Raw genomic sequence first — 72,089 nt, forward strand, 5'->3', positions numbered from 1 at the left:
CGTGGGTCCAAATCACACAGCTAGTACCTCACTTTGAGAACATGAATTCAAGTCCACAGATTCTACTTCTGGTAATTTTTTACCCTAAACTTGTCTCTTTAAGATATAAAGTCTTCTCTCTTTAGTTCCTGATGACTTGCTTATTTACTTAAAACTAAGATACTACATCTTTTCATCCCTCTCTCAGTATACATGTATTGTGTGCCTGTTACCATTATGAGACATGAGGGAACAGAAAATCCCTAGCCCTAAAGGGCCCAAAGTCTAGGCTGAAGGACAGATATAAAAACAAACAACAACAAATGAGATGGGGGCCCCACAGACCTATACCTGAGGCCCATGGAATAAAAGCAAGAATTCTTCTTGAAGGATCTGGGAAGGTTTTTCAGAAGAAGATCTCATATATAGCATGTCCAATGATGCCTTCATGACAACAGTTTGGGGGCCACATGTGGCTGCCTTCTTTTTCTCTGCTCCCTCTACCCTATGTTCTGCTCATACACTTTAGAGTCCTCCAGCTATCTTACTCCTCAGTGCTTCTGCTCATCCTGGATGCCCTCCAGTTCCTTGCCTGCCTGGATCAGATCTACCCCCTCTTTTACAGACTCATCTTTTACAAACTTCATCTCTTTAATGGAGGCTCTTCTGACCATCACCCATCACTCCTTCCTTTGCATCTGAACTATATTCCATCTCATACTTATAGCTACAAAATACTTACAATATTTGATTTCTCCTAAATTGCTACATGTTGGTCTCCCTCTAGCAGACTATTAGTTTCCTACAGTCAGAGACTGAATCTTCAGAGACGGTATCTTAATTATCTTTTTAGCCTCTGTGGCTAGACTGTGACTATACCAGACTGTTCTTTTAGAGGTGATAATTTTCAGTGGCTCATTTGTCCACCAGTTTCCAAATACACACGTGGATCTGTTGTACTTGACTGAAGAGTATGTCATAACAACAGTAAAGAATCTGTGTCTGTGATTAACTACAGGGTTGTAATAGTAAATGAAACATTTATAGGCAGTGAGGTCAGAGGTGAACAGAGTGATAAAGAGATAAACAGTAATCATTCTTAACATTTGTATAGCCATTTTATTACCCAAAATTCTTTCACATATCTTATCTTCCTTTATCTTTATAATAATGATATAAAGTAAAAAGGAAACCTCTACAGTTTATGGAAGGTGAAACTGAGATATAGGAGATTGACATCTATTATCTGTTTATGATCAAATAAAGACTCAAACTGGATATCTTGACTCTAGATCTATGGCCTTATACTATGACATGAATGACGGTCTGATGCATTTGTGCATTTTTGATGCATTCATTCATTTAATACACATGACATATGAAAGGTACCATACTGGTTCTGGTCCTTGAGTACAAACAAATAAAATAAAAAGTTATAACAGTGCAAGTAAAAATATAAGCAGGTAACTACACAATTACACCTCAGTGTGATGAATGTTATTGTCATAGACTGAATGTTTGTACTCCTCTTGCCACAAAAATTCACATGCTGAAACCTAATCCCCAATGTGATGGTATTTGGAGATGGGGACTTTGGGGGAGAACTAGGTCATAAGAGTGGAACCCTCAAGAATGGGATTAGTGCCCTTATAAAAAAGGACGAAGAGAGTGCCCTTTCCCCTTCAGCCATGTGAAGACACAGCGAGAAGACAACTGTCTATGAACCAGGAAGAGGGCCCTCACTAGACACTGAATCAGCTGGCACCTTGATCTTAGCCTTCCCAACCTACAGAACTGTGAGAAATACATTTCTGTTGTTTATAAGCCACACAGTCTATGGTATTAATATTATAGCAGTCAAAATGGACTAAGATAGCTACATAAAGGCTTGTTTAAAGTGTCGTAGGGACTCACTGAAGCATTTAATGAGCCAGGGAGTTAGGCAAGGAGACTTGGGATTGGGGGTGGTAAAGAGGGCATTTGGTCAGCAAAGGCTTCCTTGGGAAAACATGCTTGAAGAACATGTCTTAGTTAGCTAAGAAAGGAATTAGGAGTAGGGGAAGATCATTTGGGACAGAAACAGGAGAATGTGTAAAGGTACAGAGTCATAACAAAGAATGGCATAATCTTTCTGTAAGTTACCTCCATAGCTACTGAAATTGCTACTTCTCCCAAAAGATTAACTCTAGTGTCCATATCCTTCTTCACTGGAAGACTTATTGTTCCTGCTGTTTGGAAGGTTGTCAGCAGCCAGCTTTTACCTGTGAGCCCCTTCAAGAACTGTCTCAGCTGCAGAGCCCTCTCATCCAAAGTCATGCCATTTTTCCGTGAATACCCACATCCAATACTGGATCAATGCAGGAATACACAGTCCTGAACATCATGGCCCAACTCAAGATACCTATGAAGGACCATTTTAGCTCCGAGGGTCTCTGTGTTTCTGGCTGAGGCTATAGTTATGCTTGCGTTTCAGCTCAACTTTTCATTTTGCCCAATCCTGTTTCCTTCCCCATCCCTTCTACAGGTGTCAGTCCATAAGCTCTCGTTAATAAATATAGCAAGTTCTAATCTCCATCTCAGAGACTGCTTCCTGGAAAACCTCACCCTGTGATAGTTGGTACCAGGTGTCCTCTAAGAATGTAGGAAGAAAGACAGGGTTTTGGAGCTCGATCAATTACTGCTTTGCTTGGCAATGAGAACTTCTTCCCTGATGGCACAGGAGGCACAGACAGCCCTGGTACTAGGTGAAGGAACAACTGTTCATGTTTTCACTGGTGAACTGAGATGGTATAAAGGTGGATGAGATGCACTAGACAGTGCTATATATGGCATTTGTATAAAAAGGTAATAGAAACTATAAAAACAATGGAATTGTACTGTTATATTCTAAGCTTTTCTGGAAGAAAGATAACAAAAGCTGAGAGAAGTTAACAAGTGATAAAAAGCAATTGTGAACATTCACAGAAAGATAGACAAGATGACAAGGCAGAGGGCTATGTACCAGATGAAGGAACAAGATAAAACCCCAGAAAAACAATTAAATGTAGTGGAGATAGGCAACCTTCCAGAAAAAGAATTCAGAATAATGATAGTGAAGATGATCCAGGACCTTGGAAAAAGAATGGAGGCAAAGATCGAGAAGAGGCAAGAAATGTTTAACGAAGATCTAGAAGAATTAAAGAACAAACAAACAGAGATGAACAATACAATAATTGAAATGAAAACTACACTAGAAGGAATCAATAGCAGAATAACTGAGGCAGAAGAACAGATAAGTGACCTGGAAGACAGAAAGGTGGAATTCACTGCTGCGGAACAGAATAAAGAAAAAATGAAAAGAAATGAAGACAGACTAAGAGACCACTGGGACAACATTAAATGCAACAACATTCACATTATAGGGGTCCCAGAAGGAGAAGAGAGAGAGAAAGGACCCGAGAAAATATTTGAAGAGATTATAGTTGAAAAATTCCCTAACATGGGAAAGGAAATAGCCACCCAAGTCCAGGAAGTGCAGAGAGTCCCAAACAGGATAAACCCAAGGAAAAACATGCCAAGACACATAGTAATCAAATTGGCAAAAATTAAAGACAAAGAAAAATTATTGAAAGCAGCAAGGGAAAAATGACAAATAACATACAAGGGAATTCCCATAAGGTTAACAGCTCATTTCTCAGCAGAAACTCTACAAGCCAGAAGGGAGCGGCATGATATACTTAAAGTGATGAAAGGGAAGAACTTACAACCAAGATTACTCTACCCTGCAAGGATCTCATTCAGATTCAATGGAGAAATCAAAACCTTTACAGACAAGCAAAAGCTAAGAGAATTCAGCACCACCAAACCAGCTCTACAACAAACGCTAAAGGAACTTCTCTAAGTGGGAAACACAAGAGAAGAAAAGGACCTACAAAAACAAACCCAAAACAATTAAGAAAATGGTAATAGGAACATACATATAGGTAATTACCTTAAACGTGAATGGATTAAATGCTCCAACCAAGAGACACAGGCTTCCTGAATGGATACAGAAACAACACCCATATATATGCTGTATACAAGAGACCCACTTCACACCTAGAGACACATTCAGACTGAAAGTGAGGGGATGGAAAAAAGATATTCCATGCAAATGGAAATCAAAAGAAAGCTGGAGTAGCAATACTCATATCAAATAAAATAGACTTTAAAATAAAGAATGGTACAAGAGACAAGGAAGGACACTACATAATGATCAAAGGATCAGTCCAAGAAGAAGATACAACAATTATAAATATATATGCACCCATAGGAGCACCTCAATACATAAGGCAATTGCTAACAGCTATAAAACAGGAAATCGACAATAACACAATAAGAGTGGGGGATTTTAACACCTCACGTACACCAATGGACAGATCATCCAAAATGAAAATAAATAAGGAAACAGAAGCTTTAAAGGACACAACAAACCGGATAGAGAAAATTGATATTTATAGGACATTCCATCCAAAAACAGCAGATTACACTTTCTTCTCAAGTGCGCACGGAACATTCTCCAGGATAGATCACATCTTGGGTCACAAATCAGGCCTCAGTAATTTAAGAAAATTGAAATCATATCAAGCATCTTTTCTGACCACAATGCTCTGAGATTAGAAATCAATTACAGGGAAAATAACATAAAATAACACAAACACATGGAGGCTAAACAATAAGTTACAAAATAACCAAGAGGTCACTGAAGAAATCAAAGAGGAAATCAAAAAATACCTAGAGACAAATGATAATGAAAACACGATGATCCAAAACCTATGGGATGCAGCAAAAGCAGTTCTAAGAGGGAAGTTGATAGTTATGCAAGCCTACCTCAAGAAACAAGAAACATCTCAAATAAACAGTCTAACCTTACACCTAAAGGAACTAGAGAAAGAAGAACAAACAAAACCCAAGTTAGCAGAAGGAAAGAAATCATAAAGATCAGAGAAGAAATAAATGAATCAGAAACAGAGAAAACAATAGCAAAGATCAATAAAACTAAAAGCTGATTCTTCAAGAAGATAAACAAAATTGATAAACCATTAGCCAGACTCATCACGAAGAAGAGGGAGAGGACTAAAATCAATAAAATTAGAAATGAAAAAGGAGAAGTTACAATAGACACCACAGAAATACAAAGCATTCTAAGAGACTACTACAAGCAACTCTATGCCAGAAAAATGGACAACCTGGAAGAAATGGACAAATTCTTAGAAAGGTATAACCTTCCAGACTGAACCAGGAAGAAATAGAAAATATGAACAGACAAACCACAAGGAATGAAATTGAAACTGTTATTAAAAATCTTCCAACAAACAAAAGTCCAGGACCAGACGGCTTCACAGGTGAATTCTATCAAACATTTAGAGAAGAGCTAACACCCAACCTTCTCAAACTCTTCCAAAAAATTGCAGAGGAAGGAACACTCCCAAACTCATTCTACAAGGCCACCATCACCCTGATACCAAAACCAGACAAAGATACTACAAAAAAAGAAAATACAGACCAATATCACTGATGAATATAGATGCAAAAATCCTCAACAAAATACTAGCAAACAGAATCCAACAATACATTAAAAGGATCATACACCATGATCAAGTGGGATTTATCCCAGAGATGCAAGGATTCTTCAATATATGCAAATCAATCAATATGATACACCACATTAACAAACTGAAGAAGAAAAACCACATGATCATCTCAATAGATGCAGAAAAAGCTTTTGGTAAAATTCAACACCTATTTATGATAAAAAAATCTCCAGAAAGTGGGCACAGAGGGAACCTACCTCAACATAATAAAGGCCATATATGACAAAACCACAGCAAACATCATTCTCAATGGTGAAAAACTGAAAGCATTTCCTCTAAGATCAGGAACAAAACAAGGATGCCCACTCTCGCCGCTATTATTCAACATAGTTTTAGAGGTCCTAGCCATGGCAATCAGAGAAGAACAATAAATAAAAGCAATACAAATTGGAAAAAAAGAAGTAAAACTGTCACTGTTTGCAGATGACATGATCCTATACATAGAGAACCCTAAAGATGCTACCAGAAAACTACTAGAGCTAATCAATGAATTTGGTAAAGTTGCAGGATACAAAATAAATGCTCAGGAATCTCTTGCCTTCCTATACACTAATGATGAAAAATCTGAAAGAGAAATTAAGGACACATTCCCATTTACCATTGCAACACAAAGAATAAAATACCTAGGAATAAACCTACCTAGGGAGACAAAAGACCTGTATGCAGAAAACTATAAGACACTGATGAAAGAAATTAAAGATGATACAAATAGATGGATAGATATACCATGTTCTTGCATTGGAAGAATCAATATTGTGAAAATGACTATATTACACAAAGCAATCTACAGATTCAATACAATCCCTATCAAATTACCAATGGCATTTTTTTACAGAACTAGAACAAAAAATCTTAAAATTTGTATGAATACATAAAAGTCTCCAAATAGCCAAAGCAGTCTTCAGGGAAAAAAACGGAGCTGGAGGAATCAGACTCCCTGACTTCAGATGATACTACAAAGCTAGTAATCAAGACAATATGGTACTGGAACAAAAACAGAAATAGAGATCAATGGAACAGGATAGAAAGCCCAGAGATAAACCCATGCACCTATGTTCAACTAATCTATGACAAAGGAGGCAAGGATATACAATGGAGAAAAGATAGTCTCTTCAATAAGTGGTGCTGGGAAAACTGGACAGCTACATGTAAAAGAATGAAATTAGAACACTCCCTAACACCGTACACAAAAATAAACTCAAAATGGATTAGAGACCTAAATTAAGAGTGGACACCATAAAACGCTTAGAAGAAAACATAGGGAGAACACTCTTTGACATAAATCTCAGCAAGATGTTTTTTGATCCACCTCCTAGAGTAATGAAATTTAAAACAAAAATAAACAAATGGGACCTAATTAAACTTAAAAGCTTTTGCAAAGCAAAGGAAACTACAAACAAGACAAAAAGACAACCCTCAGAATGGGAAATAATATTTGCAAATGAATCAACAGACAAAGGATTAATCTTCAAAATCTTCAAAAGCAGCTCATGCAGCTCAATATTAAAAAAACAGACAACCCAATCAAAAAATGGGCAGAAGACCTAAATAGACATTTCTCCAAAGAGGACATACAGATGGGCAAGAAGCACATGAAAAGCTGCTCAACATCACTAATTATTAGAGAAATGCAAATCAAAACTATAATGAGATATCACCTCACACCAGTCAGAATGGCCATCATCAAAAAATCTACAAACAATAAATGCTGGAGAGGGTGTGGAGAAAAGGGAACACTCTTGCACTGCTGGTGGGAATGTAAATTGATACAGCCACTATGGGGAACAGTATGGAGGTTCCTTAAAAAAACTAAAAATAGAATTACCATATGACCCAGCAATCCCACTACTGGGCATATACCCAGAGGAAGCCATAATTCAAAAAGACACATGCCCCCCAATGTTCATTGCAGCACTATTTACAATAGCCAGGTCATGGAAGCAACCTAAATGCCCACTGACAGACGAATGGATAAAGAGGATGTGGTACATATATACAATGGAATATTACTCAGCCATAAAAAAGAACGAAACTGGGTCATTTGTAGAGACGTGGATGAATCTAGAGACTGTCATACAGAGTGAAGTAAGTCAGAAAGAGAAAAATAAATATTGCATATTAATGCATATATGTGGAACCTAGAAAAATGGTACAAATGAACCAGTTTGCAGGGCAGAAATTGAGACACAGATGTAGAGAACAAACGTATGGACACCAAGCAGGGAAAACAGCGGGGGCCTGGGGTGGTGGTGTGATGAATTGGGAGATTGGGATTGACATGTATACACTGATGTGTATAAAATGGATGACTAATAAGAACCTGCTGTATAAAAAAATAAATAAAATTTTTTAAAAAGTGCAAATGTGAAAGTAGAGAGCCTTCTTGGTAGCAGACAAAAAGGATCTCATTTTCTGCTGCAGGAAGGCCCAGAAATCCGAGGACCAGGTCTAGAATATAATCATCAAAGGAGCCAAACTCTGAACAAGGTTAAACTCCTAATCAAGACAGATCTTCTATGTTAAGTTTAGGGCCCTGGCTAGGAAAAATAGGACACTGACACATTGAATAGTTATCTAAGTGGATGCCCACAAAAACCCAAAATCCTTAGATTCCCCAAAACCCCATAGACTGCAGAAGTGCCTGTTCCCCACCCACCATCAAAAGCTAACATCCCTCTCCTCTTGCAAGAGGAAAATGCAGAGGCCTTCCCTCTGCAAGACAATGTATACCTCCCTCAGGATACACACCTGCCTCCCATTCTGGTCAGTTGACTAATAGCTAAGGTATTTTTTTTAATTGCCACTTTTATTTGTTTTTCAAGTGAAGTATATTTGATTTACAATATTATATTAATTTCAGGTATACAGTATTTTCATGGATTATACTCCATGAAAAGCTGTTACAAGATAATGGCTGTAATTCTCTGTGCTGTACAATATATCCCTGATGCTTATCAATTTTATACATAGTAGTTTGTATCTGTTAATCCCATACCCTTAACTTGTCCCTCTTCCTTTGCCTCTCCCCACTGGTAACCACTGGTCTGTTTTCTATATCTGTGAGTCTGTTTCTATTTTGCTATATACATTTGTGTGCATTATTTTTTAGATTCCACATATAAGTGATATCATACAGGAATTATCTTTCTCTGTCTGACTTATTTCACTAAGCATAACATTCTCTAGGTCCATTTACGTTGCTGCAAATGGCAGAATTTCATTCTCTTTTGTGGCTAATATTCCATTATATAAATATACCACATCATCTTTAAGGTTAAGTTGCAGCATAAGCAAGCAAGAGACATATCAAGCCTAATAAGGGAAGAAGGAAAGTATACGTTCCCAGCATACAGGATTTAGAATCCTGGCAAGGACTCCAAGAGATAGTGCAGTCTCTCTTCTCTGTACCTGGCCATCTATTTAGTGTAGAAAGAGACGTGGCCCAAAGTTGGAATACATATATGAACTCATGGGCAGTAGCAAATTGCTTGGCTATTAGGGCCTGGAAAGAGAAAAATAGGAAGATCAGAGACAAGGAAATCTAGGGTAGAAGTGTGTGAATTAATATGAGAGCATGCACAAATTATAAAAATTTATATCACATGATCACACCCACCAGCAGCATCCAACACAGAGAAAGTACTAAAGAACCATGTAGCCAAAATGACTCAGCCTGTTAACATCAGCCAGCCTTTGTCATTGTCCATCCCAAAGCTCTGTTCATTCTGGGTGTATGAACAGAGTAGCTGAGGTGGTAAGAATGAAGGCTATACATATGTCCAAGAGCATGGATCTCCCCTTACCAAGGCTAATTTAGCTATGGCTGCCACTGAAGGTCCAATCTGCCAGAAACAGAAGACCAATACTGACTCGCGGTTGTGACGTCATCCTTTGAGGAAGCCAGCTTGCCACTAGGTTTGCCTTTCTTGCTAGTAGGGGCTTAGCCAGCATCACTATCCAAGGGTTTATGGAGCGTCTGATCCACTGGTGTGGGATTTCGTATAACATTGCATCAGGGGAGCTCATGATAGAGAAAACAGATGTGAAAGTTGGCCCATAATCATAGGATCCTCTGGGTGTATCATATACCTCACTACACAGAAGCTAGTAGCCTGAGAGAGCACTGGAATATCTCTCTGAAGGCATAGCTGAAGTTCCAGCTCAGTGCCAATGATTTATCAGGATGGAGTGTCATCCTCTAGGACTAGTATGCTCTTTGAATCAAAGGGCTTCATATAGTACTATACCCCCAAAAGGAAAAACACATGGTTATAAGAAAAAAAAATAGCTATAAGAAAAATACATGGTTATAGGAAAAAAAGCGGTCCCACCTCTCATCTTTCCCAGTGACCTGCTTGAATAATTTGTTCATCCCTTCTCTGCAGCTCTGGATTCTGTGGGTGTACAGATCCTAGTCTTAAAAAGAGAACATTTTTGGGCTTCCCTGGTGGCGCAGTGGTTGGGAGTCCGCCTGCCTATGCAGGGGACACGGGTTCGTGCCCCGGTCCGGGAAGATCCCACATGCCGCGGAGCGGCTGGGCCTGTGAGCCATGGCTGCTGAGCCTGTGCGTCCGGAGCCTGTGCTCCGCAACGGGAGAGGCCACAACAGTGAGAGGCCCACGTACCGCAAAAAAAAAAAAAAAAAAAAAAGAGAACATTTTTGCTAATGGTAATAAACCCTCTGACTACAGCTTGGGCATTCAGGCTCCTTGTGGCAAGGAACCATTAAGGTTCCTTGCCACAAGGAGCTGGCAAGAAAAGGAGTCATTGTTTTGGCAGGGCAGCTGACCAGTCATCAGGTAGTAGGGCTGCCATTACACAATGGGGCATGGAGGAATAAGTCTGGCACCCAGGTGATCCAGTTGGGCATCTCTTGGTCCTTCCTTCCCAACTATAGTGGCAAATGGACAAGCACAGCAATCCTGATTTGAGAAGGGCATGGTGACTAGGACTGAGACTACTCAAGGCTGAGGGTATCAGTTATGCCATCAGGTAAGCAACCGAGGCAGACAGAGATGGAAGATGAGAGAGGAAACTCTAGAATCAATAGTGGAGGAGGGAGGCAATGAGTATAAGTCGTGACCTTGAGACCAGCTGTAGCATTGGGCTATAGTCAGCCCACTAACTTCCTGTCCTCAGTTTACCCCAAGAAAAGTTTAAAAGCATCCTGAAGAGCTGCTTCCTAAACGTATATTGAGAAGTAATCTGAATGGAGCAAAGAGTAGACTGTGGTAGACACCACCCAGATCCATCCAGATATTCCTTCAATAAGAGATTCTTGTCCCAGCCATTTGGAATGCCGCCAGCAGACAGCCGTCAGCTGTCAGCCCCTTCAGGGTTGCCTTAACTGCAGAGAGAGCTCTCACTCGAGGTTATTCCCATGCGAGGTTGCCCACATCTGATGACTGATTGATACAGGAATACAAAGGCCTGGTCATCTCAGTCAAACTCAGGACAAATCTGAAGGGCCGTTCTAGTTCCAGAGATCCCTGAGGAGTTGACCAAGGCTTTTGTTGGGTCTGTGTCTCAGCTTAACATCTTCTTCCCAATCCTGTTCCCTTTCCCAGCCTTCCAGGCGTCTTGGTCCCAAGGACACTCCATAATAAATATTCCATACTCTAAACTCCATCTCAGAGTTTCTCAATGTACCCTAACCTGCAACAGATGAGAAAGACTGTAGAGAGAAATAACAAATTCTGAGTCATTTGCCTACTGGAGAAAGAAAATACTTTTTATTTCTGAAAGCAATATGACAGTAGGGTGTTAAGGAGCCAAGAATAGCTTTTTTTTTTTTGCGGTACGCCGGTCTCTCACTGTTGTGGCCTCTCCCGTTGCGGAGCACAGGCTCCGGACGCACAGGCTCAGCAGCCATGGCTCACAGGCCCAGCCGCTCCGCGGCATGTGGGATCTTCCCGGACCGGGGCACGAACCCGTGTCCCCTGCATCGGCAGGCGGACTCTCAACCACTGTGCCACCAGGGAAACCCTAAGAATAGCTTTTTAATGGAAGTGAGGAGGGAGTGAAGCTGTCCAAGCTTTGCATTCCTCTCCACTAGAAGTTCTGTCAAGATGTGAAGAATGAGGAGTGGCACGTGGGGTAGCAGGAAACAGAAGAACCGGCCATGTGACCAGCCCTGTATATGGTGCAGACCTATTTATTGGTTGTCATGAAGAAAGATGCCCTATAATGGTTTCTGGGTTTCTGCTCAACCAAGATCTACATAAAGCTTTTACTTGAGATGGAGGAGAGGCTCAGGGAGGCTACCCTGGGTCAACTCCAGAGCAACCCTGCCATTTAGATAGAATAGACATAGGCATATCCTTTCCTCCATGCTGACAGCTCTCAGAGGCAGCACGTGACCCCAAAGACCCCAGAGACCCAGAGAATCACAGGATCATGAATAAGCAAACACAGGAAAGAGTGCAGCCACCAATGCCTTAATAGAGATTGTAACTGGCCAAATTTCCAGCTCAAATGACCATAATCTTGGCAGACAAGTAGAATTCTGAGGACAGAAGGAAACCTTCAAATGTTTATGTAATTTTCTACAAGGGAAGAGTTTGCTGATTCTAGGAAGGGCGGGCCCCCCAAGGCTAGCTGTCCAGCTCCGGTGATTACTCTGAGCCTTAACGCTTTGGAAATTCACCTTTAAAATTTCTTGTCTGAGATTTAATGCACAATGGGCAATTCATTCATTTCCTCCCAGAGGACCTAGCACATGTGAGTGTCTCCTGAGAAAGGCAATTATCACCTCAAGGTGGTCTGCCTGAAATGCTTCTCTAATACTGATTTAGAGGAAATCAGCCCATGTGACTGTCTCAGGAGGCTAATCACAAGATTGAGAAACAAGCATCATGAGGAATTTTCACAATATACTTCTCAGTGAAGCACACACAACTTCAAAACCCAGAAAGTGACTTCCTAAATTCTCTGGTTTTCATTTCTTTCCAGTTGCAATTTCCAGACTACCAGAATTTCTATCATTTTGCTATTATCATCTTTAAACTCATTTCTTTGAGGCCTGAAATCTTGTTTACTTTATATCATAAATGCACAGAGCTATCCATACTCAGATGGCTCCTAGAAAAGGCATATTCATGATCTGTAAGATGGTATCTTTGGAAGCTATATTTATACTGAAGAGGGACACTGAAATGTTGGGTGAGGGATGGAGAGAATATGGCTCCCAGTGTTTTCCTCTCTGGAGGCAGTGATCCTATTGTTGTGTATCCCCTTTCTGCAGGATGTAAGCAATTGGCCTTTACTACAATTTTCCATCTCAAAATTGAATGCTTGCTTTCCAGCTATGTTTTGCAATAGAAATAATATGAAAGATGAAAGTGGTAATGTTTGTGAGATGTTCTAAGGTCATTTTTTAAAAGTCTTCAGATATTGTTTCTTTATGGGGACTAAAGTCAGTTTCTCCTGAAGGACATTTCACATCCACAGAAGCAAATGGAAAGGTGAAGTCATGGGGGAGTTGATATATTGGCGATAAATCAAATAAGGCTGGACTACACATGTTAGGGAAATATCAAAAGCCAGGAGCTTAGCTACAGAAGCTTGTTACATACCTATGTAGGCGGGAAGCACACCAATAGCAAAGGGCATCCTGGCAGAAAGCAGGAGAGCAGTGTTGAATGTCATGTTATAGAACAAAGGGAAGCACTCAAGTTAAGAAATATAATAATTGTGGAAATGAAAACTGAACAAGGTGAGCCAAGAGCAGTTCTGAGGAAGTTGAGCTGTAGGTGAAAGCATCCAGGTTGGGAAAACAAGAAAAACAAATCTCAGAGAGGAGGAAGAGGTAGAGAGCAGTTTAGGTAAATATTAGTCAAGTCAGGCGAATGAGCTCTGCCTGGGAACAAGGGCTGCTGTTCATCTACCCACGTGCTGAGTTCACGCCAACGAGGATATAATGTGGAAACCTGCCTTTCATGCAAGTCAGCTGCCCACAGTCATTGCAAACAATGCTAAGTCCCAGTGAGGGGCAAAGAAATACCATTCAGCTGTCTTTGGGAAAAAGAGTGGTTATTTTTATAAAAAACCAAAATCTATAGTGTGAAGTGGTAGAGATGGAAAAAATATGCCTTAACCTGAATTTGACTCCTAGCCAATTATATGAGAGGCAAAAAACCCATGTGATGCTCACACTTCCTGCAAGATGTTATTCAATTGTTTTGTAATTTTCACCTGATGGTATGAATTCTTTCTTTCCCACTGCATCTCACTGCAACTCATATTTCCTCTTATCTGTCTTGCTGCCACAACCAGAAATAAGGCTCAGAAAACAGGGGCCCTCATGGTTTCTCCAAATCCTATCTTGTTGCTGTTCTCTTGGGCATCAGAGGCGGCCGACCCGGAAGAAGGCAGCTAAGGACAGACAGGAAAGAGATGCAGTGTTAGAACCTCAACGGCTCAAACAAAATTCTTCCCATTTTAAATGACTGAGATCTATAAAGACGTAGTAATTTTCCATTGCACCAAAGCTCATGGTAATAAATTGGTGATTACAGAGAGGAACAAAATTAATGATTTTCAACTTTGGGTTCTATATTCTCCTTAGTTAACCCCTGGGCTTGACCTAACTGGAATATCTCTTATGGAAATGAAAGCATGATGAGACTAATGTCAGAGAATACTTGGTATCCACTAAACTAAATCCATTAATGACACATTAGTGTTATAGGTTCAAGGACACTAAGAAAGATATGTTTTTGTTCCAAAACAGTAGTGTCATTGTGCCTTTATATTTTTGTCCAGATTTTTGTTCCATTGTTACCTGGAACAAAGATCATGGTAGGTAAGGTGATTCACAGACTTATAATGATATTTTGATATGCCTGGGTCAGGAATTTACAAATTAAGTGCTTAAGCTGATTGGTGTAAAGTTTAAAAAAAACCAAAAAGTTGAAAACAAAGAATGGCAAAGTCTGGACTCTGAGATTTGTTGTTTCACGTTCTACACGGCATATAAAAGTGATTTTACTTACCCTTCCTAGATATGGCACCCAGCTGGTCCTGTGTTAAGAATCTTAAGCATGTTAACCACTCCACACATCAAAGAAATAATTATTCAGTATTACAGAGCTCCTTCCCACTGACTCAGCAAGCTAATCACCACCTCCTGTCTCACTACCCAGTTACTACCATGTTAAAGGCAAAGAGATTAAAGAGCAAAGCATCCCAAAAGTTGACCATCAATGATTCCACTCTCTGGAAATATGCCACATAAAAATATGTCAAATGTCACAAGTTTTCTGATCCAATTTCAACAGGTAATAACTTGAGCAGTTTTCGATGAAGTTATGCTCCTTAGTTTTCCAAAATATCTCAGAACAGAGTGTCTCATTAGTTTTGTAGAGTTTTCAAAGATGTATTTTAGTTTTCTGTCTGCTTGAAATTAGAATGGAGTTCTCTCTTAAAAGTCATATCCTTCTTTCTTTATTAAGAAAGCCTAATTATTGCTCAAATCCTTGGATTGAGGATTCACCAGAAATTAACGAAAAACAAAATCCTTCTGCTTAAACCTAAAACCTGATTCTGATTGGGCACTACAATTGCATTCAAAACAATAATCATTCGCGCGTAAAATAAAAGCTTAGTTTTAATCAAGGGATCAGTTTAATGGAGAGTAATTAATTAAACTACCACAAGTAGAAGAAAAGGAAAGAATTACTCGGGGTATTGATTTAACCTCAGACCTTACTCTCTATAGCAAAAGGATGGAAAACCAATTGCCAAGGGGAAAACAGAATCATTGTATCTTCAAAACCAATTCTCACTGGCTGAAGTAATCAGCATTACAAGAGAAGTATGTTTGGCTTTACCACTATATTTCAGCTCCTAAATAGTACATGCTCCACATATTTTGGAAGTCTGTATATCATTCTAGATGGTCCCTTTGTCAGGATACCAGTTGTATTTATGTTGTAAGTGGTGATATTCCCAAATAATTTATTCATGACTATATATATGTATATATACACACTATATATATATAATATACACACATAATATGTATAGTACATTAATATATATTTATAATATATTTATATATATAAATCTAAAATGACCAAAAGGACTATTATTAGCCTACTGAATTAAATAACAATGAATTATATATATAATATGAATGATCCACTTATTCAACAAATATTTATGTAATATCAGATGTTAGAATCTCTCTATCTTCAGTGATAGATTATACACCTGCCAAAAGCAAAATACATGCAGCTTACAAGGCTGAAGTTAGCACATGTTTTTTTAGTCTTCTGAGATTGAATTTAAAGCAGTTTAACTGTGTTTGAAATGAGATATCTCTGAACAAGGTTTGGTCTCCTCCATGGACCAATGGTTATTAGCAAATTTCTAAATTGAACCTTTGGAGTAAACATTGTAAAGAACATCATCAGAAGGAAAGCTAATGGATTGTGACTCCATTCTCCCAGGAAAGTAGTAAAGGGTCCTGAAAATAATTGTAACCCTCACATTGGGCAAAAATATCTTCCTGGCAGAGACTCAAAGTTTTTCCAATTGGGTCATTAAGAAAATACTTAGATCAAAAGTTGCCACTGAAACTGTTCTTCAGAAGAGTTCTGATGTCAAGCGGAAGAAATGGACCCTGTAATGTTTGATGCTTTGGGACTTAAAAATAGCAAGACTAAAGTACAAGAGCATGTTGCAGGGGAAGAATTCTATAATACGTTTGAACCAGATGACCTGCTACGTCTTCACCGTCTCTCACTGCTGTGATTCAACTCTACTGCAGTTAAGAACACCATCAAAATAAAGCCATGTGGGAACATGACCAACAGTAACAACAAAAATAATAATACTCTGAGCTCCTTCCTTAGATGAAAGGCTCCACGTTTTTACAAAGCACTTTGCAAACATTATCTTTTTCATTCTCACAACACTCCAGGTGTGTGGAAGGTAAGTATTATTATCCCATTTTGCAAATGGAGAAGCTGAGGTTAATGGAGTTTGACTTGCCCATGGCCACAAAACAAAACAAACCAGCAAGGGAATCTAATCCACTGACACTCCAGCAGTAAGCTGCTAGAAAACCAGACGCCCTGATGAAATACTGGGGATCCAGATAAAGTTTGCCCCCTGTATGTAGCAATGATAAAAACAAGAAAAATGGAATAAAATCACAATTCTATGTAAAGGAATTAGAGCAAGATGATATGAGGTTTAACAAAGGTTAAAACACGTGGAAAGAAAATGAATTAGGGCACCCTCCTGAGTGACGGCTTTACAGAGGATGAAAAGAAGAGGCAAGAAAGAGTCAGGCTTCTGAATTATGTGACATTATTTAGAGAAAGTTAAGAAGAAAATAAACAGAAGGAAAGCCAACTGCCTGCTATTTCATTACGATGATAATCAGACTAACTGGAATTCTATCACTCTAAATATCCGTCTCTATATTTTCAAACAGTAGTCACCGTGCATGATACCAGTTCTGCACTTCAGCCTTTAGAGCAAATACCTGCACTATCTAACCACAAAACAAAACAGTTCCTGAACTACAAATGAATGAGCAAATGAATGAATGAATGGATAGATAAAATAATTTTTAAAAGAAAGAAACTATATGGCTCATCCACATCTTTGGGGCGTGATTAAGACTTGCTGATACAGATAATAGCTAAATCAGACTTAATTCATTGTTCAAAAGGACAGGAAAGGACTAATGGAAGAAAAATGTCAAGAATGAAGGGGACTGTCATTGTAGGAGGGCCAACGTTTTCTAGATTGCCTCAGGCAGCAGTATTTCTTAACTCAAACTGCAGCTAAGCTCGTGCTAGGCATGCACTCCACACTGCAGCTCCCCCTGAACAAATTGAAGGCACTTGTCCCTTCAATCATTGTGAGCATGTTATCCGTACCCTTTGGGCACCAACTATCAAGGCCTGTGCTTCAAGGAGCCACGGAGAGCCTTAGGACTCTGGATTTAAGACTGTTGAGTCAGAAGCAGGGATGGGCGGAAGGAAGAGAGAGCCTGGCAGAGTCTCGTAAGCATCTGTGCACCATCTGTGCACTGAAAGGGACAGCTACATTAGCCTCTCCTTCTTTTCCCCTTGGATGTATGGGGATTTACTGTCTGTGGTTAGATATCTGCCTTCTCAGATGGGAATGGCTAAAATAGGAAAAAGTTGACTAAGTAAACAGAGGAAGGGCCATTGCAATTTCTGAGGAATTAATGTTCATTTTTTTTTACGAAAAGTTTTTACCACATGTTGATTTTATATTTTTTTCTGTTTCCACTCATAATGTATTAGTCTTTTTTTTTTTTTTTTTGTGATACGCGGGTCTCTCACTGTTGCGGCCTCTCCCGTTGTGGAGCACAGGCTCCGGACGTGCAGGCTCAGCGGCCGTGGCTCACGGGCCCAGCCGCTCCGCGGCATGTGGGATCTTCCCGGACCGGGGCACGAACCCGTGTCCCCCTGCATCGGCAGGCGGACTCTCAACCACTGTGCCACCAGGGAAGCCCTGTATTAGTCTTTAGAATCAGCAAACGTGTAAAAACAAAGACAATAAGCCTAATACCATTCTGTGTACATAGGACACCATCACTCAACAGACCAATGCATTCTTATTATTGGCACAGCAACAGTACATCCCACGGTGGTAAGAAGTGTGAGAGCTTCAAGAAGTCCTAAACCTCTGCTCCCTCTTGGACTTCACACTTTCAATCTGTAGGCACTACATTGCCCAATTTATTAATTCTTTTAAGTCCAGCTTTCATCCTGATCCAGGTAGTTATTGCCTTTACCACTTGTCTATACAATAAATATATATTTTATAATTATATAAACATTTGTTTCTATATTGTATATATTTAGATATTTTACCATGTGTTGTATATCAGCACATATATACATTTATTGTATACACACAGATTTATTAAGAATTACATTTGTCATTGTGGTGAACGCTGTGGTGAATTCTGCTTCTTTGCCCTCTCTTCCGCAGGGCTGATTCCTAAGAGCACTACCTAACGGATGCCCTAAACACTTACCTCCCTCTCAGAACCTGCTTTCCAATGATTTCTCCCAACATGCAACAATGATATTAATCAGTGTTTCACACTGAAAACTCAAAGTGATAAGATAATAAATATATTAGTTCAAAGGCTGGACATATCAAGGATGCCATCGTAATGCCTGGATTTTGAGAGATGTAGGGTGGTCTTTATAATTCGATAGGAAAATAAACCTTCAAAATGAATTCCGTATTTTTCAGAAATCTGCACATAGGATTTTAGGGATCCTATTTGGAAATAAACCCAAATGTTATTTTCGTGTTCTTGGTGAGAAAACTGAATTCAGTACTAAGTTACTCTTACCTGCACTCCATCATGAGGGTTGCTTACTAACATAAAAATGTGGGGTAGTAGAAGAAGACCTAGGCTTAAATACCAATGCCTCTACTTGTGACACAACCTTGGGCAAATCATTTAACCTCTCTGAGTCTCATTTCCCTCATCTGTCACACAAAAATTTATAACAAAATGAAATACGTTATGTAATCTGTCCAGCTCAATGCTTGGCACATTTATGTTAGCTAAACAAATGTTTGGTTTCTTTTGACGTTGAAGAGTAGCGTTACCTTTTAACTTCACAATAAGGGAGGTTCACATTACAGTAAGACTATAGGGGAATACAAAGAAGATTGATATATATGTATGGTGTCACAAGATATTTCTAAAAATCTAGAAGGTATGGAAACTTCATTGAAACTTTGTCAGATGTCCCAGACTCATGCTTTCTACCTTCTATTTGTCCTCACCATATCTTCTAAAACTTGATTATTCCCTAAGAGACTCATGGATGTTAATTTCCTTCTTCATTTTAATCAAGGCCCCATGACAGATAACTAGCTTCTAGTGCCTATCAGAAGTGAGTCCCTCATATTCATTCATTCTGCTAGAGATCTTTTGACTTATGGAATAATTTTAGTAACAATGCTCTGAGAAACATATTTGGACATTGAACTTTATTCTCCTTCAAACATAATCTCAGTTTCTTCAAACTTAACCAGCTTGACGGATTTCATTATTAAGCACTCAAATCTCACTGACCCATGCCCCCATTAGCTGATATCCCTTCAAGGCCCTTCCATTTCTCCTCCCATCTGTCTCCCAGGAGCATCTATAGAGAGTCTTACGTGCTCTCACAGGCTCTCTCTACCAGTCCTCTCCTATTCTCCAGGACCCCTCATGGTGGCCCTAGAAGCCTCTTGAGAGTGCCACCTATGACTGCTGTTTCCGCCATCCCCCCATGATAACCCTGACACCTGGGCCAGGGAGCCTCTTCTGAGATCCACAAAGCAAACACTTAAGTAGCCCACACCACCCTGCGTCCCCTGGAGTCTTCAGGGCACTGAAGCTGTGCCATGCTGGGAGCTGTGGAAGATGAGGCTAGAGAGGCGGGCAGGAGGGAGGTCCTGTTTACTCTGCTAAGAAGCTTGGGATGAGCCTGTAGTCAGCAGGGAGTCAGCTAAGGGTTTAGACAGGAGCTTAACGCATATATTTGTATTTTAGCAACATCACTACCTGACATATAGAGGATGAAATGGAGGGAAACCACAGTTGCTGAGTCAAGAGAATGATTATGAGGATTCTGTAATGGTACAAGGAAGAGAGAGTGGAGGCCTCAGCCTAGGCAGTGGCAGTGTCCCTGTGCTGTGCAGAAGGAGGGCTAACCTCTCTGGGCTGCGCTTACTAGCCTTCCATGTCGGCTGCTTTCCAATTAGCTTGGGCCACTGGTAGTTACTGTCAGGAGATCGGGAAGCGGGAGGAAAGGAAAATCCGGCGTATTTCACCCTCCCTCTGTGGGTCTCAGGTGACACCTCCAGCAGCTGCTGCATCTCCTCCTTGGCACGTGCACAGGCCCTAATTCTGGCTTCTGTCCAAGGATCCCGCCCTGGGCTCTGGGAACCCCACTTCCTCCTTTTGTCCCTCCAGCCCAGGGTTGATTGTGGCTTCCTGCTGTGGCTAACATCTGAGTTGCTGCTTTGTCTCCTGTTTGGCTTCTCATCTCTTCCACCATCTGTATAACTGATTTGCTGTATAAAACCTCTCTTTTAAAATATCTGGAGAGGTTTTTCTTCTGGTTGGACTCTGACTGATACAGGAGGAGATGCATTTGAGAAATATTTTGGTGGCAGAATCATTGGGACTTTAGGAAGATTTCTCGTATCACTTAACTCAAAATTGTTCTCACTCTTTTGCACATCCCTGAACTGAAGCTTATTGTATTGATTCCTTAGCTAGCTGGCTATTTGCAGTATGGCAGAGATGGGAAGTGGCCAAACTCCATGTGACAAGAATAAAAGATCAAAAACAACGGGTGCTGCATGGGTAGGGCAGACAAGTCTTCTCAGGGGGCTCACCTTCCACAGGAATCATCCACTGTCTGGTCCCCCAGGCTTCAGACTGCCAGCCTCTACAAATGGGAATGTGAACCCGACCCAACGGGATGCCCCAGACATCAGTACTTGATTTAGAACATGCTACATGAAGACCTAACAGAACAAAGTTAAGGTACTATTTTGTTGGATGGAATCAGGACAAGGAATAGAAGGCACAAATGGCCAGGAAGGAAAAGGGCAAGGAGATGATGGTGAACACAAAGATACCCAGGCTACAGAGGACGGCACAGTGTGAATGAAGACAGTGTCTGGCCTGGCCAGAAAGAGGCCTGGAAACAAGGGGGCACAGATGCCCTGTGTGATGCTGAAGGTGCCGCATTGCCTACATAGTACAGGAAGGACACCAGAGAGGAGCCACCTCTCTCCTAGAGAACTGGTCAGTTTGCAGCTAATAAAGGCTTGCTGGGGGTTGGCCAGACTGACGGGCATTTTATTTTATTTTTTCATTAAGTAAACTTTTTTATTTCAGAATATTTTCAGGTTTAGAGAGAAGTTGCAAAGAGAGTACAGAGTCCCCATATATCCCTCACCCATTTTCCCCTACTGTCACTGTCTTACGTTACTATGGTACATTTGTCACCAACATTGAAACCGACATTAGTACATGACCACTACTAAACTCTGCAGTTTACTTGAATTTCACTATTCTTTCCTAATATCTGGTCCCCTGCCCCCGAGGATCCTCCTATATTACATCTAGGGGCATTTTATTTTTATTTCCAATCTATCTTAATACTTAGAGAGAAAAATACTTGCCCTCATTTATTTTATTAAAGGGGTACTCTAATAAACAAACAAACAACAACAGCAACAAATCATTAAAACGTTTCCAAACTTCAGTACACTTCCTCAAAGAGGACTAGGGTCAATTCTCTTCCTTAGGACCGTGTACTTGGGCATAGAACACAGGAGCCAAACTACATGGGTTCAAATTCCAGTCCACCCCTTTCTTTCTGGGCAACCTCTGGAAAGTACATAAGCGATTAATCCTTCTTGGCTCTAGTTTCCTCATCTATAAAATGGAAATAGTGACAATAGAGGTGGGATATGGGAATTAAAGTTAATAGTACCTACACTTACAACAGTGCCCGGGTACAGAGTAAGCACTGACTTGATCTTGGTTGTTATTACTATTGCTATATGATTCCAGAGTATTCTATATATCTCTTTTCTTGACACTCATCTTGCTTTTAATTACGTGTTTCACATCTGCATTTACTTGTAGACTATGATCTTCATGAGTTCAAAGACATTCCTGTCTAACTCAAAGTAGATGCTCAGGAAATAATCACTTAATTGTTTTACATGCTGAATGCAGAGCCATCAACCAACCACATGAAATGTAACAGCTTGAAGGAAGAGAAAGTGAACAAGATAAAGTTAGATAGATAACGGAGACACACACACACACACACACACACACACACACACACACACGTCAAACGGGGGCAAAATACTAACATTTTGTTTCTTGGCCATTGGTATATGATACCATGTCCTTGCTCATATTTAAACCCAATTTTTCCTCATGTGCTACAATATACTAAAAGAGAATGTATTTTTCTGAGGTTAACAGTTAAGTTCAGAAGGACACCACCCTTTCGAGCATTGGTAATAAAGAATGGCAGAGGGAATTCTGGATGTAATTCCCAGCTATAGCTTTCTGGTGAAATTGGCATTAGGAGTACACAAGAAATGAACCAGTGTGCTACTCAAATGACTTCAATATTCAAATTTCTTGACAAATGCCCTGAAAAACTGAGTGTGCTTCATGTATAGATGCACACTTGGGCTCTGGGAACCCCAGGCACAGATGTCTGTAAAGCCGTGTATATTTCTGCCATAAATGCAGCTTTAAAATGTGCTCCACCCCTATCCAGACCTCCAGACAAGGAAGTTGTTAAATGCATTTTTTTTCTTTCCTGTAAGTTGCCTTCGCTTTTGAAATATTGCAAAGTGGCTGTCCCACAGGGTGGAGGTGGAATCAGCAGCTGCAGTGCCTCTTACTCCGTCATCTCTTTGGTATGTTGCTTCCTTTCACTCTCATGTTGGGAAAGATCCCACCCATCCTTTGCATTCCTCCTGAGCAAGTTGTGTCATGGAAAGGCGAGAGAGGAAGCTATTCCCATCCTCCAGGGTGTAATCAAAAAGGAAGGTTTTAATTAGTTTCTCAGGATGTTCTCAGTTTCTGCACAGAACAGCCCTTCCCTTTTTTGCATCAGAGCTCTTCTTGGATTATTCAAGAAACACACACAGACTCACACACATGGAGAACAGGCTTGTGGTTGCCAAAGGGGTGGGGGGAGGGGGAGGGATGAATTGGGAGTTTGAGATTAGCAGATGTAAAGTATTAGACAGAGAATGGATAAACAACAAGGTCCTACTGTATAGCACAGGGAAATATATTCAATATCCTGTGATAAACCATAATGGAAAAGAATATGAAAAAAATGTATATGTATAATTGAATTATAATTGAATCATTTTGCTGTACAGCAGAAATTAACACAACATTGTAAAGCAACTATACTTCAATAAAAATAAATTTTAAAAAAGGAAACACAGTTTTGCTCTCTCATGGTTAAACTCTGCGTATACAAATGTAACAAAGAGCCATGTACCCTGTCTTTCCTAGCACTTATCAAGTTGTAATTTGTATAATTAGTTGATTTGTGACCATCTCTCCCATTATGCTGAGGATTCCATGAAAGCAGTGGCATGTCTGATTTTGGTCTCCCTTATATCCTGAGAACAAAGCAGTGTGTCTAGCACATACTAGGCACTCAACAAATGGTTGAACAATAGAGAAAAACCCTATGATCACCTCAAGAGATGCAGAGAAAGCTTTCGACAAAATTCAACACCCATTTATGATAAAAATTCTCTAAGAAAGTAGGCATAGAGGGAACTTTCCTCAACATAATAAAGGCCATATACGACAAACCCACAGCCAACATCATCCTCAATGGTGAAAAACTGAAACCATTTCCACTAAGATCAGGAACAAGACAAGGTTGTCCACTCTCACCACTATTATTCAACGTAGTTTTGGAAGTTTTAGCCACAGCAATCAGAGAAGAAAAGAAACAAAAGGAATCCAAATTGGAAAAGAAGAAGTAAAGCTGTCACTGTTTGCAGATGACATGATACTATACATAGAGAATTCTAAAGATGCTACCAGAAAATTACTAGAGCTAATCAATGAATCTGGTAAAGTTGCAGGATACAAAATTAATGCACAGAAATCTCTGGCATTCCTATACACTAATGATGAAAAATCTGAAAGTGAAATTAAGAAAACACTCCCATTTACCATTGCAACAAAAAGAATACAATATCTAGGAATAAACCTACGTAAGGAGACAAAAGACCTATATGCAGAAAATTATAAGACACTGATGAAAGAAATTAAAGATGATACAAATAGATGGAGAGATATACCATGTTCTTGGATTGGAAGAATCAACATTGTGAAAATGACTCTACTACACAAAGCAATCTACAGATTCAATGCAATCCCTATCAAACTACCACTCGCATTTTTCACAGAACTAGAACAAAAAATTTCACAATCTGTATGGAAACACAAAAGACCCCGAATAGCCAAAGCAATCTTGAGAAAGAAAAACGGAGCTGGAGGAATCAGGCTCCCTGACTTCAGACTATACTACAAAGCTACAGTAATCAAGACAGCATGGCACTGGCACAGAAACAGAAATATAGATCAGTGGAACAGGATAGAAAGCCCAGAGATAAATCCACACACATATGGTCACCTTATCTTTGATAAAGGAAGCAAGAATATAGAGTGGAGAAATGACAGCCTCTTCAATAAGTGGTGCTGGGAAAACTGGACAGCTACATGTAAAAGAATGAAATTAGAACACTCCCTAACACCATACACAAAAATAAACTCAAAATGGGTTAAAGACCTAAATGTAAGGCCAGACACCATCAAACTCTTAGAGGAAAACATAGGCAGAGCACTCTATGATATAAATCACAGCAAGGTCCTTTTTGACCCACCTCCTAGAGAAATGGAAACAAAACCAAAAATAAACAGATGGGACCTAATAAAACTTAAAAGCTTTTGCACAGCAAAGGAAACCATAAACAAGACCAAAAGACAATCCTCAGAATGGGAGAAAATATTTGCAAATGAAGCAACTGACAAAGGATTAATCTCCAAAATTTACAAGCAGCTCAACATTAAAAACACAAACAACCCAATCCAAAAATGGGTAGAAGACCTAAACAGACATTTCTCCAAAGAAGATATACAGATTGCCAACAGACACATGAAAGAATGCTCAACATCATTTATCATTAGAGAAATGCAAATCAAAACTACAATGAGATATCATCTCACACCAGTCAGAATGGCCATCATCAAGAAATCTACAAACAATAAATGCTGGAGAGGGTGTGGAGAAAAGGGAACACTCTTGCACTGCTGGTGGGAATGTAAATCGATATAGCCACTATGGAGAACAGTATGGAAGTTCCTTAAAAAACTCCAAATAGAACTACCATATGACCCAGCAATCCCACTACTGGGCATATACCCTGAGAAAACCATAATTCAAAAAGAGTCATGTACCAAAATGTTCATTGCAGCTCTATTTACAATAGCCAGGAGATGGAAGCAACCTAAGTGTCCATCATCAGATGAATGGATAAAGAAGATGTGGCACATATACACAATGGAATATTACTCAGCCATAAAAAGAAACAAAATTGAGTTATTTGTAGTGATGTGGATGGACACAGAGTCTGTCATACAGAGTGAAGTAAGTCAAAAAGAGAAAAACAAATACCATATGCTAACACATATATAGAGAATCTAAGAAAAAAAAATAAAAAGGTCATGAAGAACCTAGGGGTAAGACGGGAATAAGAACACAGACCTACTAGAGAATGGACTTGAGGTTATGGGGAGGGAGAAGGGTAAGCTGTGACAAAGTGAGAGAGTGGCATGGACATATATACACTACCAAACGTAAAATAGATAGCTAGTGGGAAGCAGCCGCATAGCACAGGGAGATCAGCTCCGTGCTTTGTAACCACCTAGAGGGGTGGGATAGGGAGGGTGGGAGGGAGATGCAAGAGGGAGGAGATGTGGGGATATATATATATATATATGTATAACTGATTCACTTTGTTTTAAAGCAGAAACTAACACACCATTGTAAAGCAATTATACTCCAATAAAGATGTTAAAAAAAAAAGGTTGAAAAATAAAATAATAAACATGTGATTGAAGAAGCTTCCACTAGAGCAAACAAAACAGCCCTGAAGCATACATTGCTCTCAGAGACTGCTTCCTCACAAGGATCCTAGAAGGAGAATGGTTGATGATATAGTCTTTTCCATGTACCAGATACTTTTGTAAGTGCATCACATTTGTTGTATCCAATAAGTCAAATAATTCTCCTAACAATACTATGAGCTAGATTCTGTCATTATCCCCATTTTACAGATGAGAAATCTGATACAGAGAGAGAGAGAGAGAGAGCAGGTGAGTGACATTTCTCAAGGTCAAACAGCAGCTAGTGCAGAGCCTGGAAGAAAACACAGCCCAGTTGGCTCCAGAAACCATGCACCAACTCTCTATGGGATCTTGCCTCCTGAGACACTCTGTAGACAGTGCTTTGGAGCCACAGAGCACAAGCGGCATAAAGTTATCATAGTTCAAACTGGCAAAAAAGAATCAATTCAGGTCTGGACAGATGTGGATAAATTTATAACCCATCTTCTTCACTTAGGGCTGTCCACACACTTCAGATTTAACAAGGTGAAAGATTGTGTTACATACATTTTACCACAATAAAAAATATATTTTAAGAATGGATCATAGACATCAAACCTAAATCTGTAAAACTCAAAGAAGAAAACAAAGAAAGCTTAAAAAAATAAGGATTGTGCAACATCAATGGCAAAAATAAATAGATGCAAAAATTCTCTCTTGAATGCCTTTAATATCAAGTACACTCACAGATATTTAGTGAGTCAAAAATCTGCCTCTTCTTCCTAAAATATCATCTTAAGAATAGTTATTACGTGAAGATACAAATTAACTGTCTACTTCACTCCGAAGACTCCATGGAATCCCAAATGACCAAAGAACAGAGGTTAAATCCCATCGAATTAAGATTTCTGTATGAGGAAATGTCCACACAGTACTACAAAACATATATTCCAATTCCAAATGGGGTTTCAGACACAAAGAAATGGGCAGGAAAACATTTCTCTCACCTCTGAATTTCCACCGCACACCATGCCATTTTTCTTGTTCTTGACATTTCATGCATTGTCTTCTAATGGCCATGCACTTGTCTTATCTCCCCGCAAAAACTGTAAAGTCCTTACAACAGGAACTGTGTCTCACAGTAAAAGGCAATGTGCTGGAAAGAAAAGAACAAGATTTTTATTAGTAAGTGAAATTACCATTTACTATTTGTACAACCTTGAGCAAATTATTTAACTTCTCCCATCCTTGTTTTATTCATCTATAAAATGAGGTTAATAATCGCATAGAGAATTATTAGCTAGACTTTTAAAAGGGTATTTGAAGGTTTAGTTAAACATAGCAGATTGAAACATATATGGTTTATTCCAGAAACACATTAAAATTTCAGTGATAAACAAAAACTTCTTAAACTGATAAGGGTAAAGAAAGCAAGGGAAAAGAGATAAGAGAGAGAGAGAAAAAAAAGAACATATGTATAGAAAGCAATGGACTGATTTGTGGTAACTGATTAGCCAGACCAGCAAACAGGGAAACTCTTCAGCAAATAAAGTCACTACGAAGGTTCATTTGCACTTCAGGATCTCAGAAGGCTCAGGCTTTGGAGGCAGGAGGAACTTTGCAAGTGAGTGTTGGTGGGGTGAAAACAACACTGATTGAAAGTCTTTGCAAGGAGAGTGAAACCCTGGAAACATTCTGTTCCCCACATACCCAGGTGTCTACCTGGCTTAACTACGAATAATGTTTATGTAAACCTAGCAATGTATAGACTGAATATTAATCTGACCAAAAAGTATAATTTAGATTATAAAAACAGAGAAAGTAGAAGTATGTGTTTGGGGTGAGAGGAGGTATTTAAGAAAATTAAACCATTGTCTTCCATTGTAGAATGTTCATAGGCAGTATCTAAATGTGACAAATAAATAAATAGCAGTACAGTGTATAGCATTATGCAAAACTATGGAGGCAAATACCAGATTAAAGGATTAAAAGTGGTTTCCTGCAGGAGATGAGAACTGAGATGGGCTAGGTGAGACAGGGGCTGGTGTTGTGCATTATAAGCCTTGAGGAATGATTTGACTGTTATATCTATGCACATTTTTGTTTTGTTTTAACATTTATTTTTCTTTTATTTTTTTATTAATTTTTATTGGAGTATGGTTGCTTTACAATGTTGTGTTAGCCTCCACTGTACAACAAAATGAGTTAGCCATTTACATACAGATAGCCCCTCCCTTTTGGACTTCCCTCCCATTTAGGTTACCACAGTGCCGTAGGTAGAGCTCCCTGTGCTATACAGTATGTTCCTATCAGTTGTCTATTTTATCTATGTACATTTTCTAATCATAAAAAGTATTTTTCAAAAAATGAGCGCTGGGGGACTTCCCTGGTGGCTCAGTGGTTAAGAATCCGCCTGCCAATGCAGGGGACACGGGTTCGAGCCCTGGTCCAGGAAGATCCCACATGCCGCAGAGCAACTAAGCCCGTGCGCCACAACTACTGAGGCTGCGCTCTAGAGCCCACGAGCCACAACTACTGAAGCCCGTGCGCCTAGAGCCCATGCTCCGCAGCAAGAGAAGCCACTTCAATGAGAAGCCCGCGCACCGCAACGAAGAGCAGCCCCGGCTCGTCGCAACTGGAGAAAGCCCGCGTGCAGCAACAAGGACCCAATGTAGCCAAAAATAAATAAATTAATTAGTTTTTTTAAAAAGTTATATATATTAAAAAAAAGTGAGTGCTGGGCTACAGAAGGCAGTCAATAAACATCAGTGGCAGCTCTCTTAATCCCTGTTCATTTTTCTTTTCCCCACATATTTGTTTACGTTCATATTTATTGCCCTGTAGGTTCTCATTCACTGTTTACTAAGGAACTAAGCAAGTACCAAATCATCAACGTACCAAATCACCAAAAAAATCTTCGGAAGGGAATAAAGGATGGCATGCATTCACTGCCTTAGATTTTACAATATACCGTCACCCAGGAACCAAGTGTTCATCAGTTAACGATTAGTCTTCTTACGGGAGGGACAGAGAAAGAAGCTGCTATGTATAAGAAATCAGGTACCTGTTCCAAAGGCGTGGCCTGTGAAATATGAAAATTATGTTCAACTTGAAAAAACTCCTTTAAAATATTATCAGCTACCTAAAACTGACAGGTAGATTAACCTGACAGCATCAATCCTTAAAACAACCTTCGCTATCACCACGGTTACTTGGGTCCACATTTCCCTGCACCCATTCCCCCGCCCCCTTAAGCATGGTGCTGATTGGTTTATCACTGGTATTGATCAGGTGACATAATCCCTGAGTCTGGGCATATTTACTCTTGGGGAGCCTGATACACAATAGCATATTCACAGATGTACTCAGAATTTATGCAGCACAAACAAGCAACTATCACTTTTCAGAACCAGTTTCACATTTCGGCTTTGTATTTAGTACTGTCTTCTCTCAGGGGTTTTCCATCCCTGTAGTTCTCTCCTCCAGCATCCTTTCATTAGGATGAATGAGGGCAAAGAGATTAGGGTAGAAAGAAAAGCAGAGATCCACATGGGCAAGTCGTTTATTCCCACGGTCCACTCAACTGTTTCATTTATTTCAGGACTCCTGCCTGCCACGGTCACAACTTCTTTACTGAAGCACAGATCAGTGGGGGTCAACGGTCTGGACCTCAACCAAGGAGAAATGCCATGGTACCATTACTTTGTTTGCATGTTTGCTTATTTGTTGAAATGCATGAAAGAAAAATAGCATGAGGAGACCATACAGCAGATCTTTTCTTTTCCAAAAGAATTACTTCTGAAAAATCCAGATGACGTGCACTTTTGAAGAATTTTTCCAGTTTTATTTCCAGTAGTAACAATACATTAAACTCTCACTCCCAACAGCCTCACATGCTGCTCAGCAGAGCTGGTGATTTATGATAAAAAAAAAAAAAAATCCCTCAGAAATACAAAACCCAGTCAAACAACAAAGATTCAGATTAAACTCAAGCCAAAACAACAGATGCCTGGCACCACGTACTAAACACCACCAAACAGAGGCTCCCATGGAATGCATGAAGGAGGGAATTCCAGAGACACTGAGTCAGCCAGAGACATGGGAGCCAATTTGCCACTGTTGGGCATGGCAAGGGATATGGGAAAATCCCAGGTGAAGAGTTCAAGTTTTGCCAAATCTATTTTCTTATTGAAAATCTTCAATAATAGAGTGTTTCTAATATTGGCATAATTATCTAAACACTGGGTTATATTGTTTAATAAGAATTAAATGTCCACTTGAAACTAGTATTGTAAATCTACATACCTAAAAAAAAATTTTGAAAAAGAGGGTAAGAATGGCAGTCCAAAAGAGACTAGAGGATTTGCAATTATAGAAAAATGTTGGTGGATGTGAGCTGTGAATTAACCTATGCCAATTTTGCTGTTCATAACTATGAGGCTCTTTTGGGGAGGTATGTCCTATAGTAACAGGTACGTGAGTGTTCTTGGTCTCCTTCCTTCAACCTTGCTACCATGTATGATAGCAATTCTCAAGCTGAATTCTGCTATACAAACATTAATCATCAAGCAGTCACAAAAAGAATCATCCAACCGGTACTATAAGCATCATATAGTTCCAGCTTTCTAAACTTTGAGGTGCTTGGACCACATCCTGTATGAAAAGTTCCCTAAAACAAATGCAACAGTATTTTAGAGGCAGGATTTAGCTACATTCAGGCAAATAAGCACTCTGGATCAGCAAGCTAACTGGAGACGGTCAGAGATAAGCCTTGGTACCATGCTGAAGGGCACAGACGACATGGCTCTCTACATTTTTATGTCTCATCCATGCAAGGATGAGGATTGTTTCTTTAATATTTCTAGCCAGTCCACATATCCAAAGACCACTAATTTCATGAATGGAAACCTATTTCTAATATTTGCTATGCCACTTTACAAACTGACATTCGTTGGGCAGCTGAATTTCTTACGATAGCTAACCATGGAGCAGAATCTTCTAATTACATGCTAACTGATAAACCATGTACTGGGTTGAAGAGTGTCCCTTCAAAATTCATGTCCACCAGAAACTTGTGAATGTGACTTTATTTGGAAATAGGATCTTTGCAGATATAATCAAGTTAAGATGGGGTCATATTGGATTAGAGCCAACTTATAAGGACTGGTACCCTTATAAGAAGAGGGAAATTTGGAGACAACCACATACAGAGACAAGAACACTTTGTGAAGACTGAGGCAGAGATTAGACTGATGCATCTAGAAGCCAAACAATATCAAGGATTGTGGGCAACCACTAGAAGTCAGTAGGGAGGAATGGAGTATATTCTCTCTCAGAGCCTCCAGAAGGAATCAGCCTTGCTGACACCTCAGTTTTGGTCTTCTAGCTTCCAGGACTGTAAGAGAATAATTTTCTGCTGTTTTAAGCCTGTGTGTGGCAATTTGTTACAATAATCTTAGGAAACTAATATACCGTGAAATATGCATTTCCAACAAGGGGTACTAACCACACCAGGGAGCAGATTGAAACTATTATATATATCACATTATATATATATCACATTATATATATCACAATGTCAATCATGAGGTATTTCAAAGTAGATTATAGGCAACATCAAATATGCTAGTAGCATTGATATATATTTTTATATATAAATATTTTAAATATATATATATTTTTTAAACACTTATATTTTGAACAGCTCTATTAAGCAGCTAAGGGTACACGGAAGATGTGGATCATCTTTACATCCTTAAGCCTCAGATGCATCCCATGTCTTCTTAGACTTAGAAGACAGAATGGTTTCTATCTCTTCTTTTCCAAAGCGTGTTGGAGCCTTTACAGGGCATAGCTCATTCACAGGTATAGTTTGCCATCGATCAACAGACACCATTTGCACTGCTAAAAGAAGCCAAACCCAATATACAAAACATCACCAGAAGTTCTATTTTTTGAGATGAAAAGATGAAGATTTATTTGAAAAAATCCTTTGTGATATCTTTTTTCTACTGCAGGAACACCATAGAGTGAAATAAACAGCATCAATCCGTGGATAGAAAATGAGGAATACAATTTATTGTAACTTATCTGCATTATTTATAGTTTCTCAGCACATACACATTTTCATTTAAATCCTCCTATTTTTGTGCCAATTCAATCTTTGCTCTTACATCATCCTAAGTATAAGACCCAGTTCTGAAATTTGTTGTCTGTATGACCTGGAGGAAGCTATATGATATCATACAAACAGTGATAATGTGCACCTCCTAAGCTTACCGTGAGGATTCAATGAGACCACGTATGTCATATGTGAATTTCATGTAGCGCACAACGTGAGATAAATATTTGCTTCTTTTCTCCATTGACAGATATCTTAAATTTCTGGTCAGATCTCATTTGTTTCCATATGGAGCCCACCATTTTCTGTTATGGGATCTAAGACAAATGAAGGCATGAGTGAAAGGCACGGAGGCTCACTCTCTCCTTCAGATTTGCCTACAGACTCCACAGCACTGTGGAGTAAGAATGGGCGAGCCCCCAGCCCCGGAACAGGCAGGGCCCTGCAGGGTGGGAGGGCAGTGCACTGCTTGCTCCCTCGCCTTCCTCTGCAGAGGGACAATGGCTGGAAGAATATTCGGTTGGAATCGCTTCAGGACAAGCTCAGTTCCAACCCTACACCACCACCACCACCGCAACAGCACGCCCGCACCTCCACTCTTAGGACTAAAACTAGAATCAGCTGAACGTGCCGCAAAAGTGGGGCTCCACAGTGCAAGTTAATGATCACGGCACTACCCTGCTTCAGTGGAGAACATAGGAACCTGAGAAAATGGGTTGCAATCCAGGAGCTACCTTTTACCACCTGTGTCATCTTAAGAAACATATTTGAAGTTCCTCAGATTCAACTTCTCACCTGAAAAAATGGAGCACTTATTTCCCCTGTTGTTGACTTGCAGAGAAGATTAAAGATAATATGCACAAAGTACTTTGCCCAGTGCCTGATTCATATTTGGCTCTCAACGAGCAATAAATTTCCCCCCTCTCTGACCCGGTACGTACTCTAATCCGTGTGCCTTTCCTCCTCTTCTACTCTCATAGAAATATCATTCTTCACTCAAAGGCTGGCTTCCTACAACTTCTCTGTTTCTTTATCCCTCCTGCTCAGTGAACCCCTCCTACACCACTTCTTCTGGTCTCATCTGTGATGGTATTTAGAGATCCCAGGCTTTTGAGCCTTACTATCTCTAAGATCTCCATAAATGCTCTTAGATTCTCACTGCCACCCTCCAATATACGTCTTACTTTCCTTAGCTTACATTAAAAAAATCAAGGCTAGGAGATATTAAACTTGCCAAGTTAATAAGTGAGTGAATCAAAATTCAAACCCAGTGTGTCTAACTCCACAGTCCCTACACTGCATTGTCTACAAGGCTTACTTTGTCCATACTACCTTTCATGTTACGTCACACTTTAGGTACGTGATCCATACGCCAACTGATAATATGCATGAGGACAGGCTCAGCACAATGTTTAACCCACAGTAAATGCCAAATAAACGCTAATGATTGTTATATATAATCACTAATTAACTAGTTGATGATGATTAAATAATAGTGAATGTATTCATTATCCTATAGACATTTCCAGGCCAAAGAAAATCCTGAAACAAGGAAAGGCTGACTTCCTATTTCTTCAGGAGAGAAGAATTTTTAAAGATTATAGATTAAACCAGAATTGTTATAAAACCAGATGTTTGAAAGAAAACTAGGAAAACATGGGTCCATTCCAGAAGTGTAACAAGGCTCTTCATCAGCATAGCCTTCAGGAATGTTTCTAAAGGTGGTATGTTGATGTGTTGATGTGAGAATTGTTAAGGCTGTGATGAAAAGGCATTAAAGGAAGAAGGGTGAAAGCAAGACCATGAGCCAGGTAGAGACGGCACCCCATGTAACCAAGGGGTGGCCCATTTTTATACACTTGCTCACCTCTCCAATCAACAGAGAAGGTCCCGTCCCATCCTCACTAACTGTATGTTAGAATCCAGCTACTGAGTTAGAGGAAATCTGTAGTGATGAGAGTCAGATTCCTTCAATCCTGGTTATAATGAAAGATTTCTTATTATCCATCAATTTCAGCAAGGCTGTTCTGAGCTGACTTTGTTATCTGTATCCTGACAATGTGGCTTCATCTCTGAATGCAAGTAGAGATTGCTAATTTTTCCCCATCGGTTTTAAAGACCAAGTGACCAGCAATGGAGGAAAGTAAGATCTCTGCCTCAGATCTTACAGAGGAGCCCCACTGGGTCAGTGCCCAGGACTCCTGCCATCTCAATTAAGAAAAGCCCGAAGTAGTGTCTATGCTCATGTGAGGAAGGAGCTAGTTACTCTGATAAAAATCTTACCACTGATCTCCTGAGGATGGAAAAGTACGATGTAATGTGGCTGGCAGAGCTACTGATGCTGAGCGCTCGTAGGTAGCCGTTATTGTTTTGTTTCTGCACTGGAGGAGGTAAACGCATGCTTGCCTTTACATCTGGCACTCAGCCCCCTCCCAGGGAAGGACTTATGACTCCTGCCAGCACTGGACTTGCTTCTGACCATATTTTATTAATCTGGATGGTCTTGCATCCAAGTCACAAGTACTTGACTCGGAGAGCTGAGACACAGCCAGGTGCAGGGTGCTCACACACCCACCCTCACTTTGGTGTGTGCTGACCACAGCCTTAAATAGCCTTGACTTTCATCCCATGGGGAGCAATATGCAGCATTCTGTAACGTGGTCACAACTGGAGTTCCCCAGACTTCCAAAGTTCAGAAATCCAATAACATGAAAACTAATTCCTGGCAAGCATGAATGTTAAAAACAAGAAAATGAAATCTCAAAAACCTACCATGACCTAATCACCATCATTTCATAAAATAAGGACATTTTAACAACAAAAAAGGTAGGAAGTTCATGATCTCAGAATAAAGGATAGTCTCTTAAATTACTAATTGAATATTATACCAAAAATAATTTTTAAAAAGGGTTCAGATTACCCTTATGAAACTGCAAACCAGTGAAAATACAAAAACCACAGAGTGGTGTGTTTCTCATATTCTGGGAAATCCTTGAATATTATTCAGTGAGTGATCCTGGATGAGGGTATCTTATCCATCACACACATTGAAGGTGTACATATAGGAGTTTTGTTGTGGAGTTCATAAAATTGAGTATTTGGGTTTGTAATGAAACCCTGGAGAGAGATTTGTCTCCTACAGGCTGAGACCACAGCTGACTGCAGCCCTCTCACGCGCCTCCAGCCACAGTGCTCATTTCCGCCTTGAAACTCTCCTGTGGAGCCAGGATTAGCCATACTACTCAGCACCTTGTGCCACCTCTGATATTGGAGGCTTACAGTATTTACCCACTTTGCATTCCATACATATTTTCTGGATGAGTAGAATCTCTGAGATTCTTCTATAAACAAGAGCAAGAAAGTCCCTGGCAAAATATAAGGCTGAAATATAAATATGGCAGCCTCTGTAATATGATTAGTAATTTCAAATACTTACATGGGCAGGAAGATAACATGGATATAGAAATTTTGTATAAGCCAGTCTTTCCACCACCCTTCCACTCAAGCCCTTCTTCCTTTGAAGTCCAGCCTCTGTCGTCAGAAGCCTTTCTGTCTATCCCAACTTTCAGTGATTTTTCCCTCCTCTGAGTTTCTGGAATAGCTACTACCTCTTCTCTTCTCTCTCAAAGCAATAATTTAAGCTTTTTATAGCCACAATGAGAACTAAATAATAGACCTTTTCCCTTCCTGTCTCCATTTCTCTATACACTAAGCAAGATATTCTCACCCCTACCTTCTACATACCAGGAAAATCCTACTCATTCCTCAAGGTCAGATCAGCAGAGTTTCTTCCTCCTTTTTTATACCTGCCTGGTCTCTCTTCCCTTCTATGCCAGTTAATTACTTCCTCCTCCATGCCTCCATGTAAATTTTTCCATGGAGCAAAAATAGCACTTACAGTACTGTGAAATTGTTGAGATTAAAACTCAAATGGGCCACTAATACTGCCTGACATCTTCTTTTGTTGTTCAATCCATTCCACAATAACAAATTAAACTGTCTCCTCTTCCTTCAAATCTCTGAAACAGTCTCGTTCCTTCTGGTATTTAGCATATGAACTTGCCTCTTAGTTTAAAGAGAAGATAGAGACTACCAGATGAGAATTCCCACACACCCAACAGTTTCCCGAATAGTAAATACACAAAACAACACACACTGAACCCTTACTATCCTCCTGTCTTGTTACAGTGGAGGATGTGCCCCTTCTTCTATCTAAGGTTAATCTCTTTGGATACCATCATTTTTCATCTTCTCATGAGCTATATATATTTGTCATCCCTTTTTTCTTCCCTTGTTTAATCAAACTCTCAATGGGGTTCTTTCATTAGGCTCTTGCTATGGTCTGAATGTTTGTGTCCCCCACAAAAGTCATATGTTGAAATCCTAATCTCAGTGTGATGGTATTAGGAGGTGGGGCCTTTGGGAGGTGTTTAGGTCATGAGCATGGAATGGACAAAGACAGCTCTTAAACATATATAAATCCCTTCCATTTCAAAAACAAAAATATTGATCCTCGCTCAACCGTTCATTCCTCTATTCCTACCCCAGTTCCTCAGCATCTCTTTCAGACCTTTTACAGCTGAACAGTTACAGGGTTGCCTATACCTGCTGTCACCATTTCCTCATCTCCCACATACTCAATCTACTTCATTCTGGCATGGAGTGGCCTTTCCATACCTCCTTCCCATCACCTTCTAACCATGTGCCCTCTCCGTAGGATTGCAAAATTCAGCAAATAAAACTATAGGATGCCCAGTTAAATTTGAATTTCAGATAAACAATTTTTAGCGGATACTTAGATGTAATATGAGACACACTTACATGAAAAAAGTATTTGTTATTTATCTGAATTTCAAATTAGGTGACCTGTGTTTTACTCAGCAGCCCTACCTCTTCTATATAGTACAAGCTAACCATTCTGGATGTCTTCTGGTCCTTTGAATTTGGAGTGTTTTTCATTGTCACAGGACTTTTACAGTTGTTGGTTGTACTCATTTCCTACAGCTGCTGTAACAAAGACCCACAAACTAGGTGGCTTAAAACAAGAGAAATTGATTGTCTCACAATTCGGGAGGTTAGACGTCTGAAGTCAAGGTATCGGCAAGGTTATGCTCACTCTGGAACCTCTAAGGAAGGATCCTTTATTTTGCATCTTCCTTCTGGTAGCTGCAGATAACCCTTGGCTTGTCGCAGCATAACTTCAATCTCTGGTTCAGTCTTCACATGGCCATCTTCTCTCTCTGTGTCTTCTCCTCTTCTTATAAGGACACCAGTCAGATTGAATTAACAACCCACCCTTCTCCAGTACGACCTCATCTTAATTTAATTAATTCCATTGGCAATGACTATACTTCCAAGTACAATCACATTCTGACATACTGGGGGTTCTGACTTCAACATATATTCTAGGGGGACACACGTCAACCCATTACCCTAGTCCTTCTGTTAGGAATATGCTGTTTTCTCCTATTTCCCTAGGCACACCTACTCACTTCTATTCAATCTTTAGATGTCAATTAACAATTCTGATTTTTTTGACTAAATCTTATCCTCCAATTTTGTACTTTTATAGGACCATGTACTTCTCTTCACTGCACTTTTAGATTCTATATGATGAGTCTACATGCACCTGGTTGATAATTTGACAAATGTGTATGTTCTCCACTGGACTGTACACTCCACAAAGGCAAGAATGAGGTCTATTTGACTCATTATACATCCTTGGCTCTGAGCATAGTGCCTTATACTGAGTAGGTAGGTGCTTAATGAAGACTTGTCCTATGAATGAAGAAATCAATGCATGAACTATTTTACAGAACAAATGACTTGAGGGCAGAACAGAATCTTTATATTCACAAAGCCTGGTAGAGATCTGACAGGAAATCAGTGTTCAATAAGAGATTTCTGAATAAGTAACTAGTTGCTATCATCCCTACTCTTTTGTTGTTTTTATCCTGAAAAGAATATCAAAAAGACAATTACCCAGCCAAGTCAAAGAATATATGTTTACTAAATGCATAAAATACCTAATTCATTTTCCACTGAATTTCTTTTTTTTAATTGAGGTATAATTGACATATAACATTATGTTAGCTTAGAGTACAACATAATGATTCGATATTTATACACATTATGAAATTTGTATATATTCTGAACTGAGTTTCTTAGATAGATTCAGATTTTGTTCCCAAAAGACCATATTTGACCTGTGTTTGAATACCAAAAGTTGACTCAATTTTGAACATTTATAGGACAACTTATGGCCAAAAAATTAGTTAAAACATGTTTACTAAGCTTTGTAATATTTTTCAATTTTATAAGGTTATACTAAGTTTCTGAAACGGCAAATATAAAAATGTCTCCAGATATCTGGACTTTTACTTTCTCTAAGTTATGAAATGACACACAGTGTCAGAGTACCAAAAAGGATACTTCTAAGGCATTCTTAGGACTTTATGGGTGCTTAAAAAAGCAAAACCAGCACTCTCACCACTCTTATTCAACATAGTTTTGGAAGTTTTAGCCACAGCAATCAGAGAAGAAAAGGAAATAAAAGGAATCCAAATCGGAAAAGAAGAAGTAAAGCTGTCACTGTTTGCAGATGACATGATCCTATACATAGAGAACCCTAAAGATGCTACCAGAAAACTACTAGAGCTAATCAATGAATTTGGTAAAGTGGCAGGATACAAAATTAATGCACAGAAATCTCTGGCATTCCTATATACTAATGATGAAAAATCTGAAAGTGAAATCAAGAAAACACTCCCATTTACCATTGCAACAAAAAGAATAAAATATCTAGGAATAAACCTACCTAAGGAGACAAAAGATCTGTATGCAGAAAATTATAAGACACTGATGAAAGAAATTAAAGATGATACAAATAGATGGAGAGATATACCATGTTCTTGGATTGGAAGAATCAACATTGCGAAAATGACTCTACTACCGAAAGCAATCTATAGATTCAATGCAATCCCTATCAAACTACCACTGGCATTTTTCACAGAACTAGAACAAAAAATTTTGCAATTTGTATGGAAACACAAAAGACCCCGAATAGCCAAAGCAATCTTGAGAACGAAAGAAGGAACTGGAGGAATCAGGCTCCCAGACTTCAGACTATACTACAAAGCTACAGTTATCAAGACGGTATGGTACTGGCACAAAAACAGAAAGATAGATCAATGGAACAGGATAGAAAGCCCAGAGATAAACCCACGCACATATGGTCACCTTATCTTTGACAAAGGAGGCAGAAATGTACAGTGGAGAAAGGACAGCCTATTCAATAAGTGGTGCTGGGAAAACTGGACAGCTACATGTAAAAGTATGAAATTAGATCACTCCCTAACACCGTACACAAAAATAAGCTCAAAATGGATTAAAGACCTAAATGTAAGGCCAGAAACTATCAAACTCTTAGAGGAAAACATAGGCAGAACACTCTATGACATAAATCACAGCAAGGTCCTTTTTGACCCACCTCCTAGAGAAATGGAAATAAAAACAAGAGTAAACAAATGGGACCTAATGAAACTTAAAAGCTTTTGCGCAGCAAAGGAAACCATAAAGAAGACCAAAAGACAACCCTCAGAATGGGAGAAAATATTTGCAAATGAAGCAACTGACAAAGGATTGATCTCCAAAATTTATAAGCAGCTCATGCAGCTTAATAACAAAAAAACAAACAACCCAATCCAAAAATGGGCAGAAGACCTAAATAGACATTTCTCCAAAGAAGATATACAGAGTGCCAACAAACACATGAAAGAATGCTCAACATCACTAATCATGAGAGAAATGCAAATCAAAACTACAATGAGATATCATCTCACACCAGTCAGAATGGCCATCATCAAAAAATCTAGAAACAATAAATGCTGGAGAGGGTGTGGAGAAAAGGGAACCCTCTTACACTGTTGGTGGGAATGTAAATTGGTTCAGCCACTGTGGAGAACAGTATGGAGGTTCCTTAAAAAGCTACAAATAGAACTACCATATGACCCAGCAATCCCACTACTGGGCATATACCCTGAGAAAACCATAATTCAAAAAGAGTCATGTACCAAAATGTTCATTGCAGCTCTATTTACAATAGCCCAGAGATGGAAACAACCTAAGTGTCCATCATCGGATGAATGGATAAAGAAGATGTGGCACATATATACAATGGAATATTACTCAGCCATAAAAAGAGACGAAATTGAGCTATTTGTAATGAGGTGGATAGACCTAGAGTCTGTCATACAGAGTGAAGTAAGTCAGAAAGAGAGAGACAAATACCGTATGCTAACACATATATATGGAATTTAAAAAAAAAAAATGTCATGAAAAACCTAGGGGTGAAACAGGAATAAAGACACAGACTTACTAGAGAATGGACTTGAGGCTATGGGGAGGGGGAAGGGTAAACGGTGACAAAGCGATAAAGAGGCATGGACATATATACACTACCAAACGTAAGGTAGATAGCTAGTGGGAAGCAGCCGCATAGCACAGGGAGATCAGCTCGGTGCTTTGTGACCGCCTGGAGGGGTGGGATAGGGAGGGTGGGAGGGAGGGAGACGCAAGCGGGAAGAGATATGGGAATATATGTATATATATAACTGATTCATTTTGTTGTGAAGCTGAAACTAACATACCATTGTAAAGCAATTATACTCCAATAAAGATGTTAAAAAAAAAAAAAAAAAAGCAAAACCAGGTCCACAAACTAAGAAGCTTTTGAGATTAGACCCGGAAGCAAAGCTTATTCATTGTTTACATCCTCCTCTGCTAACATCTTAGAGTAGGTAATAGATCTCTATGTCTGAGTCAGTGGAACCTCTTAGCCATATATTTTAATAATGGTGAACAAGAGGAGTTTTCCAAGTCTGCATGGAGAGAGAGGAAGAATATTGAAAACCCACGTAGCGTTAAGATTCCACTAGTTTGGATTTCAGTTTGCTTCCACTGGCTCTTGTGTTCATTAGGAACCTATCCTTCATCGCTTTTTGGGTGGCATAGAACTGAATTAAATTAAAATAGTGTCTTCTAAGAATTTGTGCAGTTTGAGTCAATCTGTGCTAGAAGTTGAACTTGTAAACAGAAGATGTAATCCATTTTTCCCTGAAAGGACTAAAGTAGACTAAATATTTCTAGTGTAGTCTGAGTGTCTAATATGCTCCAGAGCTCTTGATTTCAAGTATGTTTAATAGATACTTCCTAGATTCATGTTATTTATGATAACATGTTATTGCACGCTCAGTAATTTAATGGGTGAGTTGGAAAAACCCCAGTTTTTCCTCCTGTGCTTTTTATTCTTACACTACTACTATATTCACAACACTTCTGACACCAGATGTATGGGTTTTCCCCCCACTATCAAGCAATTCTGTGACACCAGCTGAGTATCCTACAAAGTAACTCAACTCTGATACTATTTACCAGGAGATAGCATGGGATTCCACAGGTTAAGCATGCCATCCCAGGAGACTGCCCCCCACTTCAGATGCCAATCGCAAGCAGTAGGTCCCTAAGTTACCCACAACTTCTGTCTGATTTGGCTACAAATCAGAGGTTCCCATGTCACTCCTCAAGTTTGGTTAATTTGCTCAAGCAGCTCACAAAACTCTGAGAAACACCTATGTTTACCAGCTTATTAAAGGATATAGTAAAGGATACAGATGAAGAACAAGATGAAGATATACATAAGGTGAAGCCTAGGAGGGTCCTGAGTGCAGGAGCTCCTGTCCCTGTGGAGTTGGGGTGCATCACCCTCCCAGACAGTGGATGTGTTCACCAACCTGGAAACTCCTGAATCCATACTGTTGGGATTTCATGGAGGCTTCCTCACATGGGCATGATCAATTATTAACTCCATTTCCAACCCTTCTCCCCTCTCTAGAAACGGAGGTGAAGGTGGGAGAAAGGGCTAAAAATTCCAAGCTTCTAATTTTAGCTTGGTCTTTCTGATGACCGGGCCCCATCTAGGAACCATCCAAGAGCCCACCCAGAGTCCCCTCATTAGAACAAAAGATGCTCCCAGAGCTCATCACTTAGGGATTTACAAGGGTTTTAGGAGCTCTGGGTCCAAAATCATAGGCACAGACCAATATATCCATGTTCTATTACCTCATAATGAAGAAGTAAATTTTAAATGGATCTTCTTATCTAAGTATCTACCCTTATGATGGAATTAGCCCAGTCATTTTATCCCCCTACAAGTATTTTAGTGATGAGTCAGGGTTGCTTTCAAAGGCCTCACTTAAGGAACACTCTAGAATTTGCTTTTTCTAAATGGGTCTTTAAATAATATTCATGTTCTAAAACAAATTTTGTTGCTTTGTCCATAGTTTCAGGCATACTTTTTTATAGTTAATCTAGCTCATTGATTTATAAATGTGTTCAATAAATTCCATGAGTACAAATTGTTTTCAGACAAACAAAATAAGTTACTTCAACGCTGTTTTCCTTTTGTTTATAAACAAGGGGTTTTAACTGTAAAGGCATTTAAAGTTTTAAAATCAGATGAAGTAAACATTATCCAAGCTATATTGACAGGGGAAAAAAGAAATATTCAATGATATTTGTTTTAAAATCTGACTTCTGTCTAGAGAGCCACTGGGTGAAGGCTGGGGTGGTGATGGCTGCTCTCAGCTGGGTATTACTGGTAACCGGCATAGTCCCCCGCAGAGAGCCTGGGCCCAATAAGTATTTGTTGAAAGAATGTGTAAATCAAAGTGCAAATATCAGCAAATGTTAGACCTTCCTGAATTAGAGCCTCTAAGAAGATAAAAACTTTAGCAGACATACAGGCAATACTATTTAATAAGGCCTTCTAAGGAAAGATGATGTCTTCATTTTAAATATTGTTCTACTCATTTCTATTTTTGGATAAAAATAAGAAGTTATTAGGTTGGAGAATAAAAAAGGGTATGACTAATCTCAAGGATGCAGAGATAGTCCTAAAGAGTTTTATGATGAGATCAAGTTGTAAACTCACTTTCTCAGGTTATGTATGCTATCTAAGATCGTATAAAATGCTGCAAAGGGATACAGAGCTGAAGACGGCATTCAACTCTTGCCAAGGTGAAGAAAAATGGCAACAAGAACCCAACTAATACCGAGTTACCAAAGCATAGTAACCCAGTGCTGTCCAGGACACTAATCTTGTTCACTGTTTTACCAGCATCACAATGCAATGACTTCAGGTTAAATTCAAAGGCAGCGAGCATTCCCATCCATGAGCAGTATCAGCAAGCTATGAATGAAGCTAGATCCTCTTCAGATTGTTGCAGAAGCCTAGATAAAAGCCTACAGCTACCTGGATAGAACCACCATTCCTCAATTCTCCTCAGATAGGACTCTAGGGAGGGCCTCATGGTTCTCTTAATGCTGACTTTTTCACTAATGCATAAACATGGGCCTCTCACATGAAGCATCTGAAGGTATAGTATGTTTGAACACTAAGCAGAGGTGTTGTCTCTGACGCAAGACTAATGAATTTGATACAGACATGGATTTGCTCTCTTGTAGAGATATGCACAGATGACAAGAAAGCTAAGTGGTTATTTGAGAGCCTTCCCTGAAATAAAGGCAGAATTCTCCAGTTTTCTGAGCACAGATGAAGAAGGCTTCGAACATATGCTTTGCTTCTAACCCTTTAATTTTACTGGAAATATTGATCATTAAATGCTATATTGTTTTAAAGCAGCTATTAGGAAGCAACATATAGATGAGGTCATCAAGTCTGTGAGTCACAGGACAAACAGAATAGAAAGGAAAGACTGGGGAAGCACTACTGGAACGAGAAAGTGTGGACTAGGCAGTGAAAGAGAATTGGAGTCATGGTTCTACCACTTCCTAGTTCAATGGCCAACAGCTAATTGTTTAACTGTCTGACTTTTCATTTCTGACTTTTCATTTGTATGTCTATCAAATGCAGGTAAAACTACCTACCGAGAGTAGTTACACGGTATAAATAAGGAAAAGTATGCCTGTTGCCTGACATACAGAACAGGGATCTACCCATGCAAAAAGGAATGCTGTTGATGAAGCAGGCAAATGTGCAGTGTTTGTGGACTCAATGTCTGTAACAGTTCCTGAGAATGGAAAGAGTTGTAAAATGAACCATTTCAGCAGATTCACCAGCAACTGGTTTTCAACTTCTAAAAACTATACTTTGTTATGTACTCATGAAAGTTTCTAAAACTATTAGCAAGCCAGCTGGCAACTGTGGGGATGAGGAGTTGGTAAGAAAAGGCTTTTGTATCCACACCTTCATCTTTTTCCAGCTGTTTCGTTACCAGTAACAATGAGTTCTTCATATTCCTTTTGTCTGTGTTTACATTTATCAGTGTTGAACTGACACCAAATGGAGCTGATAGGAGTACGGTTTTTCCTCATACTCTGTCCTATGTGCACAGATACACACAGACACAGACACATAACCCCCTCGGAGACATACAGTCAGACACACACCCAGCTGCTACCGATGAGACTGTCTTACCCAACACATAATCTCATTTAAATTATAAGGAGCTACATGCAGCTCAATAACAAAAAAACAAACAAACAAATCCAAAAATAGGCAGAAGACCTAAACAGACATTTCTCCAAAGAAGATATACAGATTGCCAACAAACACATGAAAAGATGCTCAACATCACTAATCATTAGAGAAATGCATATCAAAACTACAGTGGGGTATCACCTCACACCAGTCAGAATGGCCATCATCAAAAAATCTACAAACAACAAATGCTGGAGAGGGTGTGGAGAAAAGGGAACACTCTTGCACTGCTGGTGGGAATGTCAATTGATACAGCCACTATGGAGAACAGTATGGAGGTTCCTTAAAAAACTAAAAATAGAATTACCATATGACCCAGCAATCCCACTACTGGGCATATACCCAGAGAAAACCATAATTCAAAAAGACACATGCACCCCAATGTTCACTGCAGCACTATTTACAATAGCCAGGTCATGGAAGCAACCTAAATGCCCATTGACAGATGAATGGATAAAGAAGATGTGGTACATATATACAATGGAATACTACTCAGCCATAAAAAGAAATGAAACTGAGTTATTTGTAGTGAGGTGGATGGACCTAGAGACTGTCATACAGAGTGAAGTAAGTCAGAAAGAGAAAAACAAATATCATATATTAACACATATGTGGAACCTAGAAAAATGGTACAGATGAACTGGTTTGCAGGGCAAAAATTGAGACACAGATGTAGAGAACAAATGTATGGACACCAAGGGGGGAAGTGGTGTGATGAATTGGAAGATTGGGATTGACATGTATACACTGATGTGTATAAAATAGATAACTAATAAGAACCTGCTGGATAAAAAAATTTTAAAAAAAAAGAGTGATGGAAGTATCCTACAAATGGATTATAGTGATGTTGCACAATTCTGATTTACCAAAAATCATTGTTTATATGTGGGTGAATTTTATGTTATAAAAATTATGTGTTAAAAAAAAGCCATTATGTTGTATACCTAAAACTAATACAATGTTGTATGTCAATTGTATCTCAGTTTTAAAAGATTTTTAAAATAAAGTTTTTTTACCAAAAAAAAGGAATATCAGATATACTTGATTTTAAAAATCTTATAGATCAAATCCTAAAATATATTTATGACAAATTTTTGGTATCCAGATACACTTTTGCTTCTACTTGACATTAGATTTTGCTGCTTTATACACAGATGCACATTAGACATCCTGCAATTTACTTGATTTAACTTAATAATTTTTTTTAGCTATCAGGACTGTCGACATGAAAATGTTCTGTTCAAAACTGGATACTTGGCAACTCATTTTAATAAGATAATAGATCTCTATCTATATTCTATAGCTGAGTAGTAGGCAGACTATTGTAAGGAGGGAAAAAAAAAAAACCTACGTTTCGCCTATGATACAAGACAGTGAAAATATGGCAGGAAAACAAAGAAGGCAGAGTACTCTCCTTATTTAGGGAATAGAGGCAATGGAATGAGGTGGAGCCCGATGACAGTAACCGAGTGAGCAATGCTGCCGACAGTGATTCTCACGCGAGTCATGCGCACCATACAGACCATGATTGGAGGGCACCACCTGAGCCACAAAGCTTCCATATTTCCATGGTGAGAAAGAATCAAGATGTGAGGGCAGAACTTTAAAACACTAGTACAAAGGTTCAAGAAGTAAACAAATTTAGTCAAATTCCATGTATTGTATCTGATCCATGATTCTACAAACCTCTAAGGAAAGTCCTGTTCCTGCAGTTGACTGCCATTGTATGTACACGGAGACAAGGGCATGCTTGTGAATATTCTGGAGAAAATATTTTCCTATTGACATATATTCTGTCAAGGATGCCCTGAAAATCTCTCACTGGCTCCTATTCTGTGTACCCTCAACCCAGGGATTTCAGGGCATGCAGCGATTATATCCCCAGCACTATGTATCCTACCTTGGCCTGGAGCATTACTCTATATACAAGTTTGCTCTCTAACGCTACAGGGGGAAATTTACTCCACCTTCATTCAGTTCTTATGTTACAGTGAAAACTCCAGTGTTGACAGTGAATACAGGAAAGACTGGCAACTGTGAATGATCGTATAGACCAAGCAGCAGTTATGGGCCAAAATCAACACACTGGGAGGATTAAATGAGATAATGTCTGTGAAAGTGCTTATAAACTAGAGCACACCGACAAGTGTTCCAATGATACAGTTGGTGACACTTCATAGATACAAATGCAAATTTTTGCATCCACGTTCCAATAAATCCATTGTATGAGTGTCAGATGAGAGAGACCTGGCTGGAGAGCACTTCAGTAGAAAGCAGGAGTCTGACTTGGCTGCTGGAAAGACTTAGGTAATCTGCAATTATAGGTTGGCAGATCACATCTGGCTACAGTGTTTATTTCTGGGAGCTGCATCTTAAGAACATATCTGCAAACTGAATCCCAGCCCCCTCACAGAAGAGAGGGACCAAGTTAATAGATTGGAAACCGTGTCACATGAGGAATGGTTGAAAGAGATGGAAATAAATACCTCTCCTCAAATATTTGAAGAGAAGAGAGTTAGAGTGAAGTACCAGGCAGATTTCAGCTCAATCCAAGAAAAAACTTTCTAAGCACGAGCATGTTGCAGGGTAAACTTTCAACTTCAAGGAGCCTAACACTGTAACAATATAGTAGTACAGACAAGGAAAAAGAAAAAACAGAAAAGCATCACTACCCTACCCTAGGTAGAAGAAATGTTAACATTTGGCATGTGTCCTTTCGGTTTTTATATACGTGTGTGTCTCTGCTGTTTCACGCAAACACTCACAAACACACACACATGCTTGCACAAGAGGGTCATATAACGCATGTGATCTGCAACCTGAAATTTTTTATTTGAGTTAACATGATAATCTTTCTATACCTTGAGATGTACCTTTTAAAATAATTGTATAGTATTTCCTTACATTATTGTATCACTATATTTTTAAACATCCTTTTTTGAACATTCAGGGTTTTTTCTAATTTTTCATTATTATAAGAAGCACTGTGTAGAGTGTTCTTATATCTCAACTTTGATCAACCATTGACAATTTTTCTGGATAATTCCCCAGAAGTTCATATCAAAAGATATGAGCTATTTAAGACTTTGGATACAGATTGCCAAATTGCTCTCTAAAAGATTCCATCAATTTTCATTTCCAGTTGTGGGTGTTCTTTGAACTAAAAAAAGGGACTGAAGTGTTAATCACCTTTTCGAGAAATTTTGGAAAATTTTCTTGAATTTGCATGATGGTTGATATAATACCTAAGCACTAAATATTATATCACAAAATATCAAACAGCTAAAAATATGATCAATGACTCTTCTTTGAGTTTGTATCTGTTTGTTCAGGTAACAAAGTATTGAATATTAGTCTCATTATTCCAGCATCTCTTATAGATCCCTAAAGTTTCAACACTGTAATCATCTGAGAGTAGGATTCAGGTTAGATTGCCTGTGTATCTGAAGGTACCATTGAACACTTCATAAAGACAACTCAAGTATAAAACAAATCTTCATAAAACAAGTCTCCACACAGATTCAGATTGACCTAAATACACTGTTAATAATAGTTATGAAAATCAATGAAAATTTATATCATCATATGTGTATCACAGTAGATAATAAATGAGCACATGCTGAATAAATAAATGGATGACTAAATTAGTATTATTACCTGAGATGTGGCAATCTATGTTCACGTGATCGCATTTTTTGAAAGTAAAAATTTCTCTAGTGTATAAAATGAGATGAACTGTATTAGTATTTGATTACATTCCATAAGAAGCTAAGGTGCTTGTTTAGGTATCTGAGCAAATTTGAAAGACACTGATTTAACTATTTACTAATAGGCAAACAAAAGTTGTCCCTCTAGTTCCTTTAAGAGATAATGAATGTTAATAGATTTTAAAGAAGCAAGGAACCAACTCATTTGGAGGGATAAAAGTAGATAAAAAAGGTTGTAGTCTCAAGGAAATGAAATTGAAAAGAGATCTTTTGCTTACGCAGTATCTATGATATCAATGAATGTATATAGATAAGGAATGCTCACTCTTTTTATTTCTTAAAATCAAATTAATTGACTTCTATTTCTGGATTTACTTTCCTTCCTGAAACATCCAGAAAAACTAGATAAAATACTTGAAATAATGATTTTCAAGACACTGGACACTAGGCAGCACAGGTCAGTGATTCCTAAGAGAGGGGAAACAAGCAAGATGAGCCCAGCTCAATATCTTAAGAGTGTTTCCAGGCCGTATGTGATACAGGTAGAGCCTGGGAGCCCTTATGTTGAAGAGATACTGCAGAGAACCCAGGGAGACAAAGAGGCCGGAGTCACAGAACAGAGTGCCAGAGAGGAGACAGCTGCATAGAGAGCCCTGGAGATCTGTAACCCTCACTCGTGTATTCTGCAGAGTAATGATAAGCACCAAGTCTGAAGAAAGAATCATCCAAAAGGATTAGACGGACCGGTACTTGATGCTCACACAGGTTGAGAAGAGATGCTTCTCCACAGGGCACAGTTGGAGTATTCAGAAGGGTCTTGCCTCTGTATCGAGAAATAATTAGTCCTGGTCTCAATGCTGCCCCAGTCAACCTAACACATCTTAAAATCTACACTCACCCCCGAAACAATCAAATTTTTCCAAGTAACAAAGCTCAAGGTTTATAGAAATATGACAGTATATAGCGCTCAATAAGGTAAAATTCACAAAATATGATATCCAACTAAAGATTACCAGGAACGAAAGAAGAAAGAAAACATGACCAATAACGAGGGTGAAAAATAATCAAAATCAACCTAGAACTGACACAGATGATAGAATTAGAAGACAAAACAAAATTAAAAGAGTAATTATAGCTGATTGTGTATGTTTAAACCAGTAAGTAGTGACATGGAAGATACAGAATGAGTCCCAAAATTCTAGACGTGAAAACTATAATGCATAAGAAAAAAATATACACTGGAGAGAACTAATAGCAATTAGTTATTATAGAAGAAATATATTATGAAACTTGAAGACAGCAATGGAAACTATCCAATCTGAAAATCAGGTAGAAAAATATTTGTATTAATTGAAAAGACTATCAGTGAATTTGGGGCAGTTCTTAGTAGCCTAATATAATGTAATCAGAGTCCCCAGAGAGAGGTAAGAGAAAAGAGGCAGAAAAAAATGAAAGAAATAATGATTTTTTTAATCTACAAATTTTATATAAATATTTCTGTTATTGATTTCTAATTTAATTCCACTGTGGTCAGAGAGCATGCTTTGTGTGACTCAAACCTTTTATGTTTATTGAGACATATTATGGCTTACCCAGAGTAGGACTTTGTTGGACTCTAAAAGGATATATGCTCTGCTCTTTTGGGGTATAGTGTTCTACAATATGTCAATCAGGTCAAGTCTATTTTTGGTGGTTTCAAGTTATCTACTTGTACATGACATGATCTCTTTGTGAAAATCCAACAGAATCTACAAGAAAGCTACTAGAACTAATATGTGAATTCAGGAAGGTTGAATTATACAAGATCAATATAAACAAAAAGCATATTTCTATATACTAGTAATGAACAATAAGATATTTAAACTAAAAAACAATACTATCTACAATAACATCAAAAATATAAAATACTTAAAGATAAATTGGACTAAAGATGTATGAGACCTATACACTGAAAACTGCAAAACACTGCTGAGAGAAATTGTACAAGACCTAAACAAATGAAGAGATATCTTATTCATAAGTTATAGTACTCAGTATTGTTAAAATGCCAATTCTCAAATATCTATAGGTTCAATGCAATCTTATCAGGCATGTCTGTAGAAGTAGATAAGTTGATTCTAAAATTCATATGGAAATGCCATATGGAAATTCACATGGGAATGCCAAAGGATCTAGAACAATCAAACCAACTTTGAAAAAGAACAAAGTTGGAAGACTAAAACTGACTGAGTTCAACACTTATTATAAAGCTATAATAAAAAAGACAGTGTGGTATTGGCATCTAAATGGCCAAATAAATCAATGAAACAGAACACAGAGTCTAGAAATATGTTTGTTCATATATACATGGACAAATGATTTTTGATCGAGGTGCAAAGGCAATTCTGTGGAGAAGGAACAGTCTTTTCAACAAATGATGCTTGAACAATCGGATATCCATATGCAAAAAGATACATAAAATAAACTTTGATAAATATCTTTCATCAAAAAACAATTAATTCAAAATGGATCATAGACCTATTTTTAAACCTAAAACTATGCAACTTCTAGAAGAAAAAAAGGAGAAAATCTTTGTGATGTCTGTGACCTTTGATTAGTGAAAATTTGTTAGATATACACCAAAAACAAAATCTATAAAAGAAAAAAATAATTTTGGCCTCTTCAAAGTTAAAAACCGCTACTCTTTGAAAGATTCTGACATGAGACTGAAAACAAAAGCCATAGATTTAGAGGCGATATTTGAAGATCACATTTCTGATAATGGATATTTCATCTACAAGGGCTTCTGTAGTGTCCAGTTAAGAATATGATTTCTGGGGACTTCTCTGGTGTTCCAGTGGTAAAGAATCCACCTTGTATTTGTCTATGCTAACACATATATATGGAATTTAAGAAAAAAAAATGTCATGAAGAACCTAGCAGTGAGACAGGAATAAAGACACAGACTTACTAGAGAATGGACTTGAGGATATGGGGAGGGGGAAGGGTAAGCTGTGACAAAGTGAGAGAGTGACATGGACATATATACAACACCAAATGTAAAATAGATAGCTAGTGGGAAGCAGTCACATAGCACAGGGAGATCAGCTCTGTGCTTTGTGACCGCCTGGAGGGGTGGGATAGGGAGGATGGGAGGGAGGGAGACGCAGAGGGAAGAGATATGAGAACATATGTATATGTATAACTGATTCACTTTGTTATAAAGCAGAAACTAACACACCATTGTAAAGCAATTATACTCCAATAAAGATGTAAAAAAAAAAAAAAAAAAGAATCCACCTTGTAATGCAGAGGACACAGGTTCGATCCCTGGTCAGGGAACTAAGATCCCACATGCCACAGGGCAACTAACCCGCATGCCGTGACTACTGAGCTGCGTGCCTCAACTAGAGAGCCTGCGGGCTGCAAACTGCAGAGCCCATGCGCCACAACTGGAGAAGAGAAAACCTACATGTCACAACTAGAGAGAAGCCCACATGCCTCAGTGAAAGATCCCACGTGCCTCAACGAAGATCCCGCGTGCCACAACTAAGACCCAAAGCAGCCAAAAATTAAAATAAAATAAATAAATATTAAAAAAAAAAGGATATGATTTCTGGAGTTAGGCTGCCTAGGTGGCATTGTTACTAGTTGCTGTATAATCCTTTACAGGTTTTTAACCTTCTAAATGATTCAGTTTTCTTATATGTACAAAGAGGAAATTTAGAATACCAACCTCAAAGATTGTTGTGAGGATTAAATGCATTAACTAATGTAGGGCTCACAGACTAGCACCTAGCACTGAGAGAACGCTTAATGAGAGAGAGAGAGAGAACAAACCTGTAACTGTTTACGTCTACTATACTGGAAAGATTAGAATTATAACCATCTCTCGTGGTGGCTGTACTTTTAAACATTGGCCTAAGAATTAGTTTCTCTCAAAATGTAAGTAAGAAAGCCTATTGTACTGACTCATTGGACACAAATGAAATCTGCGTCCAGGAAGCACATTTTGTCTTACAAGAGTTAAAGAAAACAAATAGGGTCAAAAATTCTATTTTCTGCCATAAGCACTGTTTTTCTGGGTGGCTGAGAAATCACATAAGGCCCTCCTAGCAAAAGGAGAATAAATATCTACCTTCAAATGAAGTTTAACCTAGGGTGTAAGAGATCATACCTTGGTCTCAGAAAACAGATGTGTCAGGAAATGAATCCTGAACAGGAAAGCAAAATGTGACTCCATGATTTTCTGCTTTTCCTAAGAGTTGACCAAAATACACTGTTATCTGTGCCAAAAAAACAGAAAAAATTCACACCAAATAAGATGTTGGATTGATCAACCTCTTAAACAATCTATTGACTTTGCTATTAACGAAAGAGACCACAGATTTTTAAACGGCCTCTATGGTTACTGATTTTTAAAATTCTCCATAGAGAATATTCACAGTGCTTTAGAGTTCGCCCTACTGAAGCTGCAGGGAAGGGACGGCTCACAGCATGATACTCACCAGGCCCCGAGCCCACCTCACACATCCACCTCCAGGGTCCCTTTCAATTGAGCAGCAACATCACGTGTCATGGAAGAATTATCACTAGAGTGGGTCTCCCCAGCTGTCTCTGTAGTTAATGGGTTTCTAATAGCACAAACACATTCATTTTGAGAAGCAGAGCTATAAGTTGGATGTAAACCAAGGAGAAGTTTAAAGGGAAGTAACAGAAGTCTATGTCAGTTCTAGAGTCAATTTGGGAGAAGTATTAGACTGTCTTGGAAAAAGTGTATTTCCATATGCAACTGACTGATTTTTTTTTTTTTTTTTTTTGCAGTACGTGGGCCTCTCACTGCTGTGGCCTCTCCCGCTGTGGAGCACAGGCTCCGGACGCACAGGCCCAACGGCCATGGCTCACGGGCCCAGCCGCTCCGCAGCACGCGGGATCCTCCCGGACCGGGGCACGAACCTGCGTCCCCCGCATCGGCAGGCGGACTCCCAACCACTGTGCCACCAGGGAAGCCCACAACTGACTGATTTTCAGCATGGCTACTGAATTTCAGCATAAGGCACTCTAGGGCTCAAAAGTGAAGACTGCCTCATGCACTTCTGCACTGGAAGGCAATCCTCACTTTTATTCCCAAACTGTTCTTCACAAATCTCTCTTATTTCTTATGGGTTAGTCCAGATATATCTCTTTAAAGAATAAATGGAAACATTTTCAGCGACAGAGAATTTGTGTATCTCTTGTTTGTCTTGGAAAACTGGTATTACAATTTCCAAGCAAACACAAAGTACCCCTTGCCCTCTTTGGGACCATTCCATACTATGCTCTTAAAAGCATTTACAACAGTTTGGAGACGGGATGGTGAGCTTTATAGCTCAGACATGTAGAGGAAGCACTCTCCTTTGGCATATAAAAGGTCTAGACACAAAAGTATGACCTCAGCTGTAACAGCAGCCTGGCTCTGCTAGGAACTTTTTCTTCAGCAGAAACTGTCCTGTAGATGACACAAAATCCCAAACCAAGCCTAGCAGTGTGAATGGCAAAGCAACCACGTTCTTTTAGCGCAGATCTGGCATGTACTCATTCAAAACTGCAACATACCAAATGTTTCTCATTTATCCATTAGATCGATAAACATTGATCAAGCACCTACTCAGTGCGAGGCACTATTATACAGCAATGAACAGCAGGATGCCAACTCTCAAGGAGCTCAGGATCTGTGGCAGTGATTTTTTAAGGGTGGGGCTTCTTCTGACTGATGGGGGTTTGTCTTATTTCTGAAGGTCTTTAAGAAAAAGAGAGAGAGAGAGAGAGAGAGATGGAAATCAATGTACCAGGTTTATAGCTTAGATCTCCAGGGAATGTTGGTGGGTCTTCAGACTTGCTCCACTCTGTCCATTCTCTATTTGAGAAATGCTCAAGATAGTGAAGACAGGGAAGGCGCAGCACCAGGCCTCTTTAAAAATCTGCATGTGGGAGAGACCCTACCCCTCCTTTGCATAAATATGCACAGAAGCCCTGTCCAGCTATAAGCATCCAGCCTCCGCTTATTCGGGTGTGAGGACTGAAGTCAGCATCGCAGTGTCTCTGGTATTTTGAATTGGCAAAGATGGCCAGGGAAACCCCACAGAGGTTTCACAGTTGCATGACTATTGCCAATGAAGTGACTCACTCGCCTCAGAATGCGTTGCTAACTGTGAGGTCAACTTCAGAGCAGGCCACAGAAGTCAGCTAGAGCACCAAGGGTGGGAGATGAATTCTTCAAACATAAGAGAGAATCTTTCCAGTCAAACAGTAAAAGAGAAGTATGGCTACAGAAAATATATTGGACTTTTACCACAATTTATGAACAGAACCAACTTTAGGCGAGTTCGTACTGATTTTAGGAGATTGAATAAAAATAAACATATTTATTTTTTCTGCTAGGGATATAAGTAAGTTTATAGAAAAATAGCAAACAGAGGGGCTTCCCCGGGTGGTTGAGGGTCCGCCTGCCAATGCAGGCGGCGCAGGTTCGTGCCCCGGTCCGGGAGGGTCCCGCATGCCGTGGAGTCTGCGCGTCCGGAGCCTGTGCTCCTCAATGGGAGAGGCCGCAGCGGTGAGGGGCCCGCGTACCGCAAAAAAAAAAAAAAAAAAAAAATAGCAGACAGAGACTATAAAAGAAACTGAATGACCTTATGTAGGAATTTTGATCTTCTCTAGTGATGCCCTAACATGCTATTTTTTTCTGCCATTCTAGTGAGTGAAATGTCCACTAACCAGTTCCATGTGCTTTATCAGGGCCATCGTTAAGATCTGCCCTTCAGGAATTTCACCTTACTAATTCTTCTGAATCATCAAAAACAAATGTTCAATGCTGCTTTGGGATCAATCCAATTTTACTGACTACTGGATGACTCTCTTCACGGAGAATCAAGGCAGAATTTGACCAAAGACTGGACGAGGAGGACTCTTTCTCAGCTTCATTTTTGAGTTGCTTCTTTAATTGACAAGTTATAACTTTGGATAACCAAGATACAGGAAGGTTTTATGATAGAATATTTTTAAAAGAAGAGTGAAAATAATGTTTCTTGAGTTGCCAGATTGGGGGTGACAGGCTAGTGAACACTAGGGACAGACACCTTAAAAACAATGAATGGTAATGACCTCTTTTATGGGAAGTCTGCCTTCCCTAACCCCACCCTGTTGGTAAAGGCCCTTTGCCTACTAAGCAGCGTTACCGAGTGAGGACACAGAAAAGTGCTGACTCTATTCTCCACCCACTACAAGGTAGATTTCATGTAGGCAGAACTTTTGATTGTGTTATTCACAGCCATATACCCAATATCAGGAATAATGCATAACACACAGTCCACACACAAGACATATCTGTGAATGCACTGAACAGATTAAGTGGCACTTTCTTCCTCAATAGGGATATTGTGATTCGATTTGCCAAAGAAGCTTAACTTCTGTCTAATTAATGGCTCTTTAGTATTTGAAGGACGCACAGACCCAAGCTGCTTTGACACAGGGTTTTTCTGATAATTTATATATTTCTTTTTGGTCAAGTGTATGTAGGATTATTATAACCAAGCTTGGTATGGGAAGTAGTGAAGTCCAAGCCATAAGCACTGCTTGGGAATTTTACACTGAATTTAGCAGGTCACCAAAGGTGGTGAGGTCAGAGGCAAAATCTGAGGGAAGGTCTTTAAATAAAAAGTCTAAGCTAGAAGGAGAGTCAGCAAAAACCAAAACTGAGTCAGGATGTGGGTTGAAAAGTGAAGCTGGGTAACATCATTATCGAAGTCCTAGGTCAGGTGGGTTCAGGACAAGAGAGGACTTCTGGTTGCTTCCCTCCTGATAGTAGGAGGGGAGAGCAGAAGCCAGTCACTAAAGATGGGGAGGGGAGATAGGGATCCAGATAAAATAATTAGTGGGTAGGAGCTGACATAAAATAACTCTGTGGTTATAAGTTGAGCCTTCCTTTCTCATGGTGACTGGGGCTTGGAAAAAAATGGTCATGCATAAATTTCAAGTTTTCTATTAGAAATAAATTGCTTTAGAAATAGTGTATTCCACCAAAGTAAATAATTTTATGGACTAAAATAAACATTAAACACACACACAAAAAAAACCCCTCTAAATTCTATAAGGTGAGTGTATCTTTCCTTTCTAGTTTTTGGCTATTACTAAGAGTGATCACCAAAACCAAAATTAACTTGGAGGCAGAAGTCTCCAGCAGTTGAATAATCAGTTTGGGGACTTCCAACTAAAAGTTCCTAGTACATTATTTAGGCTGCCAGCTTATTTACTCCCTGTATGAAATCTTTCCTCTTCATTGGATCAAGCAAGACCTCTATTCAGCTGTTTATTCTTTTTTTTTTTTCAGTTCACTGAACAACTCTCAAATCTTCTTTCTTTCTAAAATTTTGAGGCAGTAAGTCAAAGAAAAGGGGAATAAATGAGAACTATGTAGACTCTTTTGTATACATCTGTAGTAATTCTACTAATTAGGGAATACCTTTTCAATTAAAAACTACAAGGTAGTCCAAATCAAAATTTTGCTCTCCTCCCCTCCTCAACCCCCATGAGGGCCTTTTCAAACAGCATCTATTTGAGGTACCTACTTATAGCTACTTGTCAGTTAACAATTCTTAGTTGGTCCCCCTTAGTAACATTTCTGCTCTAGGTAGCTGGAAATATATCTTTAAGCACATAATTAGTGAGTTGAACACTATACGAAGCAGCAAATTAAACAAGAAGTCATTTCAGCAAGCTTAATTACTTTTTTAACGATTTTTTTTAACTCCACATTTGTTTATTTATTTATTTTTGGCTGTGTTGGGTCTTCGTTTCTGTGCAAGGGCTTTCTCTAGTTGCGGCGAGCGGGGGCCACTCTTTCATCACGGTGCGCGGGCCTCTCACTATCGTGGCCTCTCTTGTTGTGGAGCACAGGATCCAGACGTGCAGGCTCAGTAGTTGTGGCTCACGGGCCTAGTTGCTCCGTGGCATGTGGGATCTTCCCAGACCAGAGCTCGAACCCGTGTCCCCTGCATTAGCAGGCAGATTCTCAACCACTGTGCCACCAGGGAAGTCCCCAAGCTGAATTATTTTTTACAGTTCTTGCAAATAATATAGATCTCCTGGATACAGTTTTTAAAAATTAAAGTAAATAGCCATGCATTTAACCTACTGTCTTTTCTGATCAAGAATAGCTAGTATTATGCTATAGTCCACTCTCTGGTTTTTATTTTTCATTCCCCTAAAAATTTACATCCAAATGATACCTTTCTTAAAGATTCGATAGCAATTTTTTCTCCAAACTTAACCTATAATATTTTGAAATATTTTTGAGTTAATCTTTGACCTTCACTCATGGAGTGAGGAAAATAATCAAGAAATAGTATGAGGCTGTCTTAAGACGTGGAAAAATGACATTTTCTTCTTATTTTCTGAGCAACGGAACACAGTCCATAACATTTTCAAAGCTTTCTTTTCCACACAGCAGGCTCCACACTAATATTTCTAATATATATATTCAACAGAAAACAGAATCACTCATAAAAGGATTTTTCAAAACTCTATTTTCTGGGCTTCCCTGGTGGCGCAGTGGTTGAGGGTCCGCCTGCCGATGCAGGGGACACGGGTTTGTGCCCCGGTCCGGGACGCGGAGCGGCTGGGCCCGTGAGCCATGGCCACTGAGCCTGCGCGTCCAGAGCCTGTGCTCCACTACGGGAGAGGCCACAACAGTGAGAGGCCCGCATACCGCAAAAAAAAAAAAAAAACCTCTATTTTCTAACAGCCAGTGTTTTGTTTTTCTATTCCTGGGAATGACAACTGCTCAAATTTCTTAAGATTCCTCTGGCTTTTGCCAATACATTTATTTCATTTAATGATGGGCATGCAGGAAAAAAAGTTTGGTTCATACTGTGACTGCAAAACCACACACAGCTTTTTTTTTTTTTTTTGGCTGCGTTGGGTCTTCGTTGCTGCGTGCGGGCTTTCTTCTAGTTGTGGCGAGTGGGGGCTGCTCTTCATTCTCTGCGCTGCAGTGCGCGGGCTTCTCTTGCTGCGGAGCATGGGCTCTTGGCACGTGGGCTTCAGTAGTTGTGGCTCGTGGGCTCAGAAGTTGTGGCTCGCGGGCTCAGTGGTTGTGGCTCCCGGGCTCTGGAGTGCAGGCTCAGTTGTGGCACACAGGCTTAGTTGATCCATGACATGTGGGATCTTCCCAGATCAGGGCTCGAACCCATGATCCCTGCATTGGCAGTGGATTCTTAACCACTGCACCACCAGGGAAGTCCTGCAAGTTATGTTTTTATATGACTGAAAGTCAGCAAAATTTAAAAAAACAACTATATTTACTTACTATTGTACATATCTAAGTATTCTGTGGATGGATCAACAATGTTTTGATGAGTAATGAAGTAAAAATATGTACAATTCATAAACTAGTACATATTTTTAATAGGTTTATTTTTCTTGCCTTTATTTCAACAGGCTCACTAATTATGTTGCTTATTCAAGATTTTTTTACATAATGTATGTTCTATTGACATCAATAGAAAGGATTAAAAATATAAACATGATAATTTCCAAAATGTGAATGTATTTTTGTCAAAATTACATATGAAAATAAATATAAATAAATGAAGTATTTTTCATATATATCTTCAAAAATAGTTATTTCACTTTTTAAATATTCAAAATTATGAGATAAAACACATTACAGTAAATGAATATCAAAAATTTAAGTTATTCATTTAATAAAGACTTTAATTTTGAAAATTTTTAATTTATTCTTATGAAGTATTTTTATAAAAATAAGACTATTTGAAATTTAGTGCTCAACCTCCACTTAGTTGCTAATGTAAAGAACTGGCTTCACCATGTTACAGCTAGACCTATAAGAGTAGCATGAATTATTATTATTTTTTTATTACTACTATTATCTATAGTATGCACAAGTCCAGAGACCAAAGGTGTTAGAATTTGGGGTTTAATGATAACCTTTTACAAGAATCCTCAGGTATACTGCTTCTTGGCTTTGGGGCATTTTTCTCTGGAAATAATATTTATTGAGGGCTTCCTGTGCTCATGCCCTGGGCAAGTCTTTTATATGTTTTATCTCATTAACTAACCTAACCCAATGATGGTGCTGTTATTATCCCCATTTACAGAGGAGGCACAGAAAGGTCAGGAACCTTGCTCAGGGTCACACAGCTGATAAGTGGTGGTGTCAGGGTTTGAGCTCTGGTATTCTGACTCCAGGTGCTTAGTAATTAAATTAGTATAGTGCCTCTCTGGCAAGAAGCAAGGCTGGCCCTTTTTATAGGGTTTTTTTTAAAAATTAATTAATTTATTTTTGCTGTGTTGGGTCTTCGTTGCTGCACGCAGGCTTTCTCCAGTTGCCGTGAGCAGGGGCTACTCTTTGTTGTGGTGTGCAGGCTTCTCATTGTGGTGGCTTCTCTTGTTGCAGAGCACGGGCTCTAGGTGTTCAGGCTTCCGTAGTTGTGGCACACGGGTTTAGTTGCTCTGAGGCATGTGGGATCTTCCCCAGGGCTCGAACTCGTGTCCCCTGCGTTGGCATCCTTCCTACTTTGAAGGAGTGTCCATATTCAACACAGCAGTGGCAGAATCCACCAGTTTTTGTGGCTTTGGAGTACTTTTTCTTTCAAGGAAATAGGTTAAGAGATGTGGAAAAGCATTTATTTGGGCCACAAGAACATTTGTACAGGTGCTGAGCTCCAGACCCTAAGTGAAAGAGTTGCCTGTGAGTTTTAAAATCATTCTGAATGTGGATCTAGGACATGCAGGGTTCTCAAAAGCTTAAGGGCTCCACAGCAGAAACACCTTTAACTCAAGCCCAAGGCATTACTATCCATTACCCATCACACTGTCTCCTACATAGCAGGGTATAATTAATGTTGCAGTTGTTACAGAAGTTGGTGTCCAATTATACAGGTGTGGGCTGAAGAACACATAAGTAAGTAAAGCACAGTGGTAGTGTTTGAAGGCTGCTGATGGGGAGGTTTAATAATTCCAGAAAAATCAGTATTGTGAAAAAAGAGGTTGAATTTATCTCTAAACATTGTAAATTTGAAGTATTGGTAGAATTCCTCTGAGGAAGTCTGTCAAGCAACTGGACATCTTGGGCTAAATCAAAATAAACTGATTAATAAGGGCTGAAATATCAAGAATCATGCCTAGTTTTTTTGAAAAGTTTTAAAAATCCCAAAGGATAATGCAAAGGATACCCAATCTAATGATGGCAGAGTAAAGTGGGCATTTACTTCTTCTATTCCACAGAATGAGAACTAAAAATCAAAATTAAAATTCCATTTTTGGTAAAAAGGGAAACATAAAAGTCTCTAAAAATACAGGATAGGTTTGGGGGCTGTTCACACATGGGAATAAAGCAAGGTCACATGAAGGAAGAATCAGGTAGAGGAAATCATGGCAGTAGGTCTCAGGAAAAAAAAATAATAATAAAAACAATTTTTTAGAAGAGAGGAATATAACCTGTGTCCTGATTGCTAAAGCCTTTGTTTTTAACAGCAGGATGGTGTTATACACACTGGGGGAAGAGGTAAATAAGGGTGGAGCTAAAAAAATGATCATACAAACAAGCAATATTTTCAGGAAGCTGTCTCTGTACCAACAAAGCAGAAGAGAGAACTCACATCATAAACAATGCCAAGGCTGGGAAAAGTAATTCCTATATAAACTCCCCACAAGTTCACGGATCGTGAGAAAGTCCCAGGTAGCCTGGAATATAGTGCCAATTCCACGTGAATTTTCTGTCAATACCTGACCCAGAAAAACTTTACTTCCTTTATAAATGAATAGTGAACATAGAAGACCAGCACAGTATCTATACAAAAATCCTACAGGAATGGAGAAGGAAAAATATGAAACAAAAGTCAAATAAAGAAGAGCCATCAGAAAAAAAATCACAGGACAGATAAAAATTATCACAAAATATTCCATCAGGAATTGTTCCCCAGAGATAAATAATTAATCATCCTTATAAAAAAGACTAAACAAAAATATACGTGTTCCAGGATGAGATGCTGACACTAAAGGAAACAAAACGTGAACTGAAGGGCTCAGAAAAGAAGAAACAAAATATTAAAATGAAGATAAAATTGGAAGAAACATGACAGAGTAAATAGCATTAAAAACACAAGGACAGAAGTAGATATTGATGTGAAACAAGAAAAATAAAAAGTAAATCATAATAGTTTAAAATTTGAGAGAAAATGACAAGAAGGATAGATAAAGGAGATTCAACATATACATAATTGGAACGCCCAAAGAAGAAATCTGGAAATTAAACATGATAAATTTGTTTTAAAAATTCAAGAAAACATTTCTAAAAATAAGGAAGACTTTAAAAAATTAAATATTGATATAGCACATCATTTTGGGAATACTGACCCAGCAAAGTCCACATGAGTCTTATCCCAGTTAAAAGGAGTTCAAATATAAAGAAACATTCCTTTGGGCAGTCAAAAAATAATCAAATGATTATTAAACACATGGAAAGTTGCCTCCTTCTCTTACAATAAGAAATACAAATTAGAATTGCACCGACATATAATTTTCTACTTATAGGAGGAGGGAAAAAAATTGGATAATGTATCCCATTGGTGATGGTGTATAGAAACAGGCACACTTACATATGACTAGCCAAAGTGTAAATCAGCATGACCCTATTATAAGAAACTTGGCTATATCTATACAAACTTCAAATGCATAGCACCTACACACAGCAATTCCTCTTTCAGAAATTTATCCTATAAATATATCTTACAAATTTGAAATAACATAGTATAAGTTATTCTTTGCTGCATTATTTGTAAGAGAAAACAATTAGAAATAACATGCATACACACACACACACATACACATCCATACAACAGAATACTATACAGTCTTCAAAATGAATGAGGAAGCTCTTTATATACTTAATATGGAATCATCTTCAAGGTACACTGTGAAGCAAAAAAAATTAGGGAGTGGAACAACTAGAAAGTACACTATTATTTAAGAGAAAAATAATAAAAGGAGATATTGCTTGTGTACATGAGTGTGCTATATCTATTCTTGTGAATCCCTGGAAGAATACATAAAACAACCGATAACACGAGTGGCCTCTGGAGACAGAAACAGGGACAGAGTAGAAGAATAAATAAATGTGAGATACAAAATTCTGAAATGACATTAAAACTCTTATATGCATTTACATGCTATTCAGGTCTGGAAACTGAAACCTGACTCCAGGATCTGAACTTTCACCCTTTATTTCCCTCATAATTATTATCCTGGCTGAAACAGAGTAATGCCTGCCTCCGGATATTGATTTGAAGGTAATTTATGTACCACACTGAGTTTTCATCTAACCTAGAATAGATGCACAGTAAATCTTAGTTCATCCTCCCACATGGATGTGGCAGTTATGTACATTAAAAAGAAACTAAACTTATGAATTTGTCAATTGCCACCTGGATGTTGGGTGAAGTGTATACTAATCCATCATGAAAGTACATGGGAAATAGAACCTGAAAAAAACTAGGAAGCATGTGTGTGTACATGTACGTAAATTTGGGGGTATAGTTTGTTGACTAGATTTAACCATAACACACGTTCAACACCTTTGAGTTTCCTAGTTTAGCCAATTACACCAAAAAATTTCCATCAACACGTGATATTTTTCCTGACCTCTGTGTCATGTTCAAATTAGTTTCATTTTAAAGATGAGGAATTGAGGCTCAAATATTTTAACTGATTGCCCAAAATCACACAACTTGAGGCAGGGGCCAGTTCTTGTCACTCTAAGTCAAGGTTTCTTTTGACCAAACTCCAGTTGTCTAAATGCAATATACCAGTAATAATATTCGTCTGTCACAGTTAATACTACTGACCCAAACAAAGTATGAATTAGGAAGAAAGTTTGTTTATGACTTGATCATTCGCCAAACTCACTCATTAGAATTTATCTGGAGTCAAATTTTCACCCTCACAGACCTTCTGGACTCAGAGTATATGAGGTCATGAAACCCACACTCCTCAATTTACACGAGTGGTAGTGATTCATCCAGATTGAGTCATTATCTCCCTCCCCAGACCTTCTAATGACCAATTTCACACATGAGAAATAACTGGGCAAGCTACAGTTAAGGATTATTTCTCTACAGGAGAAATAGGAGATAAAATGAGTTTCTTAAGGGACAAATCCTTGGACGTTTGACTCATTTGCAAGAAAGGAAAGGTGTATTTTTCTACATATTCCATCAGTACCCAATTCAACAAATAAAGCCACAAACACAGCACACCCACTATTTGGTAATGCATATGTAAATTCTTATTTTGGTGTCTTTTGACTCAAGAGGGAACTAAGAAGGGGGTCTGATCTATTTCGGGTCCCAAATTAAATATAACCAATTTAAAATTAATCAACACAGTATTTATAAATAAAACAAGACTCAGTTGAGCTGGTAACACTTCCTCCCAGTCGCCCACTCTCTGAAGTGTTGCAAGCTAACCTTTAGGCCTAAAAATAGGGCAGCCTTGCTGAGTCACTAATAAATTTCAGCCCTACACCTCCCAAGAAGATAAAATGCTCTTCAACAATACTTAACACCTCATCTTCCTGAGCCCACCTTCTGGTAATGAAACCAGACCAAATCCATGATGGTTCCAGAAAGCTATTTTTGGCATATTAGACCACTGCCAGTGACTTAGAGGCACCCACTCCTCCGTTTGGTAGAGAGAAGGGACTTCCCTCCCACCATACAGAAGTATAAATGAGATTACCTACCTTATCTCCATCAGTCACCAGATTCCCCTTATTAGTGGTTTATTTTGATAAGAGCCTTCATGCTTATGGTTAGTCAGAGATCCAGACAGACTCACTAAGTTGGGAAGAGACTCAGATGTCACAAAACCCAGGTTTCTCATTGTACACCTGAAGAAAACAACAAACACAGGACTGTCAGAAACAGTCTCATATGCAGCTAGTTAAAAAAAAAAAATTAACTCCAGAGTTCCAGTTGTTATTATCCTATAATTTCTCACCAGCATGGCAAGATGAAATCCAGTGAATAATATAAAATGACTTTATATAGGAGGTTTGGATTAACATATACACAATACTATATATAAAACAGATAACCAACAAGGACCTACTCTATAGCACAGGGAACTCTACTCAGTATTTTGTAATAACCTATAAGGGAAGAGAATCTGAAGAAGAATATATACACATATGTGTAACTGAATCTCTCTGCTGTACACCTGAAACCAACACAATATTGTAAATCAATTATGCTTTAATAAAAAAATAAAATGGCTTTATGTTCACACATTCATTCAATAAATATTCAGCACCAATTTGTGCAAGTTCCTGTACTAGGTGCTGAGGATACCACAAGGAACACAACTGACATGGTTTCTGCCTTCTCAGGACTTAGTTTAGTAGGTCACCAAGACAATAAGAAAGGCAATTATGGTAGTATGATATTATATGAGAGGGAAGTTCAGGAGTGTTGCAAGAGACTATGGGCAGAAAAACTGGTAGAGAAGGAGAGGGAAAAGATTCCTAACCTGGATTCAGACATCAAGGAAGATTTTCTGGAGGAAGCTAACAACTAAGCTATGACCTGAATGATGAGTTAAGTGTTAACTTGGTAACGAGGACGGGAGTAAAAAGTATGAGTATCCCAAGCAAAATCCAAAGACCCAGAAATAAGTGAAATAAAGCAGGTCAAATGAACCAAAAACCATTCAGTCTGACGGGAGCCCAGATGAGCCAGGACAGCACGGTGAGCCACGGGTTGGAGAAATAAGCAAGGGTCAGATCATAAAATGCAATTATTATACGCTGCATTAGGGAGGTTGGACTTTTGTCTAAGAGCTTTGAAACCCAATAAAGAATTTTAGCATCTGAGAAAGATTACTGAGGTTACAGTATATGTGGGAGAAGAATTAGAAGAGACAAGACTTAAGGCAAAGATGCCAGTTATGGAGGGTCTGCTCAGGCACCAGGGCAAGCAATGTGGTAGTCTGGATTTAAAATAGTGAACACATTTCAGAAATATTTATGCAGCTGAATGAACAGAATTGTGTTCTTACCAGGGTAAACAAGAACGTACCGAAGGGCTTATCCCTCTCCACGTTTGCCTTGCTCCACAGTCCATAAATCTGAGAGATCACAGATCAAGCCAGCAATAAAGCTCCCAGAATAAACCACCCACCCTCTACTGCTGCCAGGTTGGAGTCTTCTGGATTTATAGGATGAAGGCTAACAAAAGCCTTCCTCTCTCACTGGCATTCATCCTACAGATATTTATTGACGGTCTGCTATGTTTCAAGCATTAGTCCAGGTCTTGGGAGTAGAAATAAAAAGGACACAGTATACATACTTAAAGACTCCTGTATCGTAGGGGAGACAGAAATGTAAACAGGCCGTCATAAAACAATGTCATAAGTGAAGTAACAGTGACTGTGAGTATGCAGAAGCACATAATTCAACTAAGGAAATCATTAAAGCCTTCATGGTGGCTTCGTAGAAGGCTTCTAGGGTTGATTCATAAAAAATAAGTAGGAACAGGTAGAAGAGAGGAGGAGAAGGAAAAGGTGGCATTAATAAAGGCCTGAAAGTGAAGAGTAGCATGGTTTCTGGATGAGAGATACAAGCAATAACATGCAGCTAAAGCATGAAGTGAGAGACAGAGTGTTGTAAGATAAAGCTTAAGAGGTTCATAAGAAAGGTCTGGTGGGACATGGTAAGGACCTTAGATTTATTTTATCCACCGGAAATTGGAGAGTTGTTGAAAATAGAAAAAAAAAAGAGTAGAATCAGATTTATGTTTCAGATACTGATATTGTGGTATCTGTACAGAGAATGGGATTTGAAAGACCATATCCAAAAGCAAAGATGCAGGTTAGGAGGCTCTTGAAGTAACCACAAAAAGAAATGATGAAAATCTCACCAGAGCTGATAATAAGGATGGAGAACAAAATGAATGCAACAACTTCTTAGAAGAAAGCATTGACAGAATCTTGTAATACAGTAAGTCCCCTACATACGAACCTTCAAGTTGTGAACTTTCAAAGATGCAAATGTGTGTTCATGTGTCCAATCACGTAAGTTAGTTCAAGTATCTGGTGTACGTTGTCACGTGCATGCATCCTCTATAAGTAGTTGTGTTTTTGTGTACTTTACTGTACAGTACCATATAGAGTACAGTAGTACAGTATCTTTATTTCAAGCCTAGGATGTCTGAAAGAAGCGTAAAAGCAGCGGTGATGTAGCTGGTACTGCTAAGAAGCGCCAAGAGATAACGATGAAAACAAAAGTGAAAATAATTGAGGGAGTGGAGCGACAAGAGGAAGTAACTGAAGAACCAGAGAGATTCACGACACAGGAAATGGCAAGGGGATTTCTTTATTTGAGGGGGCACTGTTAGTTTTTGAGGCACAGGACCTGAACATAGAATGGTACACGAAGGTTGCAAAAGCCATTCCGAATGCAATCCAGTGCTACCGTGTCATCTCTGACGAGAAAAAAAGAGCTACTACGCAGACATCACTGGACCGTTTTTTCAAGAGGGTAGATAGAATTGATTCCAGCAAGGAACCCGAACCTGTGCCAACAACGTCAGGCATGAATGAAATTGCAGTTTGCCCTCCGTCTCCTCTTGCTGACGATCCTTTAGCTCTACCATGTCCCGCCTCCTCTCCCTCCTCCGGTCAGTAACTCTTCTTGCCTGTTCACTCGATGCTACCCCTTGTATGCCAGCTGTTATACTGTACTACCGTACTTTTCACGGTACTATACTGTAAGATTTAAAATGCTTTATTTTTTGTGTTTGTTTTTATATATTATTTGTGTGCAAAGTATTCTAAACCTATTACAGTACAGTACTATACAGCCAGTTGTGTTAGTTGGGTACCTAGGCTAACTTTGTTGGACTTACGAACGCACTTTCGGAATGGGACTTGTTTGTATTTGCATGTAGGGGACTTACTGTAGGTTGGATTGGAGTTGGTAAGAGAGCAGAAGAAAAAGGGTGATTAGTTTCTAACTTGGGGAAACGGGTGGGTCCTACAACTGAGATAGAGAATACTGAAGATGAGTTCATTTTGCGTATTGAGTTAGAAGTGTCTAGGTAACATATACATGGAGATCTAACATGTTGATATATATGTGTGTGTGAGAGTCCAGATCATCAAAATTATACAGAATTTGGAGTTATCAGCATATAGGTGGTAATAAAAATGTTAAGAATAAATGGAATCATCTATTTGCTTGTCTAATGGATCAAATGTATATTAAGTATTTTGTATGCACATAGGAACATTACATAGAGTGAGAAGAACCAGGATGAGAACAGAACCCTGACAGCTAAAAAGACTAACATTCAAGAGGTGAAAGAAGACAGAAGATTCTACAAGTGAAACAGAGGAGAACCCATCAGACAGTTTCAAGGAGAACCAAATAGTGTGGGTATCATAGAAGTCAAGACAGTAGAAATAAGGATCAACAATTCCCATAAGGACTAAAAACGATCTTTGATTTGATGCTATAATATTTTTAGGTGATACTACTGAGAACAATGTCACTAGAAGCGGTCACTGACAGAAGTAGGCCATTCAAGTCAGCCTCTGTGCACACCAATGGTCAACTACCTTAGAGCTTCCAGATGCTGGTCCCCGGTCCCCTACAACTGAGAAAGTAAATTGGGTCAAATGTAACAGTTATTAAATGCCTTCTTCAGAAAAAAATATGTGCTTGAGCTAGATGATCTTTGGTATTCCTTAAAATTCAGAGATTCTTTAATTGCTCAAATACATAATCTTCCTATATTCGTCCTATTGCAAATCAAAGTAACCCTATTTTTAAATCTAGTTGGTGCATGAGGAAGAATTAGGAAAGTAAGTTCAGCTACTGAGTGAATCTACAGTATTTGGTTTTCATCATTTTAATACCAGTGGGAGGAGTGTGCATAGCAAGGGATACCAGTCCCATCTCAAAAATGTTTTTCTGAATCTATACAGTTCCTGTGTTTAGAGAACGAGAGTTCAGATAATAAGGGATATCTGTATCATATTATGTCTTAAATGTTGTCTTGTGCAATGCAGAAGCTTAAATTAAGAATTTCATTTTTCCTTTGAAGCCAGTCAAAGCAAAGGAACTCTCCAAAATAATGTCGAGAAAACACAGACTCTTCTATAACATGGAACGAGTGCTGGACCAGGAGTCAAGAGAACGAGTACTCCAGCCAACAGTAATCTGCTTCGTGGTCTTAGGGAACCCAGTTAACTCTCTGGATCGTAGATTTCTCATCTGTAAAATCTAGTTGGACCAGATAACTTCTCAGAGGCCTCCCAACCATTAGTCTATCTGCTTATAGGCATGATTGCACACTATGCCTTGCTATGCCCATTGATATACAAATCCATTATCTCAAAGGATATTCCAAGAGTTCCAAGAAGGCATGTGGTTCACCCCTGGCTTTGGAAAGTCCTATATTCCTTCCAAATAGGAAAGCAAAGTGAGAGGTGAAACTTCCGTTTTCCTGCAAGATGAGAAAACTCATTTATGAGTCTGAGGCAATAAGTGTCAGTCTCATAATAAACACCCTCCTAGGAATTAACTTCAACCAGAAAAATCAAAGGTCCCCAGAGGAACACAGAACCTTTATCAAAGTTTTGCTCTTAAATACCTACCAAGTTGCTGTTACATTGTTTGAAATGCATATCTCATTAAATCACAAACTTTGTGCTGAGCCCAAGAGAGATTTTCACGAGTGAAACTGCCATGTTCTGACAGCCCTCTCTGAAGGAGACCTCAGAGAGTTCCAAATAATTAAAGCATTCACACTTCAGAAGCAGGAAATAGAGTGAAAGGCTTTCAAACATATCTTGTTTTTGCAAGCTTAGCGAAAGGTTGACACAAAGCAATGGAAGAACAAAAGAGATAATTATCTAGAAACACTTGGACATGAAATTTTAAAAATCCAATCATCTAGCTCCTGAAAATTCTATTTTAAACTTTCATTTTCTTTTAAAAGTAACATAAGTACATTAAAAAATACTGAAAAATAGAAAACAAGGGGCAAGTTTTATCTTCCCTTTCCCCCAAATCAAATAAATGACATGAAGGAAGGCAAGGAAACAAAAGAAAAATTTTATGTACTTGAAAATACACTGAGGATGTACATAATAATAGATAGATACCATTTACTGAACACATATTTTGTGCCTGGGACTGGAAAAAAAAAATCATAAACCTTTGTAGATACAATCAAAACTGTCCTAAGATCAAGTCAACTTAGGGCTTCAGTGACTCCCCAAAATGTAAAAGAAAGATTAAGAGTAGAAGTAAGAAAACACAACGTGCATCTATTAGGAGTTCTTTAAGATAGAAAGCACTGGAAAATGGCACTATTTAAGCACAAAAGGGTGGTTAATTTTCTATAACTAATTTAAGGAATATCTGTCAGATTAGGAAATATACTGAGTACCAGTAAAAAGAAATAAATATAAATCCACACCTAGACACACCCACAATTAAACTTCAGAACACCAAAGATAAACAGATTTTTAAAGTAACCTGAGATCAAAGGCAGACAACCTTTAAAGGAACAAGAATTAGACTGATGGCAGGCTTCCCAAGAACAGTCACAGGCAAAGTGATATTTCAAAGTGCTGAGAGAAAATAACTGGCAACTTATAATGGTCCGCCCGGCTAAACTGGCATTTAAGGGTGAAGGGGAAAATCAAGATATTTTCCAAAAATAAAGGAAGGAAGAAAGGAAGGAAGGAGGGAAGGAGGAAGGGAAGGAGGGAGGGAGGGAAAAGAGACACTAATTACTAAATGACCTTCTGTGAAAAAAATATTTTAAAAATTTAAAAATATTTTTAAAGATTAAAAAAGGAAATTTAACACAAAGAAGGAATGAGATCCTAGAACAAAGATGAACAAGGACATGAGCAAACATTTTGATAAATCTACGCATGCATTTGAATGCATAAAAATAAAATGACAACTAATTTGGGGGATCAAAAATTTAGCAATTCCAAAATTCTTAAAAATAACATAAAATACAAAAGTGGTGATAGAGTTAAAATATTCAGAGAAGGTATTGATTATTTCTAAGAAACAGAAAACTTCCAAATCATTGTCACATGTGTAGGAGGGAGGGATGGAATAAAGGAAACTCAGTTAATCCAGTAAAATATTGGAAGGGAGGGAGGATCAAATAAAAAGCCTAAAAATATGAATAAGATAATATGAATAATAACTAACAATTAGGGCATTTATGTGCCAGGCACCACTCTAAGTGTTTTACAAATATCAATTCCTTTATTCTTCACAGTAACTCAGTCAAGAGTCCTATGATATTATTACTGTTATTTTACAGATGAGAAAAGTGAAGCATAGGGAGGTTAAATAATTTGATCAACAGCTAAAACTAGTAAGTGACAGAGTGGAAAGATAAAAAGTATACACTAAAGTCTATACTAGTAATTACTATTTTATGCTGCTTTTAAACATGAATCCGAATATACTAGCAATCGCAATAAATGAACTACATGCATTAAACTCACAAGCTAATCACAGATTCTCAGAATATATTTTTTGAAGGTCAGGAGATACAAAGATACTTGTAAAGACAATAGACAAATCTTAGTAAAGACTATTCAAGAACAGAGAATGGATAAAGAAAAGGTGACACATATACAAGATAAATTTCAGACAAACTATTAGAACTTACAATGGTTTCAGCAAGTTTGCTAGATGGATAAAAAGCATCAATATACAAAATCAATTGCCTTCGTCCCTATATAACCATTGGAAGTCATTTGAAGTCATTTGAAATACACTTTTTAAAAATATACTACTTCCAATCAACTGCCAAACTATGAAGTGTCTAGAAATAAATATAATAAAATATCCATTAGTTTTTAAACATCTTTACTGGAGTATAATTGCTTTACAATGGTGTGTTAGTTTCTGGTGTATAACAAAGTGAATCAACTATACATATACATACATCCCCACATCTCCTCCCTCTTGCGTCTCCCTCCCACCCTCCGTATCCCACCCCTCTAGGTGGACACAAAGCACCGAGCTGATCTCCCTGTGCTATGCGGCTGCTTCCCACTAGCTATCTATTTGACATTTGGTAGTGTATATATGTCCATGCAACTCTCTCACTTCATCTCAGCTTCCCCTTCCCCCTCCCTGTGTCCCCAAGTTCATTCTCTATGTCTGCGTCTTTATTCCTGTCCGGCCCCTAGGTTCTTCAGAACCATATTTTTTCTTTTTTTTTTTTTTTTAAAGAAGATGTTGGGGGTAGAAGTTTATTAATTAATTTATTTATTTTTGCTGTGTTGGGTCTTCGTTTCTGTGCGAGGGCTTTCTCTAGTGGCAGCAAGCAGGGGCCACACTTCATCG

At 38.8% G+C, this 72,089-nt stretch overlaps 1 long non-coding RNA gene across 1 annotated transcript; it reads left to right on the forward strand.

Moving 5' to 3' along the window:
• The first annotated feature begins 27,859 nt into the window (after window positions 1–27,859).
• On the forward strand, window positions 27,860–33,260 carry LOC309959189. The gene is made up of 3 exons (XR_014326067.1): window positions 27,860–27,904; window positions 29,882–29,972; window positions 32,652–33,260. It is a non-coding gene; the product is annotated as an uncharacterized lncRNA (long non-coding RNA).
• Window positions 33,261–72,089: the final 38,829 nt, after the last annotated feature.

The sequence above is a fragment of the Leucopleurus acutus genome, assembly GCF_964270905.1.
Source record: "Leucopleurus acutus genome assembly, chromosome: 3".
Classification (NCBI taxonomy): domain Eukaryota; kingdom Metazoa; phylum Chordata; class Mammalia; order Artiodactyla; family Delphinidae; genus Leucopleurus; species Leucopleurus acutus.